This window comes from Ambystoma mexicanum, chromosome 9 (genome assembly GCF_040938575.1).
Source record: "Ambystoma mexicanum isolate Mex_15411 chromosome 9, UKY_AmexF1_1, whole genome shotgun sequence".
Lineage (NCBI taxonomy): Eukaryota > Metazoa > Chordata > Amphibia > Caudata > Ambystomatidae > Ambystoma > Ambystoma mexicanum.
In genome coordinates this window covers 633,244,189-633,316,277 of record NC_090931.1, presented here as the reverse complement: position 1 = coordinate 633,316,277, position 72,089 = coordinate 633,244,189, and positions in this window count along the sequence as shown.

The window sequence follows — 72,089 nt, the reverse complement described above, 5'->3', positions numbered from 1 at the left end:
GCTCTGGGGATCAAACATGTTTCAGTGGGTCCAGCCAAATGCCCATTGTTCTCAAACAAAAACGCACCTGGGATTTATAAACATCGTTTTACGGATCTCATCCCTGTGAGTCATCTTTTCTCTATTGTTCACTCTCCCCTCTTCCTTTTTGGCTCCTGTCAGCACCTCTGCATCTCGTCTCTTACGAGATGCCTTTGTCTGGTCCCCAAATCCTATATACGCTGGCACTGTTAGAATTGTAAGTACAATTAGCATGTGGCCTAACATTGTTCACTCTCCCCTCTTCCTTTTTGGCTCCTGTCAGCACCTCTGCATCTCGTCTCTTATGAGATGCCTTTGTCTAGTCCCCAAATCCTATATACGCTGGCACGGTTAGAATTGTAAGTACAATTAGCATGTGGCCCAACATAGTCTTTTACCAGGACGCTGGCTAATGGAGCTGCTCTATAGTCTGGGTCTTTCTCCCTGACCCCCCCCCCCCCCCCTTCATGCCCTGGTTGTCATACCAACACCCTGTTCTAGTCCAACTTCTTGACAAGTGGCAACGGTCTCATGCTCTTAGGGACTTCTTAGGGTGGGAACTCTCTCTTTCCTTCCTCTCGGGCCTTCTCTGAACCCCACCCTTAACTTGGTCTCAACACGTATTCCAATGTAGTCAACACACTTATATCGGTCTATTCTCCAATGTTTCCTTCAACACCTCCTGAATACACTCAACTTTACTTGAAACCACCTCCATAATGCAATTTGTAATACCCTCCTCCTTTTCTGCCATTAACACCAACCTCCTACTCCTCTCCCACCTTCATGTCCTGCCAATCTCCTCCCTAATATAGCCCTGCACCTGCGATTCGCATTTAGTCTCCTTCCTCTCCTCCTGTAGCCCTCCTTCCAATTTCCTAGCTCATTCTGTACCTCCACACCCCACCAATCTCCCCAAGTTCCTTATTTTCCATCATCTCCAACCTCCTATCATGCAGTCTAGCAATTTTGCTCAAGCCTCATTCTCATGCTCTAGCCAACTACACTCTCGCCACCAGCCTCCTCCAGTGCTCTGCCTCAATCTCCAGACTCTTCTCCACAGCTCCAAAACTCCTTCTCTACTGTGCTAGGAGCAGCACCATGCTGGAATCGTTACAGCCAGATTGAGCAAAGCGTTTTTTTTCCAGGTCTGCTACTTTTTTTGTATTCACATTTTTATTACATTTACAATCATAACAGATAAGTGAAAAACATTTCAGGAAAATAACAATTAAACAAGACCAAACAAAAAAAATAATGCATTCAAATATCATAAGATTCATCACATTAGGTTAAATCCTTATTAATTAAAAGATTTGAGGAAAAGACATTCTCAGGTAATCCGTTCTAAAAATCTTCCCCAAATCTGGTCAAATAAGTTCATCTTTTTGTCTCTGAAGAGGGTAATTCTCTCCATTCAGGCCACCAGTCTTCGATCTGAAATCCATTCTACAAACTTAGGTCTTTCCACATCTTTCCACTTTCTTAGATTAACCTTTTTGGCAGAGTTAGATGCCCTGTAAAACCAACTTCTTTGAGGATATGTGAGACGGGCACCAATTCATCCTCGCCCAGAACCACACTTACATAGTCAAATTCCACATCAAGCATGAGAACCTCATTCATTTTCAGTGAAACCTTCCTCCAAAAGTGCCTCCGTTCATAACATTCCCAAATCATATGTTCAAACGTTCCTTTGGAATGTCTGCATCTCCAGCACGCGTCTGAGTCATGAAGGCCCCTTACATGAAGCCTTTCAGGTTTCCAAAAAATCCTGTTCAATATCTTAATCTGACGACTTCTGTCACCCAGATTTAGAGATGTTAAAGCCACATTTTTGCACATGTTCAGCCACCCATTTCGCTCATCTTTGTGTCTAGAATAACTGACCCAAATAACTCCAGTAATTCTGTATTTGGCTCTTGGAATTGATTCAGCTTTTTGTATACTCTTGCAGCCATATGACCTTCAGCTTTATATTCCTTCAGCCAGGTATGCCACCCTGCGTCTGTACCAGGAGTTTTGTTCATCATTGCCTTCTTTAGTTTTCTGTATTCCCCTAGAGTACAATCCTGGAGACCCTTACTTGCAGATAGTTGGTTGAAATTGAGCCATTTTCGTCCATCCACTAGATCTTCCAAACACAAAAAGCAAACCGGATATAGTAGGTAATTCCATCACCTCAAAATGGCTGAATCCTGACAAAGGTGGACAGGAAATCCCTTCTCGAGGTCTGCTTCTTGAATCCTTCTTTGCTTGGGACTTCGATGTAGCCGTCTCCTGTGAATCCCGGGTGACTGCAGAGCTTTCCCTTTGAGGGGTGGGGCAGGCTGTAGAACCCTTTCTCCTGCTGGTAATACAGGGGGGGGGGGAGTTGAACAGAGGAGAGCGTGTATGTCGTTCTGCCTCTATGGGTACTGACAGAGATGGACGGGGGATGAAGGAGCCGTGTGTGTGTTTGGGGGAGCACAGGGGACAGGGAGATGTATAGTACTCATGTCACGTACTTTGGGTTTCCTAGCCAAAGCCAGCAAATGTGCTTTGGTCCAGTCCAGGTTTTTTTCAATATGAAAAAGCAATCGCTGGAGTGAAATAGCACACCAATGTACCAGTCAGCTAAGCCACCACATATCTGGTGGCACAGTATCCTTGCGCAGAAAATCGACCAAATGGCTTTAATCACAACTCCTCAGCAAAAAGGACTTGCAAACAAAACTCTTCCCGTGCACCCACCCTCTACCACTCGATGCGGGATCGACTAGGAATGCCTGCCTTTCTTCAATTTCGCTAATCACTCATAACGTGGCTTTTTCAACTACTCCTGAACAAGGACTAATCCCAATAAATAGACAGGCAGATGCAGACAGCAAACTCAGTTCTGTGCTTCTGTTAAAAGAAGCCACCCAAACGCTGGCTACCCACACACCGTGTAAAGCGCCCCCCGCTGCTCTCAAGCTATGTCTGCGCTTTAAACAATAAAATAATGTTAAAGGTATTTATATAGCACACCGTCACCAACGGAGTTGGTCTCCAGTCGCTCAGGCGGATCTGTAAACAAAAAGGTGGGGGGGTGGTTAGTGGATGAAGAGGGTGTAGGCAAGTGAGAGGTGGTGTACTGTTGGCAGCTTCAGTTCGGTTTTCACTGTGCGCTGAGCTTGGTTGGTTGTGCATATAGCATCGAAGAGAGCCCGCACGTGCTGTTGCGATCTATGTGTTGATGTTGTTGCGGTGTGATGAAGTCTGTGCGGTTTGCTGTGAGAGGTGGTTGTGTGCAGAAATTTGAGGTTTTGGTTAGTGGGTTGTATATCTCATAATCCTTGTAGTTTATGTATCAGGTTGTCATAATGGGTAGGCATATTCTTCTCTTGGTTTACCGATTGTCTAGTTTCTGGTGTGATACCGTGGCTGGTTCCAGCAGATTAATTGGGCTTAGTACCCCAGGTTCAGTGAGCATTATCCCCTAGTTTGATAGTAGTGTTATATTATCATTCACCAGCTCTTTCTATCTATTTACTGTTGGTAGTCCATTGGTGGTATATTCTTCTCTTCCCTTTCCCAACCGTGTAGTTTCAGGGCAGTGGTGAGGCTGGCCTCCAGTTAAGTTATTGAGCTTAGTACACCCAAGGGCGAGAATAATCCCTGCTTGGTAGTAGGGGTGTCACGGTATTCGTTTTATGACGGTACGATAACCTTCTTGCCAACTGACGGTATATCATGGTTATCGCGGTATAGCAGGTGGAGTTAACTAATCTTAACAAATATTTTCGAAAAGGTCATAAATTGACAGATGTATCATCACAAACAAAACCAGGCACCCAGGGCCAGAATTGGGCTTTTCAACATACTTTCCACTGAAATGCCTTGCTTCCACCAAACACAAACACATGTGTGGAGAGGAGTGGGTGGGGTGGAGGCCTGCTGCAACTGGCAAACCAAACTGAATAGCTTTTCTTAAGTGGTCATTTAGGCTTTTTGCTCCCCCACTGGCTACTGGTCAAGATGAACATGTTGCCATCTTGATAACCTGCATGCCACAGATCTCACACACACACACACTCTCTCTCTCTCTCTCTCTACGTTACAGCCTTTAGTTTACTTGCAGGCCAAAAGGTGTTCAGTAATCACTGACATGTTACCCTTTGGTATGGCAGCAGGGAATACCCACAGAGATGAGTGAATTTCGCAGTGTGACTTATATGTAAATTCAATGATAGAACCAGCGAAATCCCCCATTGCCATATGTTTAGAGAACATTATCCATTATAAATATATAAACCCCAAAGCCGCCACCCCAAAGTAAACCCTTTTCCTTCTTGGCACTGTATCTATTCTTCCTGTTGCTAACATATTGATTTTGTGTAAGGCACGTGTGGTTTATGGAATGGCATTAAAAACTGCTCCAACTGAAACTACTTGGCAGACGGCACATCCAACAGTGCAAAACCAACACTGCCCAGCAATTGCTTACTGCAGCCTTTCCAAATCAGGTTGAAAAGCACACTTAACGGTATGAACGGTATAACGGTATAAACAATGTGATAGTTATTATTGTTCAATTAAGTGGTTCACGGTATCTTTAACGGTATACCGTTATACCGTTACATCCCTACTTGGTAGTGGTGTTATATTATCATTCCCCGCTCCTGCCTATCTATTTACGGTCAGTGGTCCATTGCTGCCTGTGTTTGAGGGGTGGCAGGTGCAATTGGTGGGCATACCTTGCTCTGATGATCTGTAGGTGTTCTTTGGTATGATTCGATGTGGTTTGTCTTTTAATTGATAGGTTGATGATTTAGGGAATCAGGGTAGGTTCTTCCCTCGGCCTAGTTCCTCTGTGGAATGGCCTTATGGGCATTCTTTCTGGTTATGTGGTGAAGAGACATGATTCGAGGAGTTTCCTGAATTGTAGGTGATCTTGTGTGTTCCGTATGTTCTTTGGTAGTTCGTACCAGGTTTTTGGGGAGAGGTGGGAAAAAGGGGATACTTTGAGTTTTCTCTTGTTCTATTATTTGGGTTCCAAACGGATGTCGCTGCTGACTCTGAGGGTCCTTGTGTGATGTACGTTTAGTTTTCTTCGGAGGAACTCTACACTTTGGTCGTGGATTGCTCTGCGAGTTATGCACATTTATTTGAACTTGGTCGGCTGTTTGATGGGTAGTCAGAGTAGCCTTTTCAGTGCTAGTGTAATGTGTTCTCTTCAAGGTAGTTTAAGGAGCAGTGTGGCTGCAGCATTTTGTATGCGTTGGGAGTTTATTTAGGAGTCGTTCATGCATGCCTAGATATAGGCTCTTGGCGTAGTCTAGTCTGGACATAAGGGCGATGACGGCAGTTTTGTTGGTGAATGAGAGGAATGGTAGGATCCTTTTAACCGAACGCAAGAGAAAGGAGAAAGAAGCATTTCTTGATAAGGGCATTTACTTGTGGCTCTAGAGTGAGTTTGTTGTCCATCAGGACCCAGTTTTTTTTTTTTTTTTTTTTTACAGTCGATGGGGCTGGGTTTTCACCAAATTCGGTTGGCCATAGGATGTAGAGGTTGTCTTCTCAGTTTTTTGTGGTGATCACTATTTCTATTTTGCCTAGGTTAAGTTTAAGGTAGTTTAAGTTCATCCAGTTGTATATTTCACGAAGGCAGTTCTCTAGTGTTGAGTTGTCTTCTTTTGAGTCTTGTATTTTGTAGATTTGTGTGTCGTCAGCGTAGTTTTAACAGGTGAGGCCATGTCTTTCGATGATTTTAATTAGCTGTGACAGGTAGATGTTGAATAGTAGTGGCGAGAAGGATGATCCTTGTGGGACTCTGCATGATTCTCGTGGGCTTGATTTGTAAGGTTTCATCCATATTGTTTCTGTTCTGATCCAAAGTAAGCCGTTGTCGGTGATTCCGAATTCTTCAAGTCTCATGATGAGGATGTTGTGGTTAACTGTTGAATGCCAAAGAGAGGTCTAAAAGTATCAGAGCTGTGCTGTTTGAGTCCGCATTCACCTTTAGATCATCCCAGATTGAAATAAGTGTTTCTGTTCCTCTCATCGGTCTGAAGCCTACTTGTGCCTGGTTTAATAGGTGATGTTGTTCTATGAAATCTTGGGTTGTTCTATATATGTGTGTTTCCAGGAGTTTAGCTGGGTAGGGTATGTTAGAGATGGGTTTGTAGTTGGAGAGGTCCTCTATGTTTCCTGTAGTATCCTGGAGGAGTGGTTTGATGTATACTGATTTGAAGACTCGAGGCACTCTTCCTGTTGAGATTGATTGGTTGAGGACGTTCCTGTAGTATTCCATTGGTGTCCCTTGTGCGAGGACTGATTTGTAGATGGCGGCGGGGGCCAGGGGGACCAGGAATCAGCGGGTGAGCACAATTTGTTGCTTTGATTTACGAGTTTGATGAAAGTCTCCAATGATATGTGCGGGAAGTTTCAGAGTTTGTTCTAGTGTTCCTTGCATCGGTTCCATCTCATTTCATTGCGGGATGTTTTTTTGTGGGGTTTTTGACTGATTTTTTTTTCGGTAAAAAAAAAAACTGCAAAAAACATCCCGCGACGAAAGGACGTCGTACCCTTGCATTGGTCAGTGTCTTCAGTGTAGTGGTTGCATGTCTGTTTTGTATGGCCTGTTTGATGGTCATGATTTTATTTTTGAAGTGGTCTACGAGGTCACTGCATAATTTCTTCGATGGTATTGGAGTGTTGTTGCAGCCGGGAGTTTTTTTTAACCCTTTAAGTGCCATGGGTATTTCTCCCCAGTGCCAGAGCCTTTTTTGGTGATTTTCGGTATGTGGCCATTCAATGGCTTGTAACTTTTTTGTTACATGAGATATCTCGGCCAAATTTGGCTCCTTTTTTCCCCACATGGAATCCTAGGTTGCTGTAGGGGGGTGAGAGAAAATAACCAAAAAGGGGGAAAATGTTGGGTTTTTTCAAAAAATGCCAATAAAATGATGTACAAAGAAGCCTGTGGTTTTTTCCTTGTAAGAGCTAGGAACGAATGGTTTGCTGTGCTGAATTCCCCAATTTCCTGGCTTGCTTTCAATAACAGGGTGAGTGGAAACGAAAGAAAATTGTTTATGTGGTTATCAACCGTTTTGTGAGAGGTAGGCGATTTTGGCCATTTTTGACAATTGGACATGCATGGATGGAATGGAAGAAAAGGGTAGGAAAGCCGAATTGGAGGACAAAAAGGCATATATTTCTGAAAAGTAGACAAAATTCCAAGTTTAGGAAAGGGTGATTTGCGTAGGTCAGGCAACAACTAGGTAGGGGAAACTGCCATAGATTGGGGGAAAAGCGGGAAAATGACTGAAAAAAAAAGGTATGTGTTGGACATGGTTGGCTTGGTACGGCAATAGCTTCTATGAATTTTGAGAAAAGCAATGCTCCGATACATTTCCCCGACTCTTGCAGTTAGGAGGGCACACATTTTTTGTAGTGTTTTACAAAACAAGCAATACCACAAGCCAAACACTGAGCCATGGTACACAGGAGTTTTACGCTCACGGCCTGAATAGACGCACTTAGCATGTGTAAATCGGGAAAACCAATGTGGTGAGGAACAGCAAGCATACATTTTTAAAAGAGCACAGGCAGACCTTTTCAAGGGTAGGTGACTTGTGCAGGTTACAAAAGTGTATGGTGCCTAAAGCAGCGACTAAATGTAGGTCACATTTGGGAAATAAAAGGGTTGTTTGACAAAGGGCACCAGCAAATGGGTCAAAAGGTTATGAAAACCACACAAACATAACACATGGCCTACCGTCCCGCGTTCCCACAGGTGTCCCGATGAAAACGGTACCTCACATGTGTGGGTGCACCTACTGGGCACCAAGGGGAAAGCCCAAAACACAAGTAACCCCAATGTTTTCAGACCAGAATTTCAGACTCTCTGCCGACCGGCACACCATACAGATATGGGCCTCGGGTGTCCAAGCCACCAAGGAAAACAGGGAACCCCATGCATTTCCGAAAAGAGGACACCCGTGGGAATCCGCAGAGGTATGATTTGCGCAAATCGGCCCAGAATTTATTACCCAGACACCCCCGCGAAGTCCAAAATGTGGGGAAAAAAACGCATTTTCCACACATTTCGCTCGGCTCACCCATCGCAACACGCCCCCAACAACACATGGCCTACCGTCCCGCGTTCCCACAGGTGTCCCGATGAAAACGGTACCTCACATGTGTGGGTGCACCTACCTGGGTGCCAAAGGGGAAAGCTTAAAACACAAGTAACCCCAAGTCTGTTTTCAGACCAGAATTTCAGACTCTCTGCCGACCGGCACACCGTACAGATATGGGCCTCGGGTGTCCAAGCCACCAAGGAAAACAGGGAACCCCATGCATTTCCGAAAAGAGGACACCCGTGGGAATCCGCAGATGTTCTGTCAGGATGTTTGAGGGTGTGTCTTTGTTCAGTCAGTTGGGTATGGCGTTCCTCTTACAACGGGAGGGCTGTCCTGGGGGTATTGTACGTTAGTGGGTGCGGCATCTGGATTGGGCTAAGGGTACAGGTGACCGGGGAGGGGATTATGGTAGCAGTTACTGGGTTTGGTACTTGCCGGGTGTCAGGTTCCTAGGATTTAGTTGTAGCAGCTACTGATAAAACCCAGATGACAGAGGCAAGAGGTGGAGAGCTTAGAATTATACAGGTGGTTTACAATAAAATTGTATTCTTGGGTATGGGGTATCAGAAGTCCGAAGCGATGTAGGTTTCGGCGGGAGCCAAAGATGATTGAACAGCTTGATTTCTGATCCTTGGACAGCAGCAGGTAGTTCAGTTCCGCAAAGGCAGGCAGTGATCAAGATTGGGAGATCAATCTTTCGGGAGAAGGGGTTTTTGCTTCGCAGAAGGCAAGCGGTGATCGAGTATCCGGTTGGGGACACCTGGGTGACAGGGAAGGTTTAGGTTTGAGGGAGGGAGGTGGTAATTAATGCCCAATTTTTTGTTTTTATTATATATTTTTATTTTTTGCTGCCTAGATATTGTGAGGATGGTTCAGAGTGGCCGGCAGCAATTGAACACCTGGGCTGGAGTATCTGGATAGCGGGAGAGGCTCCGGCCTCAAAGTGTGGCAGGTTTAAGTTATGAGATGGAGGTGGGGACACCTAGAGTTGTCTTTCGTGTATAGTGGTGGGGAGGCCCGGGTTTCACAGTGCAGTTCAGGCACTGGGGAGTACACCTAGGTGTAGTGGTACAGGACACCCCCAGATGTGGGTTCTGGGAGAGGCCTAGGTTCTACAATGTATTTTGGTGCGGAAGGGGCACCCAGGCTTGAGAGTCCTGCACAGTGAGGGAGAGGCCCAGGCCTCACAGTGCACATTGATAGAGGAGAGAATTCTTGGACCTGAGGGTTTTGTACTGAGGTGGGAGAAGCCTAGGTTTCAGAGTGCAGTATATTACAGGAGAGCATGCTGACATTCAAGAGTCCTGTATAGTGGGAGAGAGGCCTAAGTTTCAAATACAATTTCAAATGTAGTTCAAATGCAGTTTCAATGCAGTCTCAAATACAGGGGAGCATATTTAGAAGGATCCTGTATAGTGGGAGAGAGGCCTACGTTGCAAATACAATTTCAAATGTAGTTCAAATGCATATTCAATGCAGTCTCAAATACAGGGGAGCATATTTAGAAGGGTCCTGTATAGTGGGAGAGAGGCCCATGTTTCAAATTAGGTTTCAAATGTAATTTCACATACAGTTCAAAAGCAGTTTCAATGCACTACCAAGTAAGGGGGCACACTTAGAGGGTCCTGTATAGTGGGAGAGAGGCCCACGTTTCAAATTAGGTTTCAAATGTAATTTCACATACAGTTCAAATGCAGTTTCAATGTACTTCCAAATAAAGGGGCACTCTTTGAGGGGCCCTATAAGTCAGAGAGTGACCCAAGTTTCACAATGCAGTATGGTACAGGAGGTTTGTCTGATGGTGTCAGTAGATAGAATAGATTGTTACTACCTTATCCATTGATGCTGGATGACAGCAGCCCATTTGTCGTGAGTTATGTCAGGGTGCTGTGGCCTGCCGTAACTGCTGGTTTGGTTGGATGACGTTGCAGCCGCTGCTAATTGGCTGCAGTACTTGGGTTTATGGGTTAGTCTCGATCCTATGGTTCAGGGCTAGCTAGGCGGAAGGGTGCGCTCATTACGTGGTAGTGCCCCAGGAAATGGAAGCTGTGGTTAGGCTTTAGAGAGTATTGGTGGCAGTTACCTGGCCTCCCCTGCTGCCACCTGCAGCCGCTAATTCAGGAGCCGCCCTTTGCCTAGTGCCCTTCGCAGCAGGGCTGCACAGGCAGATGGTGTGCACGGGCAGAGGGCTGCCCTCGGAGGTAGTGTTAAAAGGGGAGGAGGAGCAATCAGGGGAGGGTGGGAGGAGGGGCCGAGGGCTGGGCTCTAAGGCAGGGGATGGGAAGAGATTGGCCACGTGCGCAGGAGCGCTTTACTAATAATATGCACCCAAGGCAAAACAAAATAAATGGCCTACTGTAAGCTGCCTCTTACCTTGCTGCCGGGTTGGCAAGTGACTATAATAATAAAATAATATATCCATCTCTTTCAAGTCTGCTGAAAAAGTCAATGAAATGTAGATTAGGTATGAGTTCTCAGATATTCTTAATCATAGGGAACTAAATTGAGAATTTCTGCAGCAACTCCTTCCCCGGATCCATCGGTGACCATAATGGATGACGTCTGGGTTTTATTCCCAACCAAGTATTGGATTCTGGGAGGCTTGTTTTCTGGATTCAGAGCTTTCCAGTCTGGTTGACTGGGGATGCTGCTTGTCTCGAGGGCGGCATCTCAAGTTCCTTGTGATGATGGCCATGAAATCACTTCTCCACAATGTCCTCATGCCCTTTTTTTAGGTCTGCATCTTCTTGTGATTCTATTTCTTCTACACTGTGTTGTTAGCGGACCCTCCACATTTAAGGTAAATTGGGATGTGGTTAAGGATCAGGAGTTTCAATCAGGCTGCAGCAAACATTTTGGTGCCAGTCAATCTGTGTGAGCCACTACATTCTAGGTTGTTGTGTTTACTCCTTCCATGGGCAGCGGGTGCAGAGATACTTCATTTTGACAGCGGAGTCTAGCAAGTTAGCAGTGCTAGTTTCCATTCAGGACCTCACGATTCTGGATACCACCAGGCACTGGACTAAAGCTTTCCACTGACAAATGATCTCAGCTTCCATACGCATGACAAAGGACCCCGACAATGCATCAGCCAAGACAAGAAGTCTTGGTGACAAAGCAAGGCTCTGCAGGAAGCAAGACAAAGGAAGTCCGCTTCTGCAAGGACCCTCCACCTGTTGGAGCCGAATAGCAGAGCTACTAAGAAAGTCTCCTAAAGTTGCACAGCAGATTGACAAACACAAGAGGCTGCACAGTGTCCAGGAACAGAGGAGTCCACACTCTGAATGTCTGAATGATGTAGATGTCACAGATTGGACATTTGGGACAATGAAGTACGCCAAGACCATATGCTCAAAGTTCAATCATGTTATTAGGGACTGTGCTCAAGGGAGGGCCAAATTGCATATAAACTGCATCTTCCCCAAAGAAATTCCAAGGCATAGGATATCATTCTTAGCAACATCTTTGCCAAATTGCTGGTAAATGATCAGGCTTTTGCATCTCAGCCATCACTGTTCCAAAGTCTTGGAGCAGTTACCTCACACTTCCTTCCAGTATGTGGCAAACACTTCTGCTCCTATGAGCAGGCTTTTTCGGGGTGCCGTACACCAAGGTTAAACCAGTCCTTGATGTTTTGCAGGGCCCTGTGGGCTCTCAGAGATGGTGTTGGAGCCAGCCAGGAGGCGCAGAAATTCGTACTAGCCTTCCTTACTGACTCCATTTTCCTCACCTCCTTCCGAAACTGTCACTAGGCTCCCTGACCCCTGCGGGAACCTCCTCCCACCAGTTATACCCATCTAGGGCCTAACCTGGCCCTTTGAAACATCCTACACCTCTAGTTGACTAGCAGGGTTGGACTGGGAACCAAAAGAGGCCTTATATTACAAGTGCGAGCAATGGGTTACCGGGAGAGGGAAGCATACAGCAAGGAAACCACACAAGAGGCCCATGGGATAGAAGCCCACCAGGAAAATCTCCACAGTTCCCTGTAGGCGAGTCGACCACTGCCAAGAAGCCTGCTTCTGGCTCATCTATTCTCTTGCATATCTTAATAAAATCTCAAATCTTTTCTCTCTATTGCTTCCTTTTTTTTCTTCCACAACTAGTCAACCTCTGGACATCCTCAATCTCCACATTTGAAGATGTGTACTCTTCGGTCTCCCCACTCTCGCCTACCCACTCATCCTTCTGATTCATCACTGTCTCCAACCATGGCCTGTTGCTACCTTCCACTCTACTTGGGGTCTTACTTCTTCCCACCAGCCTTCTGTTACTCCAACTCCACTCCAAGTTTTATTTCCTTCCCTCGGCTCCGGTCTCCTGCTGGCACTCAGCTCCTGGTTTTACTTCCTCCTTTTCCACTGTTCGTACTACAGCACTCCACTCCAGGTTTTGTCTCTTCCTTTCTTCCCTCTGTTCCTACTACCACCACAGCTTGTAAGATTGCTATGCGGGTTGAGCGCTTGCTTCTGCGATCTGTGTGTAATCTGCAGGTCACAGGTTTTAATCCCTGCAAGGCCAACTGAGCCTTTCATCGTTCCGAGTTCGATAAATGAGTACCAACACCAGTTGGGTGATATTGTATGTATATATTTTCTATGTAAAGCACGTAAGCGCTATATAAATAACACATTATTATACTACCACCTTTCCTTTTACACCTGGTTTTACTTCCTCTCTCTTTTACCCTGTTGCCATTATCACCTTTCTCTCTCCTTTAACTGACCATTTCTTTCTTTTGTAGAATGTTATGTTACCTTTATTTATTAAGCCTGGCATTCACCAAAAAGACATCTTGGCGCTAATCAGCATGAATGCAGACGAGTTCAATTTTAAAACAAGGTTTCAAAGTGTGCCAAAAGGAAAGATGATTAGCTGTGGCCCGAAGAAGACATGGAAGGGAATTCAATAGTCCAGCCACTACCATTGAGAAGGAGCAAACCCCAATCTGACTGAATTTAGCTCTTGGATCAGGAACCAGGCAGGCATCCGCAGAACGCAGAGCACGGCCAGGTACATGGGGGCAGAATTTCGCCTGAAGGTACTCAGCTCTCCGACCGTAGAAGGGCCGATGTACTAAGCAGGGGGCTTTAAGTTGAATATGCCAAGAGCCAGTGAAGGTTCCGAATAACAGGAGAAATGTGGGCGCAGCGGGTTGTGGAGGTGGCCAGCCGTGCTGCAGAGTTCTGAAGAACCTGTAGACGGTGTAAGAGATAACCAGGTTGGGCCAGAAATAAAGATTTACAGTAATCAATAGAAGAAGTGACAAGAGCATAAACCCCATGGGCACAGAGGTGCGCAGGAATGAGTGGAAGAACTCTAGAAAAGGAGTTTGAGCTGAGAGTAGCCCTGCTGACAACGCACTGATATGAGGGGTTCCATAGAAAGTGATGAGGAAAGCTTAACACCAAGATCTTTAACAATAGGAACAGGATACGGGAAAGGACCCAAGGACGAAAGACAGAAATCATGAGTCGAAAAAGACGACGCAGAAGTGCCCACCAGAAAAACCTCCGTTTATTTCGCCATTCAATTTGAGAGAGTACTTCCACATCCATTTCCCCACCAGCTCCAAGTAAATGCAGAACCTGGCCACTGGCTCAGGTAGAGAGAGGTCAAGGCGGACCATGATCTGGGCATTGTCAGCATAGGAATAGCAAGGGAAGCTATGAGAGAAGCGCATTTGGTCTCAGGTTAAACATAGGCGTTGAACAACACTGGGGTGATGGCGAACCCTTGGGGAACACAAGTGAGGACCACCGCCTGAGAGTGAAACGAAGAGAGTCTGGAAGCGGTCCGAAAGAAATGAACAGAATGAAAACGGTGCCTGAGAGGCAGGCCCCCACCAGACGTTCAAGCGGGACACCATGATTGATGGTATCAAAGGCGACAGAGAGGTCGAGCAGCAAAAGAGTACCAACGCCGCCTTTGCCACCTTCTCTCTTCAGCTGCCACTTCTCCAGCTCCCCTCTACAGCACGCTCAAGTCTCCAAAGTCACTTCAGAACCTCTCCTCTGCAGAAGTCCCCCCCCCCAGCCTTCTCCAAACTGTAGCCGACTGCTCCCATCAGCCACCACAATAAACTGGGCTGCCTGGCATATATGGTAACATGCCCCTCCCCGACTGGAACTAGAGTCGATTGTTTGCAGCAATGAGTTTCAAGGGTGGGAGGGATGGGATTTGCTGGGCTCTCACTAAGGACAGTCAGAATGAGGCTGAATCGGCAGAGTTAAACCTATAAGAGCTCGGGTTGCCATGCTGAAACTTTGTGCTTGGATAAGCTGTACATGTTGCTTGTCTGGAGAATATTCTGCGGTTTTGCTGTTGGGAAGGCAAGTGCATTAGGGGGTCTATAGCGGTGGTTACTCTTCCCTCAGGGTACTCTGGTCCTTGATGGGTTTTTACTATGGCCTCCCTATCCTTGAAAAAATAATTTCATTTCCCTGATTCATTCCGTGATTTCTGGTTGGGAGAAAAGGGCATTTTGGGAGATTTAGGGCCTCATTATGACTTTGGAGGCAGACATGGTGCTATTAGCACCATGGCTGCCTCCAAAGTCGTGTCCAGGTCCGGGTAGTCGGAATGGGGACTTACCGGGTCATTCCAACCTTGGAAGACCTGGTAAGTCCCCATTCTGAAAACCATTCCCCATTCGAGGCCCCTAGGGCTTAATGGGAATGAGGAAGGAGCTAATAACGGGCCTGCAAATAGCAGGCCCGTTATTAGCTCCCTGGACCCTTAGCGATTCCCGCTAAGGGCGGCTGGTAAAACCAGCCAGCCTTAGTGGGGCCCGCTAAGGGACCTCAGAATGCGGCGGTAGGGGGTTAACGGCACCGGCGTCCTTACCGGTGCCATTAACCCTGTTAGGCAGAAACCTGTGCAGTTCCCTCTGGGACCACTGCAAAAGATTTAGGACTACAGGTGTTTGGCTGTAAACCCACTTGGTAGAAGTCTGTACCACACAGATTCACTTGGTAGCTGTGGCTGAGCAGTCAGACTTCCCTCAAGAAGAGTTAGGCATTATACAGAGTATTCACAATAGGTCAAGAGAACACAGTAGAACAAGTAAACACTGACCAGGGCTTGGTGTAAAAGAGATATAATTATTTATTTAAAACTACATCTAGAAAAACACACAGGCACTAATAGTAAGCAATTCAAAAACACGGTCACTAAAAGATATACACTCCCTTAAAAGAACATTAGACAAGTCTTAAGTAAAGCCCCACTTATTTTCAGACAGCGGTGAGCGCTTAACGTAGATGGCACTCTAATAGTTCGTTTTAAAAAGGGAGAGAAAAGCAGTGAACAAGTTGAAACAGATCCCAACACTTATCAGAACGTAACAAGAGAAGAAGGCAAAGTAAAACCGTGAAGTTAGAATTCAAGAGGCCGGATCAGAGGATCCAAACGAAATGTGTCCAAGGTCACACGGTTGCAGTGCACAAAAGTCTTGTAAAGGTTCAAAAAGGAGTTGGACCAAAGAAAGGGACCAGTTAGAGGGTCAAGGCGGCCAGCCCAGTCCAGAAGGTTAAGGGGTTATTATTACCTTGTAGCAATCTTTAGAAAGGGAGGCCTGGCGGACACGGTACCTTAAAGTGGTGAGAACGCTCCAGCGGGGCAGTTGTTCCTGGCAGCGGGTGCAAGTCGGTGCTTCGTCCGGGCGAAGAGAAGATCTCGTCGTGGAGGAAGACAGGAGTCCGTTGCACTGCCAGGGAAGAAACCAGCCGCGGAGTTTCTCAGGTACAAGGAGTGGTCCGGTGATTCGCAGTTCAGTGGTGAGTGGCTATCCGGCTGCCGGGGTGCTTGGCACGGGCAGTTCGACCACAAACTGGGCTGGGGTGCGAAGAAAGAAAGGTAAACTGGTTGTGCCCACCAGTCAGGGGAAGAAGCCTCTCCAGCCGGGAGATCTTCTCTGTCGTCGGGAAGTGGTGAGTCGGTTCTGCAGGGCTACACCGGTGGTGTCGTCGTGGTAGGTCGGCTCAGCTTCTCCCTCGTCGGTTTCTCAGGTGCTGTGGCGACTTATGAAGTTCCAGTCCCCAAAGCCCTGCTTTTATGCAGAAAACCCCCATTCACTCAGCCTAGCTGTCACTCAAACATGCTACGTGGTGAGCCGGCCGGCTAACCACTTGGGCCAATCACACAAGAGTGTGACCTGAGTTACCAAGATAACTCGGTCCAGGGTGCCTAAACCCCCTCCCACACCCCCTGTGGTACCCAGACAGAGTGGCACCACTTTTGGAGGCTTCTGTGGAGAAGCCCGCCAAAAAATGGAACAAAGGGCTCGACTTGGGTTGGAGTCACAAAAGAGAACACAAACCCATTTTAGAATCGAGTCTTGGCAAAAAATACCAACCGGAGAATTAATATTAATTAAATAAACCGGCGGTATGTTCGAGGCTATGAGAATTAAATAATTAAAGTTGGTAGCCTCGAACAATGGGAAAATCCCATAGGAAAGTATTTGCGGTCGAATAAAAAAAGTAGTTTCCACTGCCACCAGCCAAAACCCGATCAGGGGGGATGGAGACGTGCCCCCTCGACTAACAGACCCCGGGGCAATCGAATTGCCCCGACCAGTACGTCCACAATATGATGGTTTGTACTGGTTTCTGTTAATAATTTGGGACTAGTAAAGCCAATGCTGACTTTACATGCCCTGGGAGACAGTAGTCAGTCCCAGGGTATTGAGTCTATGGTGGGGTGTCACTACGACACCCCTGTGTTACGGCACGGAGTGTGCTGTGTAACACACATAGGAAAAACACATGAGACCCTATGGAGTAAAGGACTCCATAGCCCATAAAACACATTACCAGTCAAAGGAATACCATAAATCATGTCCAAGAGTGGGAGAAAAAGAGTCTCACTCTTGGCAGGAGGAAAAAACAAACTCCAGAAATCCAGCAAAGCTGCTGGGGGACTCACTAGGTTAGGAAATTCAGCCTAAAGAGAGAATTCTCCCTAACAAACCCCCTACCGCATTACTCGTAATGCGGCCCTTAGTCTATCTGAGGGTGGTTTGCCTGTACAATTTCGGTGTTTGGGCCCCGAGACAGGATTTCTGGTTTCTTCCCTGGCTTAAGTAAGCTGAGTATTTTCTTCCATTTATACCCTCCTTGGTCCCTAATTCTGCATCCTGGACCCCGTCTGCGTTCGGTTGATTTTTTTATTTTTGAGGGGCATTATGATAGATGTAGTTTTCGATTTATTGTTTGGCTAAATATCTGGCCCCCTCTGTCACCTGGCTCGTGATCAAGAGACTAAGTTCCAGGCAGGTAACTTCACACCACAGACCAGTATAGGCTTGTGCCTTCCGTTCCAGGGGGATGTCAAATAAGGTGCAGAACTGCAAACTGGTGGTAGGTGTTCGAGAGAATTATAATTTTTATACTTCATCCACTCTCCTTGTGAGACCCCCAGCACTTTATGCTGGACTTTTTTTCTTTAAATCCTGAATCAGTGGAGCCCTTTTCCCCCTCATTCATTCTTATGGGAACGGTCTTTTGGAACTCTATTCTTTGTATTCTACCTGTACTATGGAGTGTGTCTGCTCCATAGCTCTTAAAGGCATCTGTGTTTTTACTACTGCAGCACACATCTCCTAATAGGCAGTGTTGCTGGGGACCCTTAGGGTCCTCTAAGATTATTGTTCCATATCCTCAAGTAACTACAGTTCTTATCTCTCCGAGAACTCTATAATCAGAGATTGGCACACACCACCTTCATTGGAGTGATAGATACCTAATATCCCCCTTCTCTCTACTCCTGTACTTTTTAGTTACATGGACATTATCCTAGTTATGGCTGGTGGCAGTGGACGTGTTCTACCAACTATTGTGTAATTTGTATACCACAGGTTATGTCCATAGCCTCAGTAGTGCACAATAGGGGCACCCAAGTACCAACTTGGGGCCTTCCTTCTTTTTTCACCATTACTAGCGCAGTTGTTCTTAGCCAGTCTTCTACCATTCTGGGCGGGAAAGGTCAGTGTGTGTGTTTTGCCTTTGCCGGGAACCCTTGGGTATCCCCGCCTAGGCTCCAGTGTCTGGGAAGACACGAATTGAGGGAGGAGTCTTCCACCCCATGTCTTTTGTCTGCCACAGTGTCTGAATAGGCCCAGCTCCCACATGGGGTCTGGCTGTCCGGATTGGACAGCCAAATGCCCCCTTCTGTAAAATGCTGAGAGAGATTGCAGAGGAGTGTGTGTTGGAACTGTATAAAAGGCGAGGCTTCTGGAGGGAAAAAAGCAAGTCGACTACTGCTAGCTCAAGTAACTGAACAAGAGGACCAGAGACGGCTGCAGACCCTTTGCAACACCGTGAAGCAAGCACTGCAGTCCTCACCCCGTTTTCTATGCGACAGAGGAGCTCCGAAGAGGACAAATACTTCTTTTTGGTTGGTGGGAAGAACCAGTCCCAAGACGAACTTTGAATTGAGCCATCTCCCGAAGTCCTAGGAGTTTCCAGAGCTGTGGTACCCAAAAACAGGAGACCTGCTGCCCATTTCGAGTGCATGGTCGTGAAAAGGCTGAATCCATCCAAATCTTTGCTGAACCCATCCAAATCTTTGCTGAACCCGTGAGGACACTCCAGAGATCCGATCCAACTCACTCAGACCCCCCTCACCAGAGTGTGGGACTACAGGAAGTAAAGAAGATTGACCGGATGATCGGTGTCCTTTGTTGGTGCTGCAGAAAAGGCACCAAAAACGCAAAGTGAATCAAAAAGTTGCCGAAAGCCGTATAACAGGTCCTCCCTCACGACTGCCGAGAGATCCCGTGCATTGTCCTACCTTCAGTCATCAGTCGAAGGAATCCGGAGGTCGGGTCCAGAGCTGCAACATTGCGGAATATCCAACAGGAACATTTACTTCTAACATAAGGTACTGTGGGGAAAAAGGTATCGCTTACCTGATTTCAAGAAGCCGCTCCAGAGCATTGGAGTGCACCTAGAGTTACCCAGGTTCACAACCTCTTATCTTAGACTCAAGCTGCTGCTTGTGTCCCTTCATCAAGTCCTTTTACAGGTCTCCCTTGTTAGTTGTTAACTTGCTGCTTCTATAACACTAGAGACTGGAAGAAATCCTCTGGAACTATTCGTATTCTGCAGCTTGTCAAGACTTTGAGCCCTCTCCGAACTGCCTGGAGCTAGGGTTGCGTTTTTGGACAAAAGACTTGCTGTGCGAAGAAACCCGCTCTAGAACCTTGAACCAAGCTAATGTTACACTAACTAACCATTTTGCTCCCGTAAAAGTAACTTTACTAAATGTGTTTGCAGAGTAAATGTATCCCCGTATAAACTGTTAGAAACTGCAGGTGCCCGTAATAACCGATAATACAATAACATTGCCTTTTCCCTTTCTATTGTTGCTATAAAAGTAACTGCGAACAAACACAAAAGTGAAAGTGTCCTTCGAAGTGTACTCTCAAATATTTTGAAATGTTCTAGTGTAAATGTCTAAAGTATTTAAAGTGATGCTGGTGTATATATAATAAATATAACACGCATTACCTACCAGAATAGCATTTCTGATTGTATCTGCTTAGATTCACATGCTGTGCATATAGTCTGACATCTAGTGGTAATGGCAGAGTATTGCATCTTGTCTTTCGAGGATCAAAAGGGGACGTTGACATGGGTGTGCTTTTAACACTATCCCCAACGTGACGTGTAGTGAACCCAAAATCACTCACGTGTCAAGGTCCCTCCAATTGTATTTTTCTGCCATGAGGGAGCCTTATGACTATCATGAGTGAGTACAGAGAGAGAGAAAAGTATAAGATGTCTATGTTCCTTCTACCCTCTGCAGGGAGGAAGGGTGGGCGCATGTTAATCTAATCAGATACAATCATCAGAAGAACAAGTTACTTTCTTACCTGGTAACGTTCTTTCAATGGGATGGTCCGACGTAAAATTTTCGGCATCAGCGTCGATACTCTGTCCTCGAGGGCCTCCGTTGAGCCGAAGTCACAAGATGTTAAAAGTTGGAAGCACAACGCCCGTAGCCTCAGTTGTAGTTTTTTCCCAGAACGTGTGGCACCAATCTTCTGCCAGTATGACCACAGAAAGCCTTGTGGAAACGTAAGCTGAATTGCATAAGAAATTCTGTAGCAGGGCAGGTAGGGAGGGAACGATATGGAATACGTCGTCTGACCATCCCATCGAAAGAACGTTACCATGTAAGAAAGCAACTTGTTCTTCGAGGGGATTGGGTCCTCCAATGTATTCCATATATATGACAGACTCCCAAAGCAGTACCAACGTATGGAGGAGGGAAAATAATTTAGAATATAGAAATTTAGAATGCCCAATTAAATTGCAGAGTAAAGGACCGCCTTGCCAAAGGCCAGATCCTGCCCATGGATATAATCTAGGGAGTAGTGCCTTATAAAAGTATGGACCGAAGCCCATGTGACTGCTTCCCAGATGTTACGAAGAGGAACACCCCTCTCCAGGGCAGTAGAGGCAGCCATACCCCCAGTAGAATGCGCCCGTAAGCCTATCGGAGGGTCCTTACCCGTAAAGCAGCAACATTCAGAAATGGCCAAGATAATCCATCTAGACAAAGTCTGCTTAGTAACAGCTTGTCCCAAACGCCTTCCAGCACATCCTGTAAAGAGCTGATCGTCCACTCTGACCCGGGACATGCGTGATATGTAGAAACTTAAAGCTCTCCTAGGATCCAACCTATGGAGCCTCTTCTCTTCCTTACCAGGATGCGGAGGAGGATAAAATGCTGGAAGAATGACCTTCTGGCTTAAATAAAATTCCGACACCACCTTCAGAAGAAAGGAAGGACGAACCCTAAGGACAACCCTGTCCTTATGAAATACAGTGAAGGGTGGTTTAACAGAAAGTGCCTGCAACTCACTCACTCTGCGAGCGGAAGTAACCGCAACTAAAAATACAGTTTTAAGGGTCAACAGTCTCAAAGGACAAGAATGTAAAGGCTCAAAGGGGGGACCCATTAGGAATTTTAGAACAAGGTTCAAAGCCCAAACGGGCACCTGGAAAGGTGACGGTGGAAACACATTAGTGAGCCCTTTCAGAAACTGAGAAATGAAAGGAATTTTAAAATAGGAACACTCTTCAAACGAGCGCTTAAATATGGACAGCGCCGCCAGGTAACCTTTAATGGTACCCACTTACAGGCACTTGTGGGCTAAGGAAAGCAAAAAAGACAGAACCACAGGAATGTCACATGAAAAAAGGATCCACATTCTTAACCCTGCACCAGTTGCAGAACTTTCTCCAACGGCAACGGTACAGGGACTTTGTTGCAGGCCGTCTTCTGGCCGAAAGCAACACCTCCATCACGTCTTCAGGAGGTCCCAATCCTTATAACTCAACCTTTCAGAAGCCATGCGTGAAGGTTGAGGGATCTGACCTCTGGATGGAGAACCAGACCCCCCTCCCGTGAGAGCAGATTGTCTCGGTAGGGAAGACGGCGTGGAGGGCAGATGGACAAGTCGAGAAGGTCCGTGTACCACGTTCTCCGGGCCCATGCCGGAGCAATGAGGATTCTGGGAACGGAACCTCTGCAGCACTTGCGGGATGACGGGGACTGGAGGAAACGCGTACTGCAGTGAGAAGGACCACTCCACTACGAACGCGTCCCCTAAGGCTCCTCTTGGAGGAAATTCCCGTAAGCAGAACCTCTCGCACTTCTGGTTGACACTGGAGGCGAAGAGATCCACTTGTGGGGTCCCCCAAAGGGCGAAAATCTCCAGGAGAATCTCCTGAGCCAGCTCCCACTCATGAGAGATCGCGCTCTGCCAGCTCAGAGCGTCCGCGTCTCGTTTTCGTCTCTGGCCAGATGAACTGCCGAGATCGAAATTTCCTGCTGGATGGCCCAGCACCAGAGCTACATCGCCTCCCTGCACAGAGGAATTGACCCTGCCCCCCTCCCCTTTTTGTTGAGGTAGTGCATTGCCACTGTGTTGTCCGTCAGAATCAGGACATTCTTCCCTCGCACAGTCGGCAGAAAAGCCTTCAGGGCAAGCCTGACGGCCCTCAGCTCCAACAGATTCATATGGAGTCTGGACTCCCACGGAGACCAACGACTGCTGACTGTCAACTCGTTGGCATGAGCTCCCCATCCCGTGAGGGATGCGTCTGTCACGATTGTCACCTCCAGGCAGGGTAGCCAAAATGGAGCCCCCTTCATCAGATTGCCTTTGATGGCCCACCACAGAAGGTCCTGGGCGACCGAGGGCAGCACCTGAACGGGGTCCGACATCCTGTCGGAGGACTGTGACCACTGCATCTTGAGAGCCCATTGCAGAGATCTCATCCGCAACCTGGCCTCTGGCAACAGAAGAACGCAGGATGCCATGAGGCAGAGGAACCTCAATAACTCAAATGCCGGGAGACTCTGGGCATGTTGAAACTTGTGCACCATCTGCAGAATGTGATGAGCCCTCACCTGGGGAGGGAAACACTGCCCCAGGGACGTGTCGAGCACTGCTCCGATGTACAGGAGCCACTGAGTTGGCGTCAAGTGGGACTTCTTTAAGTTGAGGGAGAAGCCCAGCTTGTGGAGGGAGTGAAAGATGACTGACAGCTGATCCAGGACTTGCTCGGGAGAGCGTTCCCTGATCAACCAATCGTCCAGGTAGGGGTAGACGTGAATCCCCCCACTTTCCTGAGATATGCTCCCAAAACCACCATGAGCTTGGTGAAAACCCTTGGGGCGGAGGTCAATCCCAACGGCAGGACCCGAAACTGAAAGTGCTAGTCACCAACCGCGAACCTCAGGTACTTCTTGTGCTTGGGATGAATCGGCACATGAAAGTAAGTGTCCTTGAGGTCGAGAGACACCAACCAGTCCTGAAGTTGAAGGGCCTGGAGGACTTGAGAGAGAGTAACCATCTTGAACTTGTCCTTCCTGAGGAGATTGTTCAAACCACGCAAGTCCATGATGGGTCTCAATCCCCAGTCTTTCTTCAAAATCAAAAAATAAGGGGAATACCATCCCTTGTTCCTCTCCGCTACAGGCACCAGTTCTATGGCGCCTTTCTCCAGCAGGGATTTGATTTCCTGCGCAAGCAGCGGATCCGGACTCTTCAAAGAGAGATTCCCTGGTGGATCGTCGTGAGGCCTCTGCCGGAAAGGAAGACAGTAGCCGTGGGCTATGATCTCCAGAAACCACACATCTGAAGTATTGGCACGCCATTCTACAAGATGCTGCGCCAGCCTTACCCCAACCGGCGAACCATGGGACATGGCCTCATGACTGAGCTAAAGCGGCTGCGGCATTGCCTGAGGGTAAAGAGACAACTGCCCGAGCGGCCTTGGCACCTCGAGTACCTTGTTTTCCACCTCTGGTACTCCTACGGTGGCCCCTTTGCAGACCTCCAAAGCTGCAGCTCCTCTCGATCTACCAAAGGAATAGTAGTATCAAAAGGAACCTCCCCTCCATTGCTGTCCCCTAGTACGAAAAGGCAGAGGTTGGCGAACTGCAGCGCTCAACGACTTCGCTGTAGCTTTGGAGGTCTGCAACTTCTCAAGGCTCTCGTCAGCCTTGCTGCCAAAAAGATGTTCACCATCAAAGGGCATGTTGAGAAGCCGGGCCTGTACATCAGGAGCAAACCTCGACTTCCGCAACCACGCAAATCTGCTCATTGCGGTGCTCGCCGCCATGGACCGGCTGACACAAACGGCCATGTCCAGACCCGTCTGAATGGATTCATACATGGCATCCTTGCCATCCTGAACGATAGCAAGAAAGCCATCCCGTTCCTCCCCTTCGGGAATATGTTCAGCCGCCAAAGAGACACAATTCCACAGAGTGTGAGTGAAACATGCTAAGGCACACACAGAGTTGGCTGCCTGTAAAGCCATACCCCCTGAAGAAAACACTTTCTTCGCCCAGCCATCAAAATGCTTGTCGTCCCTATCAGGGGGGATAGTAGGGTATGATGCCTGTTTTGCCGGGGCCGTAGCTGCCTGCACCACAGAACTCTCTGGAGTGGGGTGCGTAGTCAATTAGCTGGGGTCGCTACTGGCTGGACGGTATTTTTTTGGCAAAGACTTTCTCACTGCCAGGAGACTCTCCGGAGCAGTCCAAGCCGCTGCCACCCTTCTTTGCAAGGCCATATGGAAGGGCAGTACCGGGTCAGTTGGTGGACCTTGGTCAAGGATATCCGTCAGGTCATCCTGCAGAAAGTCCATTGGTGGCGCAGACCACCCCAAGTATTCCGTCACCCTAGACATAAGGCGCCGGTAAGAGGACTCAGCGTGCGTGCCAGGCCTTCCAAACTCAACCCCCAGAGAGGTATCCAGACCACTGGCATCATGCAAGGGCTGACGCAGGTCTTCTAGCTGGCTATGACCAGACATGAGTTAGTCAGGAACCTCTTCAGGAACCATACCTTCATCAGACCCTTCATCCACCTCAGAGATGTAATCCAGAGGCTGGAGTAAATCCTAGGATGAGGGCACAGAAAAAGGCTCAAATACAGGCCTTAAATGACTTCTGCAGGGCCTTTCTCGAAGTTTCCACCGGTCTCCGGGGCACCTCCGATAAAGCCTCCTCGAAAGGCGTCGACAGAATCAGCGTCGAAGTCGAGCGTGGCGCCGAAGGCATCGACACAGGCCTCGAGGGCGGAGCCCCGAGCCTGTCCTTCGACAGCCTGGGTGCCGACGGCTTCCTCGGAGGCGCAGCCTCGAGAGAGTCCTTCGACGGCCTCAGCGCTGATGTCTTCTTCGAAGACTTCACACGCTCCGACGGTCTCGAGGGCGTCGAGGACCAGGACCTGGAGCGGGCATGGCTAGAGTGATCCACCTTGTCCGACCGGGACCTCGAAGGTGCCCAGTGATCGCGACGACCACTCGAGCCCAAAGGCGTGCGAATGGTGTCTCTAGCATGTTCCCTGCCGGCATCTTTCGACAGCGCGGACGGAACGGAGCCCTGCGACTGAGGAATTCGCCATCATCTCCTTACAAAATGAATCCCATTCCGCAGGAGAGATATGCTTGTTGGGACAAGCAACCCGCCGATGGGCAGAGTCCTCGGACGAGGAAGGCGACCGGTGACAGCGCTTCCGTGAGTGCCTCGAAGAGGCAGAGGAATGGCGGGACCCACTCTGGGACCGAGAACCCCTGGACTTACGCAGACGATGCAGAGAGTCGCCCTTCCAATCGTCAGTCGAAAGCCCAGTGGATTTCAGCTTCCGGGGCTTGGGCACCTTACCGACAGAAAGCTTCTTCTTACGCTCCCGCAAGGCCTTCGATGTTAACGACTCGCACTCGTCACAATCGTCTGTGGCGTGGTCCTCACCAAGGCACCAGAGGCAGGCGTCGTGCGGGTCCGTCAACATCTTGGAACCGCAGTCCCGACACTTCTTCAAACCCGGCCGCGGGGTAGACGAAGACATCATGGAAATCTTCACAAATTAACAGGTTCGAAGAACTGAAAGAATAGAACTCAGAAGAACCGAGGCGCGCCGAGATCTCCTAAGCAACCATGTTTGCGGAAAAAACAGAACTGGGGCTACGGGTGTCGTGCGTCCTACTTATAACATCCGGTGACGTCGGCTCAACGGAGGCCCTCGAGGACAGCGTATCGACGTCATAGACGCAGGCGCCGAAAATTTTCCGAAGCAGCACAGCTGTGGTGATTACTTGTCATAGATATGGAATACGTCAGAGGACCCAATCTCCTTGAAATGCTATTACGGTAAGCAATGCATGTCTTCTGATGCTTGTGAATCTGCTTAGAATCACATGCTGTGCATAGACAAGAGTTGGTGGTAGGATGTGAGAAGGACCAGTAGTGAAGAGATGTCTTAGTACCGCTTTTCCCACCCGAGAATCAGCCATAGAGTATGCATCTAGGCAGTAGTGTTTTGTAAAGGTGCGTACAGAACTCCAGGTTGCTGCTTTGCAAATGGACTTGAGACGAACATTTGCAATGAATGCTATGGAAGCCGCAGTGCCCCGAACAGATTGTGCTCTAGGCTTGAAGAGCAGATCTCGCTTGGCAAGAGTGTAGCAGAGTGAAGCAATTTACAATCCACTTTGAGATGGCTGATTTAGAGACAGGGACCCCTTCTCTAATGGCCGCCACAAACGAAAAATTGGTTTGTCTTCCTTAGTGGTTTAGTCTTTTCCAGATAATATATGACTGCCCTGCGCACATCCAGTGTGTGTAGGCTTCTTTCTGCCACGTTAGTGGGATTCTGGAAGAATGTGGGTAGTTCTATTGATTGGTTCACATGGAACTTTGAAATGAATTTGGGCGCAAACCGTGGGTGAGTGCGCAGAACCACCTTGTCTTTGTGAACTGTGACAAATGGATCTTGAACTGAAAGGGCCTGTCGTTCACTAACTCTTCTCATTGAAGTGACTGTTGCTAGGAAGGCGGTCTTGTAAGTGAGTGCTTTAAGGCTAGCCTTATGCATAGGTTCAAAGGGAGATCCCATTAGTCTAGTTAATACCACATTTAGGTCCCATCCGGGAGCTGGGTTTGAAATAGGGGGATGAAGTCTTAACCCCTTCCATGAAAGCCTCGATTACTGGGATCTTCCACCACAACACCTTCTGGGACGTGGTATACGCTGAAAGTGCAGCTAAGTGGACCTTCAGGGAATTAAAATTCAGACCAGAGTCCAGCAGGTGAGTCAGGTATAATACAATGTGTGTAGGTGAGCAGTCTATGGGATGGATGCTCTTGGAATTGCACCAGATAAGGAAGCGTTTCCATTTATTGGAGTAGCAATATCTGGTGTTAATCTTTCTTGCTTCTCTAAGTATGTCCATGAATCTCTGGGGAAGCTGGAGGTGCCCGAACTCTATGACTTCAAGAGCCAGGCCGCTAAATTGAGAGTTTGTGGGCATGGATGGAGAGTTTACCCTCTGTCCTACTACAGCATGATGTATGGGCAAGGTAGTTTCATCTGAGGGGAGATGGACATCTCCATCAGATTGGAGAACCAGGGATTGTGGGCCCACATCGGGGCCACCAGAATCATTGTGACTGGTTCCTGGTGCATCTTGTGCACTATCTTGTTGAGTAGGGGACACATTTCCCTGACCATGTTATCCAGAGACTGTTCCCTGTGGAGCGGTTATGAGGGTGGAGGCGTAATCTGGGCATTGTGAGTTCTCCAGAGTTACAAACAAGTCAATCTCTGGGAAACCCCATTCTGTGAAAACATTGGAGACAATGTCTTTGTGTAGTCGCCATTCGTACTCTGTGGATAGTGGGAAGTCTCTGCCTGCCGAGTACATCTGCCAGAAGATGGAGTTCCCCTGGAACATGTTGAGACAGGAGGAACATCTGGTGTTTGAGAGCCCATTTCCATATGTTTTGGGACAGTTTGGATAACCCTGGAGAGTGCATGTCCCCTTGCTTGTTCGGGTAATACATGGCTGTAGTACTGTCTGGGAGGACTAGTACGGTCTTCCCCTGTAACTGTCTGAAAGGCCTTCAGGGCTTTGAACACTGCTAACAACTCCAACAAGTTTATGTGGTTGGATGCTACTGCTGGGGACCAAACTCTGTGCGCCGACTGATGAAGGAGGTAAGCCCCCACCACCCTGCGAGAGATGCGTCCGTGGCGAGAGTGGCTTCTACTGCAGGGGTGGTGAAGGTTTTCCCCTTCAAGAGGTTTTCCCTCGCCCACCACTGCAGAGAGAGAATGAGGGCTGCCGAGACAACCACTAGATCGTCCCATTGTCCGCTGGCCTGACACCATTGGCTGTTGAGCCACTCTTGCATGGGGCGCATGTGCAAAATGTGCCTGTGAGACTAAGTAAATGCAGGAGGCCATCATCCCTAACAGTTGCACGGCTTTGCGTACAGTCACTTCTAGAGTGGCTACATATTGAGGGATCTGGAACAGCATGTTTTGAGCCCTCTCGGAGGGGAAGACAAGGCCATTTTCTGTCTGAATTAGAACCCCCAGAAATTGTTCGACTTTGCTCGGGTCTAGGCTGGACATTTTCTCGTTTATTGAGAATCCCAGACTGAAGAGTAGATCTATCGTCCTCTGCGTGTTTGATAGGCATGTTCCGTACGAATCCCCCGTTATTAGCCAGTCGTCGAGGTAAGGATAAACTGGAATGGATTGCCTGCGCAGGTTAGCCGCTGCTACTGCCAGCACCTTTGTAAATACTCTTGGGGCTGAGACAATGCTGAAGTAAAGGACCTCAAACTGATAAGTCTGTCCTTTATCATGAACCTTAGGTATTTTCTGTGCGCTGGCAACTTTGAAATATGAAAGTATGCATCTTTCATGTCCAATGTTGACATGTAATGTCAAGTAGAGGGATTACCTCTTGCAATGTTATCATTCGAAACGTTTGTGGCTTGAAAAATGTGTTCGCTGGGCGCAAGTCTAGCACATGGCGCATGGTGAGATGCTTTTTGAGTACAAGGAAGTACACAGAATAAATAACCTCATTTACCTGTAGAACGGGGACGACTTTGATTGAGCCCTTTTCTTACAGGATCTCAACCTCTTGCAGTAGAATCTTCAGATGTTCTGGTGACAAACGCCTGGACTTTGGAGGTCGGTATGGAGGTGTTCAGCTGAACTCGATACAGTAACCGTGGTTGACGGTCTTGAGCACCCACTGGCCTGTTATTCCCTCTCATGCATGAAAAGAAAATGTTATTTGTCCCTCGACCGGGGAAGTATGGCAGGGGACCCGGATCGGCATATCATTTTTTATTTGAGGCCGGGAAGCCTCTTGCAGTGGCGTTTCTACACCTTCCTTTGCCACGGTGCTTCCCTCTGGGCTTATATTGGCCTGTGGCAGCTGCCCCTTATGAGGACCAAGATGTATTTCCCGCTCCGTACTGATTGTGGGGGGTACGTGGGAAAAACTGTCCCTGAAAAAGTGGCGAGAGTGTTAGGGAGAATTCTCTGTTTAGGCTGAATTTCCTAACCTAGTGAGTCCCCCAGCAGCTTTGCTGGATTTCTGGAGTTTGTTTTTTTCTCCTGCCAAGAGTGAGTCTCTTTTCCTCACACTTCTGGACATGATTTGAGGGGTTCCTTTGACTGTTAATGTGTTTTATGGGCTATGGGGTCTTTTACTCCATAGGGTCTCATGTTTTTTACTATGTGTGTTACACAGCACCCTCAGTGCAGTGACACAGGGGAGTCATAGTGTGTAGTATCCTCCTTGCGTATAGCGTGCATCTGCACGAGAGTATGCTCGTGCAGAAGAAGGAGGACGGGATGGAACGGAGGAAAAGGACAGTTGGAGGAGAAGCGGAGCTGAGGAGACGCACACGTCGTTGTCCCTTGTTTATTTATATTATAACTTAAAGTATAGCCATAAAAGAATAAATATATATGAACTCATTAACTTGCCCCTCCTTACTTCAATGGCGACGAGGATAAAAGAAAATAAGAAGACACAATAGTGGCCGTTGAGATGGATCTCCGGACGCACCGCAGGTAGGAACGCGGTTCTCATCCCGGCCGCGCAAAGATCCTTGGAGAGAGACTGCCGGTCGAGTTAAATTATTCACTGCTTTTGGGCTCCGCCCGGCACACACCGCGCTACGTGCTCTCAGAAGGGGGCGGGCCCCAGCTGTTGACTCCTGGCCCATTCACCGCCGTGTCCCACGCTCTATAAACATTGCGTGCTCAGAGGAGGCGGGCCCAACCACCGACACTGTTCATATTTTCACCGCCCACTGCCGTGTGCACCCTTTGCCTGCCTAATTCTATTACACAGTACTCCGCGTCGAGTACTCGGTAATCCTCATTACTCCTCGCGATCTTCCTCTTCACAGTGGAAATTCAAGAAAAATAAAAATATAAACTCACTGTTACCTACGTCATAATCAGCGATCCTCATTACTCCTCCCACTCTTCCTCTTCACAGTAAGAAGGAAGAACATAAAGAACTCGAATTTGTACAAAATACAGATTTTAAGCTGCATCCTTGAACCGATCACGTACAATCAAAAATGGCCATGCAAGGAGTGCAACCACCACATATGTTTCTACCGGAAATTGGTGAACCTATACTTCCCTGGAAGCGATGGCTTAAAGCCTTTGAACATTATGCACATGTAGTTTGTGGAGTGAACTACAGTATAGAAAGAAAGAAGTCTTTACTATTACATTGTTTAGGACCAGCGGGCCAAGAGAAATTTGAGGACTTGCCTGACCTCACAGAAGATGAAACAAGGGACAAGAACATGTATGAAATTGCCATTGCCAAGCTCAATAAACATTACGACAAGAAAATGAGCACCATCCTAGAAAAATACAAATTCGGAAAGCGAGTTCAAGAGAAAGAAGAATCTGTAGAACAATATGTCACTGCTTTGAGGAAAATGGCCCGGAATTGCAATTTCAACCAACAACTCGACGAAAGGATCAGAGACCAATTCATGCTTGAGTGTCGGAGCAGCAAGGTCAGAGAGAGACTTTGGTCTGAAGATGATCCCACACTCGATGTTGTACTTAGATTGGCCAAGGAAGTCGAGCACACAGAAACGTGTGTTTCTACCTTAGAGAATAGAATGAAAGACATGTCAGTCAAATCATCGATCAGTCTTGTACAATCAGATCAAGAGGAAGAAATTGGAATAATTAGAGGCAACAAGAAAAAGAAAGTGAGATCACAAAGAGACGGAACAATACCCAACACCAACAATTTACAGCGAAGATCCTTCGAGGGTAGAGATGTGTACAACAACCAAGCCAATGCAAGAAGACCTGGCAGGGTCGAGTCTAGGAGAGGGAATAGACCCGACGTGATGAGGACGTCTACGTCAGGTGCTGAATGTCAAAACAGGAGCATGTTTCCCCAGGATGGTAGAGGAAGGACCAGACAAAGAGGATGTTACCGATGTGGTAGCCCAAGCCACTGGGCTGACAATAAGGAATGCCCTGCCCTTAAGATGATTTGCAGAAGGTGTGGGGGAAAAGGTCACATAGACCAACCCAAATGGTGAACAAGAACAATCCTCTAATTGGATTGGAGATGATGACGATGGAGAAGAATGTGTTTTCATGGTCACTGATGAAGACGCGCACATAGAGAGCCCCAGAGCTGAAATTGTTGTGAATGGATTCCCAGTCAATATGATGGTGGACTCGGGAGCGAAGTATACGCTGATACCAGAAGAGATGTGGAGGAAATGTGGCCCAGAATATTTACATGAAGTTGATGTAAAACCCAAGGCATACGGTGGAGTCAGAATAGAATTGCTTGGGTGGTTCGTTGCAAATTTAGACTTCAAAGGGAGAAAAGCAAGTGGTCGCATTTATGTATCTAAAAGCGGAGAGTCTGCACTTCTCAGTTGGACACACCAGAAATCGCTCAAGGTCCGGTTAGACCCTAATGCTGATGAAATGGTTTACCAAATCGATGGGTCATACATGGGCGACATTCAGAAGATAAAGAATGAAATATTTAGAGATGATGTAATAGGATGTTTAAAAGGTTTCTCACATCGGATACTGCTTAAAAGGGAATCAAGACCTGTAGCCCAAAAGCTCAGAAATGTTCCGTTGGCCCTCAAGAAGGAAGTCAAAGAGGAACTAACCAAATTAGAAATGCAAGGAGTAATTGAGAAAATTGATGCAGCGGAATGGGTTTCACCATTGGTCATTGTTAGGAAAACCACAGGAAAAATTAGAATATGTGTCGACATGAGAGAGTTGAATAAATGTGTGATTCCTGACAGACACCCATTACCCAATATACAGGAACTAATATCTACTTTGGGCCCTGCAAAGTTTTTTTCTACACTAGATCTCACAGCGGCATACCACCAAATTAAACTACATGATGAATCTAAATCTTTGACGGCTTTTATCACGCCAGAGGGGCTCTATCAATTTCGCAGGATGCCATTTGGGTTAATATCAGCGGCTTCAGTTTTTCAAAGGATAATGCAGAATATACTTGGTGATATGGAAGGTGTTGTTTTTTTTCAAGACGATGTATTGGTTTTTGCAGATGATCAAGATAAACATGATATGAGGCTGAACAGAGTGTTGCACAGACTACACCAGGCTGGAATGGTTTTGAGTGAAGCCAAATCGAAAATCAATAGAAAAGAGATTGAATATTTAGGACATGTAATATCTGGTGATGGTATTAGACCCAAGAGAGACCTGGCAGAATCTATCCGATCCATGAATACTCCAGACAACAAAGATCAACTAAGAACTTTTCTTGGAATGGCAGAATATTACGCCAAGTTTATAGAGAATTTTTCAGACCACACTGTCGAAATGAGGAGTCTAATGAAAATGAATAAGAAATTCAGCTGGAACAAGAAGAGTGAGAAAGAATTCCAATTCATAAAAAAGGCGTTGGCCCAAGCCCCGGCACTGCAAAGTTTTGTTAGAGGCAGGAAGACTGTAATTACCACTGATGCAAGCGACGTGGGTTTAGGCGCATCCTTATCGCAATATTATAATGGACAAGAATTAGTAATTGCCTTTGCATCTAGGTTACTCAAAGGACCAGAAAAGAATTACGCTACAATTGAGAAAGAGGCTTTGGCAATCAAGTGGGCCATTGAGAAATTCCGGTCTTTTGTTTGGGGGGTACAATTCACCATACACTCAGATCATAAACCTTTAGTGGAAATATTCAGTACCAAAGGTCTAGACAGAGTATCCAGCAGGATTAGGAGATGGGTCACAAGGCTTCAGGAGTTCAGTTTCAAAGTTATTTACATTCCAGGTTCTAAGAACATTACAGCGGATTGTTTGTCCCGTTTGACCAATCTTAATGATGTTGAAGAAGATCTTGGAGATCATGAAGCGGTGTGTGAAATATCGAGCCAAGCTGTATCCAAGGAGGATTGGAACGATGGCATGATGAAGGATATTACTCTATTAGAAGTTGTGAAGATGGTGAAAGAAGGGAGGTGGAAGAAGAATGAAGTGCTTTCTCCAGAAGTAAAGGTTTTTTGGGACGTACGTGAAGAATTATATTTGCAAAGTGACTGCCTCATGAAAGGAGACAAATTGATACTCCCTACCAACTTAAGAGAGAAGATTATAACGATGGCTCACGAAGGACATCAGGGAATTGTAAAGACTAAAAGAAGAATCAGAAGCACATATTGGTGGCCCGGTTGTGATAGACTGATCGAAGACCGAGTTAGAAAATGTATCCTTTGCTCTAAGAGTGATAAAGTGTGCAGAATATCCAATGGTTTTGAGAGAAGTCCCTGAGAGTCCGTGGAGTGAATTAGCTATGGATGTGATTGGTCCCGTTTGGAGTGAGGGGTGTGCTACGTATTGTCTAGTTATAATTGACATGTTAACCAGATGGGTTGAAATTGAATTCTTACCTAAAGTTACCACAAGTGATGTTATAAGGTTTATGGAAGAAGTGTGTGAGAGAGAGGGATATCCCAAAACGGTCCTCACAGATAATGGCTCACAATTTAAATCTGAGGAAATGGAAACCTATTTGAAAAGTAAAGCCATTTGCCATAAGTTGTGCGCCATTTACCATCCACAAACCAATGGCATTGTGGAGAGGTTTAACAGAGTGATAAAAGATGCTATAAAACTGGCATGGGCCAATGGAAAGGAATGGAAGATAGCAGTCAAAGAGACTCTGTTAGCCCACAGATTTACCCTTCACAGCTCCACCGGAGTCACACCATTTGAACTCAATAGGGGCAGGAAAGCCAATACAAACATTTCTCCAGGGTGGATGAATGACCTTGTGAGTAGTGAGAATAAAATAGAAATAGCTAAAGAAAATATTAGACATAGACAAATTGACAACAAAAAAAACATGATAAAAAACGCTTTGGGAAATTACCTGAATTTCAGGTGGGTGGTTGGGTGAGGATAAAACTACCTGTGAATTTGAGAAGAGATGGTTGCAAATGGTCCAAGCCCGTGAGAGTGGTAGAGGTTTATTCCCATGCTATTAGGACCCAGGATGGTAGAGTATGGAACAATGAAAGGGTAATGGATATAAGTGGTCAAAGTTGGGGAAGTCAGTTTGGTGTTTTGGACTATATGGATAGTGAGAGAAGTAGAGTTGCTACAAATGCTGACATTCTGGATAGGAATGTGCGAGGTGAGGGTGAAGTGTTGAGCAGAAAACATAAGAGGGTTCCTTCCTTGGCAACAGATTCAGATGAGCATCAAGAAAGGAGTTACAAGAATAGATCCAGGTCGGGAAGAGAATCCAGACCACCAAGATATCTCTGTGACTATGTGGGATGATGAAACCATGCCAAAGAGTCCTTCCATATAAAGAAGGGAGATGTGTAGTATCCTCCTTGCGTATAGCGTGCATCTGCACGAGAGTATGCTCGTGCAGAAGAAGGAGGACGGGATGGAACGGAGGAAAAGGACAGTTGGAGGAGAAGCGGAGCTGAGGAGACGCACACGTCGTTGTCCCTTGTTTATTTATATTATAACTTAAAGTATAGCCATAAAAGAATAAATATATATGAACTCATTAACTTGCCCCTCCTTACTTCATAGTGACACCCCGCCATAGACTCCATACCCTGGGACTGACTACCGTCTCCCAGGGCATGTAAAGTCACCATTGGCTTTACTCGTCCCAAATTATGAACAGAAACCAGTACAAACCATCATATTGTGGACGTACTGGTCGGGGCAATTCGATTGCCGCGGGGTCTGTTATTCAGGGGGCACGTCTCCATCCCCCCTGATCGAGTTTTGGCTGGTGGCAGTGGATACTACTTTTTATATTCGACCGCGAATATATCTCTATGGGATTTTCCCATTGTTCGAGGCTACCAACTTTCATTATTTAATTCCTATAACCTCGAACATACTGCCGGGTTATTTATTTAATATTAATTCACCGGTTGGTATTTATTGCCAGAACTTTATTCTAAAATGGCGTTTGTGTTCTCTTCTGTGACTCCAACCCAAGTCGAGCCCTTTGTTCCAATTTTTGGCGGGATTCCCCACAGAAGCCTCCAAAAGTGGTGCCACTCTGTCTGGGTACCACAGGGGGTGCGGGAGGGGGTTTAGGCACCCTGGACTGAGTTGCCTTGGCAACTCAAGTCGCACTCTTGTGTGATTGGCCCGAGTGGTGAGCCGGCCGGCTCACCACTTAGCATGTTTGATTGACAGCTAGGCTGAATGAATGGGGGTTTCTTGCATAAAAGCAGGGCTTTTGGGAATGGAACTTCAGAAGTCGCCACAGGACCTGAGAATCCGAAGAGGGAGAAGCTGAGCCAACCTGCAACGACGACACCACCGGTGGAGCCCTGCTGAACCGTCTCACCACTTCCCGACGACAGAGGAGATCTTCTTGCCGGAGAGTCTCTTCCCCTTGAGCTGGTGGGGACAACCAGTTTGCTTTCCTTTTTCGCCTACCAGGACGTCTAGTAGTCGAATTGCCCGTGCCAAGCACCACGGCAACCGGATAGCCACTTACCACTGAACAGCGAAAGAAAGGACCACTCCTTTTAATCGTGAAACTCCACGGCTGGTTTCTTCCCTGGCAGCACAACGACCTCCTGCTTTCCTCCCCGCCGAGATCTTCTCTTCTGCCGGACGAAGCACCGACTCGCTACCGCTGCCAGGAACAACTGCCCCCGCTGGAGTGTTCTCACCATTTTAAGGTACTGTGTCCGCCTGCCCTTCCTTTCTATAGATTGCTAGAAGGAGACAGTAAATCCTTAACCTTCTGGACTGGGCTGGCCTCTTGACCATCTAACTGGTCCCTTTCTTTTGGTCCAACATCTTTCTGAACCTTTGAGATTTTTGTGCACTTTTCAACCGTGTGACCTTGGACATATTTCGTTCTGATCCTCTTAAAGTGGATCCGGCTTTCTGAACTCTAACTTCACGGTTTGATTCTGCCTTCCTCTCTTGCTGTTTTCTTTTGAAAGTGTTGGGATCTGTTTCAATTTATGCTCTGCCTTTCTCTCCCTTTGAAACCGAATTATCAGAGTGCTATCTGCGTTAAGCGCTCACCGCTGTCTGAAAATAAGTGGGGATTTACTTAAGACCTTAAGACTTGTCTAATATTCTTTTAAGGGAGTGTATATACTTTAGTGACTGTTTTTGAACGTGCTTTAGATTAGTGCCAGTGTGTTTTCTTAGATGTGTTTTTAAATAAATAATTATATATCTTTTACACCAAAGCTCTGGTCAAGTGTTTGCTTGTTCTACTGTGTTTACCTACCCTATTGTGTATGCTCTGTAAAATGCCCAACTCTTCTTGAGAGAAGTCTGACTGCTCAGCCACAGCTACCAGGTAAATCTGGATGGTGCAGACTGCTACCAATTGGGTTTACTGCTAACTCCTGTAGTCCTATACTTTTTGCAGTGGTCCCTAAGGGAACTGCACAGGTTTCTGCCTAACAGAGAGCAACCCCCTCTATGCGGATAGGCTCTTTGGGTAATCTGGTTTAGAGACTTCAAGGTCTCATGTTACTTCTTTGGAGTCTCTAAAGCCTCATCCACTCCTTTCCCAAACAGGTTGGTGTCTTCTACCGGCTTATTGATGAGGGATGCCTGGGTCCCAGGTTTAAATACCCAATTCTTTAGCCGTGCTTGTCTTTTTAGCAAAGTACCTTGGGCCAGTGTTCGTCCCGCTGTTTCTGCAGCATCCAGGGAATTTTTTTAAATGTTTTATTCACTTGCCTTCCCTGCGACACAACCACCAGCATGCATGATCGTGTTGGCTCTGGGAGTTCCAACAGGCCCTCCTTCAGCAAATTCCACTGTACATCGCTGTAGCTAGCCAGCAATGTGGTGTTGTTGGCTGTTCTGATGGAATAGGCTGATGCAGTCTTAATTCGTTTCCCCAGGGCATACAATTTCTTGCAATCCTTGCCTGGCTGTGCCTCAGCTGTAGACCAGGGTACCCCTGCTCTCTTCCTAGTTGTTGTGATCACTAGGAAGTCGGGAGTGGCATGTCCCCGAATATATAGCGGGTCTGTAGGAGAGGGTCGAAAAAGTTTCTCAACCAGTGGATTTACTGCTCTCATCTGAGACAGAGTCAACAAAGAGGGGGCGATGCAGCATTTAATAGAGTTCAATAGAGGTATCGCCTGACTTGAGGGTGTTTTATCTTACAAAATATACTCTACAAAGTCAGTGTCACGTATTGCTTCTTGAGTGGCAATCTGAAAGTGTTCAGCCTCTTTTTTAAAAATAGCATTGATTGCCATCTGATCATCGATGGGAGAGGCTCGTCTTGTAGGAAGTGAAGACGGAGGATCTATGCACAGTGTGTCTGGATCGGGGGTATGGGTGGGAGACAGCCATGGTGCGTCGTCCACTGGTTGTTCATCCCCTGGTTGTTCATCACCCCACTTTTGGATAGGGGTCGTCATAGAGATCATCTCCCTGGGCATAAGGGTCCTGATGGGCATCTTCTGCCTCTGTAAGGTCAAATACCTCCTCATGATGAGCACACATTGTGGGAAATTTAGATACAGTAGGGTAGGAGTCTTCATCTATTAGCCTTTTAGGGATGAATTTTTCAGAACAGTCCACAAACTTTGAGAGTCTGTTCATACACCCCTCAAAACTATCCCTGGTCCAGCAGGATGAGCTAGAAGGGTCTGGGGGGGAAAGGGGCGGGGGGAGTACTCTCCCTGAGGCCTTGGTTCTGCAGGAGGTCGAGATCTGTCTGACAGAGTCCTAGACAGGGGTTGAGAACCCTCAGAATATTCTTCCCGACCTTCGATGCCTTGATGTGTTTCGACGTTCCTCTAGGCCTATTAGCCACCGAGATGATATTCGATAGGCTCTCGCCGATCTCCGGTGTCTCTCAGAGATTTCGACGAGCCTAAAACTTTCACCGCGGTTTTCGGCACTGCCGAAAACTTTGCCGTAGACGTGCTCTTATGAGGCATTTTGGCGCTCTTTTGGTGTTTGGTGCTGACATTCTTCTGGCTTGGGTGCCCGGACGCATGCCCCATAGACTGTTGCGGGGAGGGCTGCCAATCCCGAGGACCGGAGAGTTCAGTCGACAGTCTCAGCGTACCCTTTGACCTCTGTGGCCTTCCCAATGAGTCTTTCGGGACGGTGGGGGAGGGGGGCTAGGCTAGGGGGGGGCACTGTGTGCTTTCCTTTTCGTGATGTATGTGTGTCCTTATGGCCGAGGTGTACTTTCCCCATAGCAGAACCGGCGGCCTGCCTAGTGGGGTCGGGGACGGACATCTCGGAACTTGGCTTTTCCGTAGAAGGGTCAATGGCATCCTGATTGGAGCCATGGCTGCCGCTTATTTCCTTGTCACTCGAGCCGCCTGCGCCGATGGGGGAGCTACACTCAGCCTGCTGCATCGTGTAGGCTGCCCACCGTTTCGCCCTTTGATTTTTTAATGCCTTCGGACATAAAAGTCGACAGGACTTGCAGGACTGCTCGTTATGATCGAGGTAGGCACTTATTACACCTCCGTTGTGTGTCCTTCCAGGGATATTTGCTGTTACAAGAAGGGCAACATAACTCAGGTTAAAAGCGACGGCGAACCCAACTGGGAAAAGAGAGGGGAGAAGGAAATGCATTCTACAAAAGAATCAGTAACCCGGCCCCACTCTCCCTACTGTACTCCCGTGAGACCAAGGCCACGCGGTCGACAACGTCGACCGGAGCACCAGCTGCAGAAATCTGCAGTCATCTTTAGCGATCTTCGCCATTGGTTCTGAATTAATCATCGGTAACAATGACGAATATGAATGACCAGAGGTCGTGGACTAAGAAATATCGATTAGCAATTTACGAGCTCCGCATAAGGCGACCATCTAGCTGGGCGGAAAAAACAATCTGAGGGACTACGACGCGCCAAGGATTTTGGGTACACTACACGTCACGTTAGGGATAGTGTTACAAGCATGCCCATGTCGATGTCCCCTTTCGATCCTCGAAAGACAAGATGCAATACTCCGCGATTACCACTAGATGTCAGACTATATGCACAGCACGCGATTCCAAGCAGATTCACAAGCATCAGAAATAATTTTATATAAATTATAAGTGTAAGAGTGTTTTTGGTGTGCATGTCTAACTAAGGATCAGTGTACTTACCTACAGCTCACATCTTCCTCTTAAGATAAACCTTACTGCTCTGCCACTCTACCAAGGTCATGAGTTAGCACAGACTGATAAGAGTTGGAGATCTACAAACCACTGGGATAGCTTACTAAAGACTTACTACACATGCTAACAAATAAACAAACAAACTACCAGTAGGACTTTAGAAAAACTCCCCAAACAGGCACCAGCACACAACAAGGAAAGACACTGTTGAAGGCCTTCCCTGGTCGTAAGGGCAGAGAGCTTTGTCCTATGGAAGTTGGCATTAACCATGCTTGTCATAGTAGTAGCTTCCATTGTCCCTTCTGTGGCCTTGTGCGCTTTAGATTACAGGGACCAGTGGTCAATTTAAGTAATGGCTTCAGATAAACTCCTGATATACAGAAGCCGATCGGTTTCAAGCCACAGCCCTGCAACATTAAAACATTATGGGTCTATCCATTCTTAGATATCCAGCTTAGATGCATTCAGGACTTCACTCTGGCTCGGATGAGATTTGGGGTGTTTGCAAACTCTTATTCAGCCCAAACCAGTTCACAGGCACCAAAGTTTCTTCCAAGCCTCTTCTACAGTGTCAGACTACAGGAGTCTTTAAATTATAATTCTGTATGTTGGATTTGCGTTCTCCAATCCGATCCTTTACAAACGGTGTAGTCTCTCCTATGCAAGCCATGCCACAAAAGGCATTCAATATAATACACCACATCATTAGTCAAATACACTGTACATTGTTTCTGAGCAATTTTCAAAATGGGATCAGTGAATGGAAAGTTGTATATTTTGAATATATTTATATGTTTTGACTTTTTGTACACTCGTTTTAGTTCAGACTTTTTTTATATTCCCATTTGTACCTGTTCTGTTGTAGTGGAACATAAGAATCAAAGAAGGGAGTCGATTTGAAAGGGTTATATGCCCAAGTCTTAGCATTCCAGTTATTGTTTTTAAAAGATAAGTTTATGAATAAACAAGGAAAAATGTATTATATTGAATAATAAATTCAATTAGCGAAAACCCATTGGGGCATCTAACTGACTGTGCATATGCATATGGTTTTTACTTGAATTGTATCCTAATTCACCGTTGTTAAATAATTGAGTGCATTTTTACTTCGCAAATTGTGTATTTTAACTGTACCCATCACAATGCACCGGACCTTATTCAAATCGTTACTCACCTTGTTACCAAGTGGCTAGATGTTTGTGATAAAACTTTGCAGGTCCATCAAGGTTGGTTTCCCAGAACTCTACACCAGTAGTGGTTCAGAAAAACCTCCCAACACTGTTGCACCAGATTTAGTTAATCCAACTTCCTAATCCTGCTGATCCTAATTTTACTGTTTGGGGATTCAGAGAGTATACCCCTCTACCTGTTATTTTTTCAGCAACCAAATTCTTCTTTCCCAAAAACAAAAAGGCTAGGACTTTGACTGGAGAAAGCCAAGAGCGAGAGAACAAGCAAGGGAGAAAACGGGGCAAAGAAGACGTTGGTGTCTTAATTGTTACCTTCTGGACCACACTTTGCAATGAACTGTAATTGTTTATTTAGTGTGTGCCTTGTTCTTTTAAGTGATCTCTTGGATCAACTGAAAAACACTGTTGCATGCCCGTTCCTCCTCAATCCCGATAGCATAGAAACTGCATGAATGGAGACTTATTACTTGGGTGTCTATGGAGAGGCTACCATATCAGAGCAGTGCAATCCGGTCCGTGGGTTTATGGAACTGTGTAACCAACATTGTTCCTTCTTGATAAAAACAAAATTGTTAAATGTAAAACATCTAAGCTCTCTGTATTGATTGTGTGTGAATTGAAGGTGTCATTTGGCTGTTGATCCACACTATACATTCGGACACTTACACCTCTGCAACTAGTCATGTTACTGGTACATCAACTACATACCTCTTCCAAAGTTGTATATGTTAGCAACAGATCATTGATATTTTTCTGCAAAATGATTGAGGTATAGGTGTGCCACAGGAAGTGAAAGATAGTTTTCATCAGGGCCACCTCTATACATCAATAAATGAAGGCTGTCGGTATAAGATTGTCTCCTGCATCCGTATGCAAATTATTTACGATAACTTAAAAGGTGGCTCTTTGTGATATTTGTGTATAAAAAGGATACTATGTACATATCTAACAAGAATTTCTTTTCTGTTGCCAACAGACAAACGGTCTACAAGAATGATGGTGTGTGCGCGTGTGGTGTCCTTACGGGAGGATTTCAGGTCTGGTTCATAGCATTAAAAAAAACACAACAAATTTCAATAAAGGTTCCAAGATGGAAGACAAACCCAACAATACAGGCCCACTGGGTGGTCTACCTGCCTCCATGTGAATGTTTTAAGACTTTATAACACATTGGTACTCTTGGCTAAATTGTACAATAAACTGCTTCTTAGGTTGAGATCCATTCTTCATTCCTGGCTATTTCAACTTGATTAATTATCTCTGCAGGTTCAAATGTGGGGTAGGATTTCTTCATAACATTTGAATATTGAACTCTTGTACATAATCTACTTTTTTCAACATGACTGCAGTACCTCCTTTCTCTACCTTACAGATAAGCATTTTTTCATTACTGGCCATTTTTTGATTTCTTCTTGTGCCTTAGCACTGAAATTAATTTCAACTCCAACATAGTTTTCCCCCCCAAGCCCTACACTGCTACCTTCATGAACTTTTTCTCAGACATGAGATTTGACGTGGTAGGGTGGAGTGAAAGTGGAAGCGTTTGATACCATACTTCTTGTTTACAGGAGCTGTTTACACTTTTTTCAAAATACTGTTGCAAATTTATTTTTCTGACATTTTGGAACTGCAGGCAAAACTCAAAAAAGTGGTGTGTTTCAGATGGTGCAAATTCTAACCCTCCCTCTAGCACCGTAAGTTCTTCTATCGAGGCAACATAGTTCTGTACCCGTTTCCTACTCCTTGTCAGCTAGGGTTTGCATTCGCCTCAGTCCAGTACTCTTCCGCTTCCAACAAAAGCAGTGCTTTTCCTATGGTCTCTTCCATACTGGTCTGCCCAGGAAAGAGCGGAAGGTGGTGTGTAGTAATTGGCCTCTTTGTTCCCTTCGGGGCCCTGTAGTTTTACCTTTATCCGGTGGCCGTGAAGTCAGGCGCCAGTCATTTTGTTAGCCCTCATTCTCATCGAGTCCCATAGGACTCCATGGGAATGGGGACACAGCAGCACAGGGACACGAGCACCGTTAACAACGGTGCCAGTGCTCCCGTGAGAACTCCGCGAGCGGGTGGCATCCTGCCCGGCAGGTCTGTCCCTGGCGGGCAGGACGGCACCCACCTGCAGAGTTGTACTGTGCCGGTCCAGAAACAACGGTACCGGTAAGCTTACCGGTACTGTTGTTTCGAGACTGGCACAGTTGTAATGAGGACCAATGTGATCGCCCCTGGTCTGCCAATCTTTGGTATAAACAAGGAGTACCTATTCCCTGCCAAAGTTTCTTCAGATAGCTCCATTTGAGCTTAAAGTTCTCATCGACTAGGAACAGTCTGGGCTTATTTATGACACATATGCCTTTTGGGAGAGTTTTATTTCTGAAATACCAAAGTATGATGCTGGATGTGGATCTGCCTTTAGTATTCTTTCAGTGGGGTTATTTTGTCCCAATCATTTAAGTTGCTTGTGACCGATTCACATCCTTTTGCTGAAATTCCTACTGATGCTATAATTAATTCACAAAAATATCTGAGACCGCTATGCACCGGTATTCCTCAATCTTCAGAGTCCCACTCGGTTCAAAGCAATGCCCTCCACTCTGGATCACCAAACAATCGGAATTGTACGATAGGACCGAAAAAAGGTCCGACCGTACAAAAAGTCAGAAAAATACTACCACCAAAAGTTCGAAACTTTGGTGGTAGCATTGTAGGTAAGGATAAACATTTTTAAAAAAAGTTTTAAAAAAAAGCTGCGGGGGGTATCCCCTGCTCACTATACTGTGTGGTATAGTGAGCAGGGGTTGTGGGGGAGACCCCTGCAGAAGAAAAGGACCCTGCAGCGCCAGTTCCCGATCGAGGAAGTGAAAGGGAACTGGCACCGCAGGGACTCAGCGTGTAAAAAAGGTAAGTAGGGTTTTTTTATGTTGGGGGGTGCGGGTGTGTTGAGGGTGTGGGTATATAGGGGTTTTGAATGCGTGTTTGCATGGGAAATGTGCGAACCTTTTGTAGTTCGCACATTTTTCATGCAAACTTTTCCCTCGCCGAAAAGTCAGCGACAGAAAAATCTCACATTTTCAAACAATCCATAGGTGCCATTGCAACTACTAGCTGCTATATACCATATTTACTACTAGAGAAGAGTACTCTGTGGGGCTGAGAGCTACCCAAAATTACCCAAGGATTTCCCAGTTCATAAATGTACAACTCACCCCCTGTAGACTGATGAAGCATTCCAAGTAGCAAGCATAAGGACATAAACCTGCTAGGTTAATGCACCCCTAGGACTAGCACAAATGTATTCTTAGGGAGAATTTTTGCACAACCCTCTGGTGAGGGCAGTGAAACCAGCAAACCTAATGGTGAAACAGTGTGTCACCAAAAATGAAAGACCAGACTCTCAGATGGCAAGTTTAAAGCAGTCAGGTTTAAGTCCAGGAGGGGATTAGGAGGGGGGGCTGGTCTAGAGGTACAATTAAACCCAGTAGACAACTAAAGAATATACCACACACTGGTATACTCAGAAAACACCCAATTTTAAAGGTCATACATAAAATATTTATGCTGGGAAAAAACTTCAGAGAACATCACAAATCGAGCTTAGTGTAAATAAACAGTAATTGAGCACTTTGGGTATAACTCTCTCAACCTAAAATGTAGGCCTCATACCTAGTTGTAGGCGTCTACATATAAGCTTCCAGATGCAAGTTAAGGACGGGTCCTCTAGACAATATTAGACACATTCATAAATAGCAGTCAGGATCCAAGAACAGAGCACAGGTTTCCTATAACAAATAACTTACCTCTCAGTAATGTTCGTTCTGGTGCATGTCAAACCCACAAATTCGTCATCTATGATATCCACCTCCCAGTGCACTTGCCCTTCGGAAGGTTTTCCGTTATTAGGGGATGTAGAGCAGTTCTGCTCGATACATCTGCACACTGGACAGGACATCAGGGTTAGTATATTTCGAGGCAATGTACCCAGTTACCTCTGTTCCAACTTTTTCCCTATCACTCTCATGCTGAGAGACTGCAGAATCAAAGGTGTACTAGCTATCCGTCGAATAGGGCAGTTTAGAATGGCGATGAGGTATCTGAAAGAGGAACAACCATTAGAAAGAATATTGCCAAGAGGTAAGTAATTTGTTCTTCTAATGAATTCCTTCTTTCCGCAGATTCCTCATCTATTATAGACTCTCTTAGCAGTGCGTAGACCTGGAGGAGAGCAAGACCATCACCTATACAAGAAAGCTCTGGAAGGCCACCCTACCAAAACTAGTGTCCTGCCAAGACTGGGAATACAAGCAGTAATGTTTGGCAAATGTGTGCAGAGAGGGCCACAAAACTGCCTGTCAAATGTCCAGAACTGGGAATCTGGCCGCCTGCCCTCTGGTTAAATAAGCTGTGAGACCTTGAAGCACATTCCTTTCAGACAGACTGCATCCTTTACAGCCAGCTGTAGCATTCTGAAATGCAGAGGATGATCCAGCTCAATAGGTTCTGTTTGGTCGCAGCCCTGCAAACATGGGCACCAGCATTACCAATAAAAAGGTGGTTATCTTTCCTTCAAAACCCCTGCAGAACAGACATAGCAGCTGAGGGCATGTACCGGGTCCAGCCAATGGAGTAGACACTCTGCCTTGGAAAGAGGAGGGGGAGTAAAAAAAGTGAGGAAGATGGATATTTTGAGTCACCCTTTAGGAGGAAGGACTGTCTCACTCAATGCCACATTCTATTTGGAAAAATTCAAATAACAGATACGCCTGGAGATAACACACTCCTCTAGCAGAAGTGAAGGCCTCAAGGAAAGTCAACCTTTGGATGAGAAAACTTGAATAAATTTGGGGATTGTGAAGAACTAGTCTTGTTCATGTGGCCTTTTTAAAACTGAAATCGCGGCACAGTACCCCTTCACAATGCCAACCCGCAGGCTAATTCAAGCCAAAGAAAGCATAAAGTAAAAAGATTGAGATCCTTTCCCTGGCACAAAACCGAATATTTACGCCAACTTCAGGAATACATGGAGTTGGTGGCAAGCATCTGAGCAGAGAGGAGCAAATCCAGGATGTCATCCGATAAATTCCACTCCTAACTCGGCCCCTCAGTAACCAAACATGAAGGTTCAGGCTGTGGAGGTTCGGATGGAATACCCAGCTTTTCTGATTGGAAGAGCAGATCCACTCCACATGGAAAGTACCAGGGAGGGCAGATGAGAGGAAAACCAACTTGGACTTGAACAGGCGTAGCCTCCCGATAACCTGTGGTATGATGACAGGGATCGGCGGAAACGCACAGAGGAGGTCAAACGTCCATTTAAATGTCAGTGCTACACCTAGAGCTACATGTCGAGGACATTTACTGGAGCAGAACTTGCACTTCTTATTCACTCTTTAGTTGAGGTCCACTCACAGAAGAAAATCTCCCCAATGGCTTGCTGCCAGAGGTCCCAATCGTGGGAAGCAGAAGCCTACATGCTCAAGGCATCCACAATTAGGTTCTCCGTTTTGGCGAGATGAGCTGCCGTCGGAGACACGTCATTCGCCAGAGCCTAGAACCACAGTCACATATTGCTTCTGGACCCTACACCAGCATGCTTGTTGATGTGGAACCCGCACACTCTTGCCCTTTACCAAAGGACAGAATTCAAGTAGGGCCAGCCTGACCGCTCAATTCTAACAGTTTAATGTGTACTTAGGAATTCCGAAGGAGACAACAGGCCGCTCACCGTTCGGTCCTGCAGGTCTGTAATTGATTGGTATCTTCAGTACGGGGCCCGCCTGCAAAGCGTTGAGCAAGTGCTCCTGCCTTCACAATTGTTCTCAACAGGCAAGTGGCGTTTGGCTTCTGAGTTTGGGTTGCTATACCCCCTCCTTTTTGTCTCTGTTGTATCCACGGCGACTGCAAGACTTGGTCCTTTGAATCGTGGTGATTGTTGCACACGAGTCTGACTTGGTTTGAACTACAGAGTTCTACAGTAAAATCCTACAGTTGCTTATTTTGGCTGCCGGCGGACGACAAAGATGCGGAAAGCCGTATGGTGGCCACATTGAGAAGCAAGGGGCTGGAGACCAACACACCCGCCACGTTTCTAAATCACCAAAAGGTGCCGGGTGCTCCCTCTTCTAAGACATCTGCGGCACCTACTGATACAGGCACGCAGGGGGAGGTGAGAAACCCGCTAACTGTTGACAACTCGTTAGAAGGAAGGGGCACGCCGGGAAAAACGTGGAGTAATTCTGAGCCTCCTTTGTATACAATCCTTAAAACTGCAACAGTGCCGCAAGTGGAGGGGGTAACGTAACCTATCCGCTCTGATGCTATCCTGCATCATGGAGGGATTACTGTGGCAGTGTGTGCAGGCAATTTAGACCAGGTTTTGTCACGAATTGAGGAGAATGTGAAACAATAGTCTCCCCTGAAATAAGGCAGGAAGTGGACCTGGTCTCTGACGTTTCTATGCTGGCCCCAGTTATCTCCATTGAGCTGGGGAAACATGTCTGTCTCGCCAGACCATAGTGGGACCTTTACGAAGCTCATGCTCCACCAACCTGACCATCAGCAGAGTGGTATCCAAGACTGCCCAAGGGCCTTTAAGAGCAGTAAGGTTGTCAACATGAGCTATCGTGAGATCACTCGGGAACCAATCCCTGTGGAAAAAGGGACTAGCAGGGACTTATCCGGTCCGATGTTCAAGCCCACTCTTGACAACGCTTAGCAAGTTCCTAATCAACTTGGGCAGGACACGATTATTGTAGATGAATTGTCCTTCGCAGTGTTGGCGCGCCTTTTGGACACAATGGACAGGGGCAATGAATCACTTAACTTTGAATTACGTGAGGTCTGACCTATCTTGAAGGATCTCAGTGCGAAGGTGAACTTTGAGGGTTTTATAACAGCTACAACCTTAAGCCTGAGAGCCCTGGATAAAACTGTGATCCAGCTCCCTAATGTACAATTATTGGCGAGAAGTAACTCGCCACAGACCCAAGGTTGGGGCGGGTGCGTGGCGCATGAGGGGCTAAAGCAGAGGGTAGTGGCAACACCCTTGGTGTCCGTGTCCAGTCTTGGTTTGCACCAAGTGTATGAGGAGGACAGGGCTTGTCGCAATGTGTTAAGCAGCAGCCATATTGAACTGTCTCCCAGGGCAGGGGATGGTACTGGAGCCGTGGGTGGGCGGTCAAAAAGAAATCCAAAAATGTTATGATGCCCCCCCAAGCATAGAAATAGAGGCTCGCGGAAATTACTGAACAACTTATGGGTACGATGGATACGGTCCAAACTGCACAAAACGTATCCGATGCCCCAAAGACAAGATCAAGAAGGTGAAGGTCACGGTAACTAGGGGGCTCCAGCAGGTTAAGGGGTTAAAATCCCAAACTGGGCTACCAATACCGTGACTAGGGAATAAAGAAAATAAGATTGTGGAGAAGGGGGGATATAGAGGGGAACCATCATTTGACTTAAGCAACATGTCTGTCTACCCTGTTGAAGACGATCTAATGGAAGAAGTGTTGCTGGATAAACAAGTCGATGAAGCCCAACCCCTTGTAGGGGGGCATACCAGCTTTAGGATTTGCCAAATCTTGCACATTGAGGGAGAATGCCTTTTACAGGGTCAATTGGGAAGGCGAGTTAACTCCCTGAAGTCATCAGTGTTGAGTTCCCAGTGCAGGGCCAAGCCCTTGAATTTTTTTCCTATGTTTACAAATGCGACTGGCTCAAAAGCAGCCCCTAGGGTAGAATCAATGGGAAGGGAATAACACAAAATGTGTCAGACACACTAAGACTGATTGACGTAATGGGGTCTGGTGAACTGAAATACATAAAGCTCTCTGGGGGTGCAATACAAAATGCTCATTCGGTTCCCAGACTGATTGAAGAATCAGGGCCTGGGGAGCCGAAATAAAAAGAACTTCCTGAGCCAAACCATACACGGAGCCTCCAAAGGTGGTTCAAAAGGGAGTAGGGGGCCACGGGAGGGGGGGGGGGGGGGAGAAGGGATCACTAACCAGGTTACATCCATTGAGGGGGTGGCTAACTGTCTATATTTAAGTAGTTTATTTGATAGTCCCCATCGAGCGCCTCTAGATAGAAACTATATCTTGCCTCTTATCTGAGATCCCAAGTCTTAGATTGATTACCTCACCTGATATAAAAACTGTGGAATTTGTTTCTGACGATTGCCTAGATGTAGTGAGGATTCATCTACAATCACAAATTATTAAGAATGCTATATTGGGAGAATTTGAAGCTCTTTTAGTTCGGGGCTTTCAAGTCCTGGAAGGATGCCCCTATAACAGCTCCACAGTTTTAAAGGCTGGAGCAAGGGCACTTGACAAGGGAGAGGGTAGGCACGAAACTGATTACAGTAGGATGAGTAGGTGGAGATCCCAAAGAGAACTGGATTGGGCTAACTAGGAGTGGTCCCGGACAGGAGATTGTCCTTACATGGATGTTAAGGGTGGGAAACCGTGATAATGTCATGGAATTCAAGAGGGTTTGAAAAACATTGTAGGAAGTCAGGGTATATTCGAGTCATTCGACATAATTTGCTTACAAGGGACCCTACTACTAGACACCATGGTCATGGAAAGTTTTGAGGTGATATTCATATAAGCGCAATGTGGTCTGCGGGGGTCACCCCTATGGTGGTTTATTGACTGCTATTAGACCCAGCAGATGTATCGCAATGCGGCAGATCGAATTGCAGAGGTGGGAAATGTTAGTGACCCTTTTGGAGTGGAAGCTGAAGAATTCGGTTGCATGTGTGTTGATAAATGTGCACCTGAACCCTGATGGCACCAGTACAGAGGACATTTTGGCAGGGCTCTCTTTCTTACTTCTGGGTGACATCCCAGAAGAGGGCGCAAAGGTGGTAATATTGGGGGACTTCAATGTGGAATGCTTAAAATCCAGTTGGTATTCTGCCCCAGATAGAGTGAATACCTCCACCTTAAAACAGGATAGAGGGTTCATGGGGTTTGTCACCACTTAATGGTAACATGCTGGGAGAGGTCGCCCCGAGGTTTACATGGCATAACAATATGGGAAAATCTACCATCGACTATATGTTTGTCGTCCAAACTCTCAGTCAAATGGGAGGTTGGAAGTAAGGAGGTCGGAACGAAAAGATCACAGCGTGTTGAATAGTAAGCTCCCTCTTTTAAACCAGGCCACTGTTGGGGATCCTCCCCCGATTGTACAGATCAACGCACGCAACAATGAAGTTAAATGGTGACAAAAAAACTGCAGCGCTGTTCAAAAATCTGGTTAGTAATCTACTAAGAAGTGATGATAGTGGAGTATGCACCCTAAAGGGTTTGCGCCCTGTATGCATTTGGTACTGGGCGACTTGATGCCTGCCTCAGCCTTAGCAAATAATTTTAAACAGTTGGGAACAAAGCACGTCTTTGATAAAGAAGTTAGCTCCTGGAAAAAAACTGCTGTAAAGAGGACTCGGAAGGGTGAGAAGGGTAGTTTTTCGAAAGAGATTGTGGCCTTGAAAAATAAGTTTAAAAACTGGCTGTAAGGCCACAGGTTGGGCCTAGGGTGTCCAAGCCACCGAGGAAAACAGGGAACCCCATGCATTTCTGAAAAGAGAACACCCGTGGGAATCCGCAGGTCTGCCTTGCGCAAATTGCCCCAGTTTTTATTACCCACAATCATTGACAAAGTGTGATATTTGGTGGGGAAAAAACACAATGTTCACATTGCCGGGGTTTCTGGGTAATAAATTCTGGGCCGATTTGCACAAGTCAGACCTCTGTAGATTCCCAGGGGTGTCCTCTTTTCGGAAATGCATGGGGTTCCCCGTTTTCCTCGGTGGCTTGGACACCTTAGGCCCATATCTGTATGGTGTGTGCTTGAACAGAATTCCACAAACTGTGCTGTGCAAAAAGACTTTGGGTTGGCTGCGTTTTCAGCTTTCCCCTTGGCACCCAGGTAGCTGCACCCACACATGTGAGGTACCGTTTTCGTCAGGACACCTGTGGGAACGTATGACATTTGTTGTGTTTGAGTGGTTTTCATAACGTTACAACCCATTTGCTGGTGCCCTTTGTCACACAACCCTTTCATTTCCCAAATGTGCCCTACATTTAGTCGCTGCTTTAGGCACCATACACTTTTGTAACCTGCACAAGTCACCTACCCTTGAAAGGTTCTGCCTGTGCTCTTTCAAAAACATTTATGCTTGCCGTTCCTCACCACATTGGTTTTCCTGATTTACACATGCTAAGTACATCTGTTCAGGCCGTAAGCATAAAACTCCCGTGTACCATGGCTCTGTTTTTGGCTTGTGGTATTGCTTGTTTTGTGAAACACTACAAAAAATGTTTGATTTCCTAACTGCAAGAGTCGGGGTAATGTAGCGGAGCATTGATTTTTTCAAAATTCATAGAAGCCATTGCCGTACCAGGCCATCCATGTCCGCCACATACCTTTTTTTTTGTCATTTTCCTGCTTTTTCCCCAAACTATGGAATTTTCCCCTACCTAGTTGTTGCCTGCCCTGCGCAAATCACCCCTTCCTAAACTTGGAATTTTGCCTACTTTTCAGAAATGTATGCCTCTGTCCTCCAATTCGGCTTTCCTAGCCTTTTCTTCCATTCCGTCCACACACATCCAATTGTCAAAAATGGCCAAAATCACCTACCTCTCACAAAACGGTTGAAAACCACATCAAAAGATTTTTTTTTCGTTTCCACTGAACGTGTTCTTAAAAGCCAGGAAATTGGGGAATTCAGCACAGCAAACCATTTGTTCCTAGCTCTTACAAGGAAAAAAATCACAGGCTTCTTTGTACATCATTATTTGAAAAAAAAAACAAATTGTCCCCTTTTCTCTCACCCCCTACAGCAAACTAGGTTTCCTGGGTGGCGTTACGACCGCCTACATGTGGGAAAAAAGGGACACATTTTGGCCGAAATACCTCATGTAACAAAAAAGTTACAAGGCATTGAATGGTGACATACCGAAATCACCAAAAAAGGCCTTGGCACTGGGTGGGGGGGACCCATGGCAGTTAAAGGGTTAATGCAATATTCCCAGACTTATATTTTTTAATTATTTATTTGTATTTGGTTATATACATAACCTTTACAAAATCACAATGAAAACAAAACATTAATACACAGTACTTTACAAAATTTTAAAACAGAATTTAAAACATCAGCTGAGCAACTAGATCAAATTATTATCTTTTTGGTTCATACCATAACATTTCAAAAGTAAACTACCTCAAGAATAACAAAAAAATAAAATGAAACAAAATATGCAACACATTCTATCAACGTAGTTTGTCAACTACTTCAATTTAATTTGTCAATTTACAAATATCTTCTAAAAACCTAACTACAGCTAACTCTAGAGGCATACTTTTGCCATGCAACATTTTCCACCATAACAAACCCAGATTGACCAATCCTGTACAGGGAACACATTTTTTGAAGTACTGTATGCGTGCATTTCTAAGGGTAACGCAGTCAATCATTACATGTTCTAAAGTTTCGATTTCCCTAGGTGCATTACATATCTACATGTTGTAGGGCTCTCTAGCCCATTATTCCATAAGTACATGATTTCGCGAGGTGGTAAGACATTAAATCTTAAATCACATGAATTTTTGACATGTACATTTATCAGGAAACAGGGTCAAATACGGTTCAAGGGTCCCCACAAGCTTAATATGGGATACCAAATGTTTATTCGTGGTGTCATTCCAATCCCTCCATTCAAATATTTCTTTGACCTTGGCAGGATTACAAATCAGAAGATCAAGTGATATTCCCAATTGATTCAAATACTCAAGACATTCAGTTTTGAGCTTTAAAAGATAGTCCGAGGAGGTGTTATCACCACGAAAACCAGTTCCCAGCAAATCATAAAGAGTACCCTTTGGAGTGGTTATTAGTTTTCGAAATAATGAGATCCTTCTCCACATGACTGTGTTTACTACATTTGAATCCAAGTTCATACCAAGTTCATATCGAATTGACACACTTCGGTAGGCATTTGAATACAACCCTTAATAAATGTGCTTCGTATTTAGGAAGTTCTTCTATTAACCATAAAGGAAACAGCTCCAGCCCATAACAGAGTTGAGGTATTATCTTCTGTTTATAGAAGCTCAGGGTTGGAAAAAAGAAAACTCTCCATATTTGGTATCAACTTTTTTAAGTTGAACCACCAAGGGAACAACTTTCCCCTCAAGTCCCTGTAGTGGGATTTCTGTTTATCCCTATATATGGGGTAACCAAAAAGCCGAAAGTATGGTTTTACCACAAGCTTTATATGATTCAAAAACCAAGAAAATTGTTTTAATTATGGCCTGCAATGCAACAGTATGATCACAGTTTTTTTTTCCGTTTATCATAAGATGTTTGGATACAGTGTAATCCTGAAATTTAGTTTGCAAAGGTAGCGGGCGCCCCTCTCTCGACAGAACAAGGCCTGATAACCTGTTCAGTGGTTATTAACCACTTGAGAGTTCGCCGCCACTGCTTTTACTCACTGTGCCTTTCACAGATGGGAAATATCCATTTGCATATCAGTCTTTGTCCTGCCCAGGGGCAGTCCAGCACCGAAATGCAATGGAAATTCCAACCTGAACGAGAGTACCACCAGCAACCCCATACACGTGTTTCACCCTTGTTGGGGGATCATCAGTGAGGTGAAGCTGATGCCTCTCTAAGCACAGTGAGAGGGAGACCACGTCTGGTTGCCCCCAGGAGACCTAGGGTTACCAATCCCAGGTTCCTTGAAATTTAGTTTGCAAAGGTAGCGGGCGCCCCTCTCTCGAAAGAACAGACTTGATAACCTGTTCAGTGGTTATTAACCACTTGAGAGTTTGCAGCCACTGCTTTTACTCACTGCCTTTCACAGATGGGAAATATCCATTTGCATATCAGTCTTTGTCCTGCCCAGGGGCAGTCCAGCACCGAAATGCAATGACCATTCCAACCTGAACGAGAGTACCACCAGCAACCCCATACACGTGTTTCACCCTTGACTCCATACCCTGGGACTGACTAGTCTTAAATTGTGAACAGAAGCAGTACAAACCATCATATTGTGGAAGTACTGATAGGGGTAATTTGATTGCCCCTGGGTCTGTTTTTCAAGGGGGCACTGTCCAGTCCCCCCTTGTCGAGTTTCTGGCTGGTGGCAGTGGTTACCACGCAAAATATTCCACCGCAATATTTCCTATGGGATTTTCCCATTCATTTTAAATGCACCACTTTTTTGGTGCAATGTTAAAGATACCGCCGGTTATCTATGTAATATGTATTCCCCGGTTGGGTCTTTTTTCCAGGACTCGGTTTTAAAATGGCGTTTTTGTTCGCCTCTGTAACTCCAACCCAAGTCGAGCCCTTTGTTCCACTTTTGGCGGGCTTCTACACAATAGCCTCCAAAGGTGGTGCCACTCTGTCTGGGTCTACAGGATGTGTGGGGGGGGGGGGAAATAGGCACCCTGGACTGAGTTGCCGCTGCCTTGGCAACTCAAGTCGCACTCTTGTGTGATTGGCCCAGTGGTTAGCCGCCCGGCTCACCACTTAGCATAAAAGCAGGGCTTTGGGGACCGGAACTTGAGAAGTCGCCACAGGACCGATAGAAACCAAAGAGGGAAAAGCTGAGCCGACCTGCAACGACGACACCACCGGTGGAGCCCTGCTGAACCGACTCACCACTTCCCAACGACACAGAAGATCTTCTTCCAGGAGAGTCTTCTTCCTTTGAACTGGTGGGGTTAACCAGTTTGCCCTCTTTTCGCCTTCCTGGATCGTCTTGTGGTCGAATCGCCCGTGCCAAGCACCCCGGCGGCTGGATAGCCAAGCTTCACCACTACCGCAAATAAAAGGGTAGTACCTTTTAACCGGGAAACGCCGCGGCTGGTTTCTTCCCTGGCAGTGCAACGACCTCCAGCTTTCCTCCACATCTCTTCCCCTGGACGAAGCACTGACTTGCACCCGCTGCCAGGAACAACTGCCCCCGCTGGAGCTTTCTCACCATTTCAGGTACTGTGTCCCGCCTGGTCTCCCTTGCAACAGACTGTTCAAGGAGTCCCGTAAATCCTGGACTCTCTATCCTGGGGTGACCTTGGACCTGTTAACTAACTTCTGCACTGATCTAACTCCTTTTTGAACTATCTGCAAAGACTTTTAAAGTGTACTTCAACTGTGTGATCTTGGGCACATTCCGCCTTGCTCTCTCCAAGAGTGGGCCTCGCCGATGAACTTTTTGCTCTACAGTAGACCCTGCCTTTCTTGACTTGCTGTGGTTCTTTAAAAGTGTTGGTATTGTGTGTTTTCCTATTTCTGCCTTTTCTCTCCCTTTTTAAATGATTATTGGAGTGCCATCTTGGTTAAGCGCTCACCTCTGTGTTGATAATAAGTGGTGTTCTTTCCCTAAGACTTGTCGAATAATTAATCAGGGAGGTGTATATATTTCTAGTGACTGTGTTTGAACTTGCTTGACATATTGGTGCCAGTGTATTACAAGTGCGTTTTTAAATAAATAATTATATACTTTTATACCAAAGCTCTGGTCAGTGTTTGCTTGTGCTACTGTATTTTTGTACCTAATGTGTATACTCTATGTACTGCCTAATTCTTCTTGAGAGAAGTCAGACTGCTCAGCCACAGCTACCAGGTAAATCTGGGTGGTACAGACTGTGACCAATTGGGTTTACTGCTAACACCTCTAATCTTAAACTTTTTGCAGTGGTCCCTAAGGGAACTGCACAGGTTTCTGCCTAACATACTGCACTTTCCCCTCCACCTGCACCCTCACACTTTTCCCTTTCCCCCTTCCCATGCACTTGCGCGATCTGAATGACACCTGGCCTAGTAGGATCGTTATCTGTCTTCCCCTGTCCCCCCTCCCTTGCCACGTCGCGTCCCCTGTCCCCCCTCCCTTGCCACGTCGCGCCTTGAAACACTTGTGTATAGGCGCGTTAAAAATGCCATATCATCATGTCTTATCATTTAACATTTGTCAAACCATTGGGCCCTGCAGCTCTAGAGGAGGATGCCTTCTGAATCAGCATTTTGATGTCCTCCTGTACGATTGTAAATTGCCACGTAGCAACCAGTATGTTGTTGGGTAATATCGGATTACACTGAATTGATTGGTTAGTGCTCCAAAATGCCCCGCCCACTGTTGTTCAGAGATTATGGAGGAAAGTCCCTCAAAATTCATAGGTATTTTATTGTTCATTAATGCCCAGAAAGTTCTAGACGTACTATCTTTTAAAGGCATGAAGAATATTTTCCCATCTGTCTGATAGAGGGCAGCTCGATGCGCTTTAATCCTATTCTTCCATTTATTATTTATCTTTTTCCTTAATTCCACTTTTATAACCAATGGGTAATTTGCTTTACATATATGTCGAAGTTCTCTTAATCTATTATTCTTAAGGCTTCTTACAACTGAATCATAGGAATGGGTATGTGTTTTCTTACCACTACATATACCAGACGGGCTAGCTGTATTTTTAATTACATTCTTTACATAATGACAAAAAATATAATTTGTATACAGAGTCCGTTTTTTTCCCGAAATTAGAGGTGTTAAAATCGGATTAAAAAAACGGAGTTGGATTTGCCCACATTTCCTTCATGCCAAACTATTCTGGTCTTGGCTGTATTTACCTGTAGGTTCGGCTGGCAGCATAGCTCAGACACTTTACCCCAAACCCCAGCAAATTTTAACTCTTGGGGTCACTATCACTACACGTGGTCCTCAAACATTTATACTCAGTTGCCAAACATAATCAGGGGTTCAGAAAAAAAAAATATGGTCAATTACACTGGTTTGAGCACTTCTAAACCAGGTTGAGTGATCCTCGTTACTATTCAGTAGATCCCTAACATTATGTAAACCCCATGCGTGTAGGAAGTTCCCCCTGCACAGCCATGCTGGATTTCTTTAACCGGGTGGATCGAAACAGACCCAGTTCCACCTGCAATAGGCGCATCAGAGCCCTCCTGTCCCGGAATTTCTGTATTAAAATCTCCCACAATCAAAACCATCAAATACACAGAGTTCTTGGCACTCCATCAAGATGTGACCCAACTGGGTTAAAGCTTCTTGAATCTCCAATTTCAGGCACCGATATATATTTATTATATATTTATTATCAAAAGATTACAATATCCTTGTAATTCACTACAGTTAACCTGAATCAAAAGTGCCAAACACCAATTAAGTAACCTAAATATTTGAATAATATTTCGACCAATGTCTACATTAATAGGAGTTAGCAGGCTCCCCGAAGGATGCCCCACCACAGTGCCATTGGTGGCATGGGTGGAATGTACTATAAAACCATCCAGGACATGTTGCTCAGTGAGCCACGTTTCCTGTAAACATATGATGGAGCACCCTGTTAATATCGAACATGTATCGGGGAGCATTTTTCAAAAACCAATTTCCACTGGAATTTCAACTTACCAGGGACACATTTCTTGAGTTGTTAACTGTTTGGCTTCAAGCCCTGCAATTGTAAGACAGAGTCCCGCAATGTCATTGCTAGACATCTTAAGCTCGGTTCATTAAAATCCCCGCTATTGGTGGACTTGCTATTCGTGGTCACAGAATCGTTACTATGTTCATCCCTAGCGTCATCCCTCTGCTTACCCCTATCAGTTGCCACACATCCCATACTCTCCAGATCATAACCAAATTTATGAAAGGCATCTAGTTCTTTTAGTACCGACTCCAGAATTGTGCAATCAGTACAATAAAATGCAATAAATGGTACAAAGGTACAAAATGTTCAAGAAGAACAAAGAAGATGGGCCTTAGGCAGAGTTTTGGGAAGAGGAAATAGAACAAGTGAAAGAGGGAGAGCTTTCCTTTTATCTCTGTTGCCTCCTAAACAGTGGAACAAAGGCGTGAAAGAAGCACAGGGCAGGAGACGAACAGATAGAAGAAAAAGTGAGATAGAAGAGAACGGGAAGGAACATAGAACGGAGAAAGATAAGGAGGAGCAAGACCATTTAGAGATTTTAAAAAATACAGTAGAAAACTGAAAAGACTAGGTTCAAAAGAAAGCCAGTGGAGATGCTGCAAGGTAGCAGAAATACAATGACGGGGAGAAAGAGCAGCGAATACCCAAATGAAGGCATGAGCGAAGAGGGGAAAGTTGGGAAGCTGGACGAGCAAGAAATAGGGTAGAGCAATAGAAAAGTCGGGAACAAAACAGAAGAAACAAGGAGCTTAGTAGCCTCAAAAGTAAGAAAACTACGGATCTTACGGATAATAAAAAGTTGAAAGCAACAAGATTTAGAGATACAACTAATATGAGCAGTGAAAGAAGGAAGTGTCAAAAGATATTGCCCAGATTATAGGCCGAGACAGAAATGGAAAGAGAAGATGGGGGAAAAGAAATAGCTAAAGGAGGAAGAAGAGGAGGAGGAATAGTACGAGCAGGAAAGAACAGAACTTCAGTTTTGGACGAGTAAAGGTGAAGAATGCGATGACATCCAAGATTGGATGGAGAGCATACAATTAGAAAGAGTAGAGTGAATAGCGTCAGAGAAAGGCAAAAAGGTAAGAAGCTGTGAATCATCCATCTAGAGATGATAGCAAAGACCAAACGAAGAGATGATAGAAGCAGGAGGAATAGTATATAAAGAAAAGGATTGGGGTCCCAGAACAGACCCTTGGGGGACCCCACCAGAAAGGAAAAGTTGGTTAGGAAAGCCCACCCCAGGAAACGGAATAGGAACGGTGAGAAAGATAAGAATGGAACCAATCAAGGACAGAGGAGCAAGAGAAGAATAGAGCGAACCATATCGAATGCAGCAGATAGGTCAAGAAGAGAAGACTGCTTTGAATAACGAGCAGAGAAAAGGGTGCCAGCCACAGCAAGTAGAGCAGTCTTGGTAGAATGGAAGACCCGGAACCCAGATTAAAGGGATGGAAGTAGTGAGTGTGCAGACATGAAACTAGAGACCTGAGAATAAATGATATGTTCCAGTAATTTGGAAAGAAAGGGAAGGAGTGAGATAGGGTGTAAGTCAGAAGGGATAGAAGGATCAAGAGAGGTTTAAAGGATAGGAAGAATAGCAGCATGTTTAAATGTAGAGGGGAAGGTAGCAGAACAGAGAGAATAATTAAATAGAGCAGTGAGAAAGAAAACTAGAGGAATAGACAAAAGGGATAAGAGGACATAATGGGGTCACAAGGAACAGCAGTAGGGTGGGCAGCGCGAAGAAAACAGAGTATAAGAATCAGAAAGAAGGGTGAACGAGTCCATGAGAGCTGTGGGAGGTGAAGTAGAGCAAGACAGGCAGAGCAGGGAATATACTTAAGACTAAGGGTATAAATCAAGTGTGGAGTGATGAAACAGGGCATGGGAATTCCACAAGGACTCCACCTAAATCTCAAATGTAACACTGCTTGGTTTGAAATTGGGCAGGTGGTTTTCCACAGGTCTTCCTACTTCTGTCCTGGAATCCCAGATCCACTTCTCTTGACTTTATGCACATTAGTAGGGTTTAAGCAGCGAAATGATATTCGTAACTAGTGCTCTGGACATGCCCACTTGTATTACAAAGCAGAGTACAGGACAGTCTCTAGGTTTTACTGAATATCCAAGTCATATTTCTCGTAACAGCACTTAGCATTTTGCATACCGTAGCACATTACCCATGTTGCAAAGTCGGTCAGGCAGTGTTTTTATTGTGTAGAACATGTCATCATTGCATAGCTCTCCCAACATTTTGCAGCCTGGTGGGATTCAGCTACACAAGAAGGTGCCCTGTGAGCATTATATGGACAGGGAGATTCTCACAAATGAAGCGCCCTACCCTCACTGCTCCAAGTTTGTTCTCTCCGTATTGGACGTTAACGTTATAAAGCGGCCACCCTTCCCTTTCTCGACATACTGCGTCGGGCCCCTTAACCCCTTTGGTATGCAGTAGCTGGGATGCCAAGAAATATATACATTAGTATTGCCTAGCCCCTCATTCTTATACGTATGGTCTTCGTGTATATGCAAATGCAGCCCTGCAGATCAAGGGCATATCAGCCACTTTTACTCCCTAAAAATAGGCAAATGCACCCAAACAAAATGTAAATTGGCAGTAAAACACCAGCAACAAAAAATAGGAAAGACACGCAAGAGCCTGTCCCTTTGCTTTTAAACCAGTAGCCCATGTAGAGCCATAGGAAAAGAATACCGTTGCGGCCCGATCCGAAGTGCTCATAATGAATCTTTTAACATGCATCAATAACTAGGTGCAAAGAAATCTTTATTGGAAAAACATTTCAGTTTCACAGTTAAAATGCATTTTTACTCTTATAAAATGCTCACATTGGGAACGGGACATACATTTTTACTCCCTAAAAAAATCAATGCACTCCCAACTTTAAAAAACAGGAAATAAATCACTAAGTTCAAAATCTTATTTCAAGCACTGTGCACGGGATTTCCTTTGCCCAGATCAATCTAGTGACGAGCTCTGTAAATAGCTTATATGAAACGCTGCATCATTCATGGGACATCCAAAAGGTAGTAGGGCAGTCAGGGTACACCTATCATTTTGATGAGTGGTATCCGAACTGCCACTGTGATATGGGGATGCAGCAAAAATCAAACGTTCTCTCCGGTGCATTTAAAGCCTTCTCTGGTTTTATGAAATTATTCCTGCATCTTTCAGTATATTTTTATTCTAAGTACATAAATGAATTTTAGCTGACGCAAGGGGCCATTTTGGAAGCTCACCCAGTTGAGATAAAATCATTAAGATTCCTGCTCTGAAAGCCTGTGACCTCACTGAACTGATCTACAGGCTGTAAGGTACTTACCAAATCCTCAGGAGGTCTAATAATGTACAATAAGACACCATCTGCATGTAATCCAACAATGGTCTCTTGGCCCGGACCTTTATCCTTTTACCTACCATCTCGCTCTGCAATAATTGCCAGGAGCGTCATAGCAATGACAAAATGTATGGGAGACCGTAGGAAACACTCTACAGTAAGCTAAGCGCATCAGCCTTCCACAGTAGCTACCCATTCATCTTCTGATTAAGAGGCTCCTCAGGTAAACCTAGAACACTGAATCAAAAGCCTTTTCAGCATCCAGGGCCACCACCACTTCATGTGGGGAGAACACCCCATTCATTGGCCTGATGTAGAGTGTCGCAGTATAAACCCAGGCTGGGCTGGATGAACCAGGCAGCCAAAATAGGCTGCAGTCGATTAGCGATTAGTTTAGCAACAATTTTAACATCAGCTCTTAATGCAGTAGGGGACAGGAATCCACATTCAGCACGGAAGAAACCCTGCTCGCCCTTCTTCCATGCCATCTGTTAGTATCCCCCCCATCCCATACCCAGTGTTAACACAGTTTTCATGCAACCCTATAACTAGAAGGTGTGGCAATACACCGCACCTAAAAAGGGAAGCCAACATCGTGGCAGAGAAGTCGGTATTAACTTCAGGGAGAGATTAGGCTGACACAGAAGTACAGTTAGTCCACAAAGTTATCCGAAGAAAACACCATTCTTGCATGCTGAAAAATACACAACTTTATTAAGTTACACAAACTTCTTCATTAAGTACATTAGGGTGGAGAACACACTCAATACCTAGTGTACGTATAAGAATATTAGATTGTCTATCATAGAGGGCTACTAGCTGGTAATTGCCACATTACATGTAGGGGCAAGGGCTGGGGAAACTGACATTAAGACACAATATTAAACATAACCATAGTCCAAATACCAACAAATACCCCAGCCCCTGCAGCCCTAAATCCTCTAGGACAGGGATATGAAACCTTTGGGTGTCCAGATGTTTTGAACTACAACTCCCATCAGCCCCAGCCATCCTAGTCAAGGATGATGGATCATGGGAGTAGTAGTCCAACACATCTGGAGAGCCACAGGTTGCAGACCACTGCTCTAGGACATAGCATTAGGAAAGGAACAAGTTACCTACCTGTAACTGTTGTTCTCCAGCATGGGTCTGGCTTGGATATACATGCTCATGAATATTCCCCGTCGTCAGGCTGGGAATCCTCGGTAAAGAAAAAAATCAGTATCAGTTTCGTTTCTGATCTGTCTTTCTCAGTAGTAACCAATCACTGGTCTCTGGGTCATACTGCCCCCAGCCAATGACTGCCCTCTCCCTAAGCCCCGCCTCTGGCAGCCATCTTCAGATTTGGTAGCACGCAAAGTGGCAGTATGACCAAGTGAAGAGCCGTAGAGGGGCAGGAGGGAGGGTTCGCATCTGAATCCATGCCAGACCCATGCTGGAGAACAACAGTTACAGGTAAGTAACTTGTTCCTTCTCCAGCATGGGGTCTGGCATGGAATCACATGCTCATGAATATAAGAATACATAGCAGTACACATGCACAACCACGGGAGGTGGCAAGGCTCAACATTAAGCATTACATAAAACTGAACATTAAGCATCCTCCTCAGGCTCACCTTAAGCGAACAGGTTGCGCAGCACTGCCTGGCCGACTCTGGACCCCTCCCTGGAATCCCAGTCGACTCAGTAGAAACTCGTGAAGGTGTGCGTCGACCTCCACGTAGCAGCCCTGCAGATGTCCAGCAGGGGCACACCAGACAAGAACGCTGTGGTAGCAGCAATCGCTCTGGTCGAGTGGGCTCTCGGACAGCCGGGCAACAGTCGGTTTGCCAACTGATGACAATGCATGATGCAGCCGTAGAGCCATCTGGAGATGGAAGCCTTCGAGAGAGCCTTCCCTTGGTTCACAGGTCCAAAGTTCACAAGCAGCTGTGATGTCTTCCGAAAACTCTTCGTTCGGTCCACGTAGAACTTCAGCGCTCTAGCCACATCCAGCGAGTGCAAAGTCCTCTCGGCCGGAGAAGAAGGCGACGGGAAGAAAACAGGTAACACCAAGGGCTCGTTGAGGTGGAAGTCCGACGGCACCTTGGGCATAAACGAGGGGTGCGTCCTCAGCACCACCCTTGTGTCGTGAAAAGTTAAGTATGGAGGCTTGCAGGATAGGGCCTGGATCTCTCCCACTCGCCGTGCGGAGGTGAATTCAGGGGCTCGAATGGCGCCCCCATGAGCCTGGGCAGCATCACGTTGAGTTCCCAAGCTGGGGCAGGGGCCTTCACCGGCGGGAATGATCGGAACAGTCCCTTCATAAATTCCTTCACCAGGCGATGGGACCAAAGGGACGCCCGTCCTGTTGTTCTGGTGTATCGGGAGATCGCAGCCAGATGTATCTTGATGGAGGCGTAAGCCAGTCCAGCCTTGGCCAGCGACAGTAGGTACGGCAGCACTTGAGGCGTCGTAATCCGTAGAGGGTTAATCTTCTGTGCACGGCAGCAGACAGAGAACCTCTTCCACTTATGTCCGTAGCACTGAGAGTTGAGGACGCCCTGGCTTTTGCAAGGACCTCTCTGCAGTCAGCCGGGATATCGTACCCTCCAAACTCTAGCGCTGCAGGAGCCAGGCCTGCAAGTTCAGCGACTCTGGGTCGTGATGAAGTATGGCGCCTTCTTCTCTAGAGAGAAGATCCGCGTCCGTCGGCAGCTTGACTGGTGGGGACACTGACAAGTCCAGAAAGTCGGGGAACCAGATCTGCCTCGGCCACGCCAGTGCGACCAGGATCATCCTGCACCGGGACCTCTTGAGCTGGTTGACGAGTCGGAGCAGCAACGGCAACGGAGGGAACGCATAAAGGAACAGGCCTGCCCAGGGGAACGAGAAAGCATCGCCCATGCTCCTCGGCTGGGGAAACCTGCTGGCGAACCTCTGGCACTTGGAGTTCATCGTCGTCGCGAACAGGTTGATCTGGGGATTTCCACATCGTCGGAAGAGTCGATCCACTTGATCCTGCCGTAGTTCCCACTCGTGGGACGAGCGCAGCTCCCTGCTAAGTGAGTCGGCAATGGTGTTTTTTATCCCTGCCAGATGAAAGAGCACCAGAAACATCCCTTGGGCGACGGCCCAATGCCACAGATCCTGGGCTTCCTTGGACAGGGCTGGGGATCTGGTTCCTCCCTGCTTCCGGATGTAGAACATCGTGGTGGTGTTGTTGGTGAAAATTCTCACCACTTTGCCCTTGAGGGACGGGAGAAAGGACCCGAGGGCCCAGAACACTGCACGGAGCTCCAGGATGTTGATGTGGAGCTTCTTCTCCTCTGGGAGCCAAAGGCCTATTGCGTGAAGATCTCCGGTGTGTGCTCCCCACCCTTCCAGGGAGGCATCCGTCGTCACCGTTATCTGGTGGGATGGGGTCTGAAAGTCTGCCCGCCGTCAGATGAGCGCGGGTGCCCCATCACCGGATCGCTCATCGGAAGGTCTCATCGAGCGGAATCCTGTCCTCGAAGCTGCCCGTCGCTTGGATCCAGCGGGAGTCGAGGAACTCTTACAGAGGGTGCATCCGAAGCCTGCATAGGCGCACGAGATATATGCAGGAGGACATCATCCCGAGGAGGGACTTGATGGACCTCACCTTGGCCACGTCCGAGCTTTGCTCCCAGAAACAGTGCGACTTGCGACGGGACCAGGTGGGATTTGGGAAAGTTGATGGAGAATCCCAGGTCTGAGAGCAGCTGGACGGTCTTTGCTGTGTGATCCACTGCGAGCTCCCTTGTCCCTGCTCGGATGAGCCAGTCGTCCAGGTAGGGGAAGACGTGGATCCCCTGCAGGCGCAGACGCGCCGCCACCGGTGCGAGGCACTTGGTGAACACCCTGGGTGCCGACTTCAATCCGAACGGGAGGGCCTTGAACTGGTAGTGCCGTTCTTGGACCACGAACCTGAGGAACTTTCGGTGACCTTTCAGAATGGGGATGTGGAAGTACGCATCCTCCAAATCCAACGACAACAGGAAGTCGCCCTCCTCCAGTTTTCCCAGCATGTGCTGGAGGGTGACCATCCGGAATTTCTGTGCCTTGATGTATTTGTTCAGCCGCCGCAGGTCCAGGATGGGGCGCCATCCTCCTGTCTTCTTTTTTACTAGGAAGTACCTTGAGTATACTCCGGAGCCCCAGAACCTCTTTGGGACGAGCTCGATGACACCTTTTCTGAGCAACGCCCTCACCTCCAAGAGTAGTTGAGGGATGTGATTTTCCTTCCTGACCACAGGTGGAATGCGGGGGCACTTTTTTAGAAATTTGAGGGCATGCCCCCGGGCCAGGGCGTCCAGCACCCAACGGTCGGTGGAGATGGACTCCCACATGCTGACGAACTTCGCCAGCCGGCCTCCCACTAGGGTGCTTCGGTGGGGGCCCGACCCCGCTCTTCAATCTTGCTTGGCGGACGCCTTGGCGTCTTGGCCTCCCTGGCGACGACGGCAGGGCCCCCCAACTTGCCTTGTCCTCTATAGGCTTCCTGCGACGAGGAGCGGGTCGGTACGTAGAGGAGCCACCGCGAATCCCTTGGAGGCACCTTGCGCTCCAAAAGGACAGCCTCCGTTGCCGGAGAACGCCTAGGGCCCTAGCAGTCTCTGTGTACGCCTTGATGGCTTGGAGGGACTCATCCACCGTTTTCCCAAACAGGTTGTTCCCGTCGAACGGCATGTCCAGCACCTTGGCTTGCACATCTTGGCCGAAATCCGTCGCCTTGAGCCAACCTCGTCGTCTAAGCTAAACGCCGTTGCCTAGCTGGCGGAAACCGGTGTCGGCAATGTCCGTTGCCACTGTAATGGCATGGCCCAACGTCACTTCGCCTTCTTGCAAGATCTCCAGGGCCTCGGCCCTCTTGTCATTCAGTAGGAAGTCCAACAGGGGGAAATCTTGTACCATAACTCCCTGTCGTAGCGGGCCACGATCGCGAGGGCTTTGGCCGCCTTAATCGTTGTTGCCGCCGACGAGATAACTCGTCGTCCCATTGCATCCAGCTTCTTCCCTTCGCCGTCCGGCGGGGAAGTTGACGTTGAGACCGATGCCCCCCCCCGCTTTCTTCTTGGCCGCCGCTGAGACGACCGAGTCCGGAGTAGGTTGTGCCCTAAGGCACAAAGGGGCCGCGTCGGGGACCCGGTACTTCTTCTCGTACCGATCCTTCTTGGCAGGCGCCGTAGACGGGTTCTTGAGAAGGGTGAGACGTTTGTCCCAGATGTCATCTAGCAGAGGTACGGCGAGGACTGACTTCCTCCTGGCCTCGCGCCGTTGGTAAAGGAAACCTTCATTCTTCCCTTCGGGGCAAAGCTGAAAAAGCTTGGATGCCCTGGCGATCATTGCATGGAAAGATCTTATCTCAGACGGAGAGGCCCGGGCTGGTGATGGGAGCTCCGTCCCGTCGTCACCGCCGTCGTCGTCGGTACCCGTCATGGCCGTGTCTGTTCCCATGTCATCCCCAGGGACAGGGGACGTGGGTAAAGACCGAGCAGGCCGCGAGGGCTGAGAAGGCGGGGGTGGGTGGATCTGTTTTCTCTTGTTCAGGGGGCTTCCCGCCGTGACCGGCTCTGGTTCCTCCGTCGGACCTGGTACCGGGTCCTTTGTCGGTGCTAAGGGCAATCTCGTCCTTATCTCTGAACATAAGGATTGTATTGCCAACAAAATGGCCGCCGAGTTATCCTGCGGCTCCGGAAGCGACAGGAGCGACCGCTGACTAGGACCCTCGCCAGTGCCGCCGTCACTCTCATCGTCACCCTCGTCGGGATCCCTCCCGTGGGGACGGGCCTCCTCGATGCCCTCGTCGAGGCCCTCTAGGACTTCTGCCAGCTCCTCCTCGGATTTTGTGTCCGTGTCCGCCAGGATCTTAATGGGGGTCTTTTCGATGTGTCTGAAAGAGGCTTCCCTTCGCAGAGGCAGGGAGACTCTGGGCCCCGAGGTTGCCTCCACTGGTGTAGCCTCCACAGGCTGCGCCAGGCCCGCCGCAACTCCCTCGATAGAGGACTTGGCCGGGTGAATCAAGGCCTTCATCGCCTTAGGCACGCTTGAGGCCTTCACCTTGGGGGGAGGGTCACTGCCTCACTCCCCCTCGGCCGAATCCTTCGAGATCGACCGGGGCCTCTCCAGAGGCTTACCCAGGTTCTCGGATTTCCTCTTCCCCAAACCAGAGCGTTGGCTCGTGGTCGATGGTGCCGGGGAAGGCGCGCCCTGCCTGGCAGCTGAAGAGCCCGACCGTTCGGCGCTTGCGGTGCTCTGCCTTCGGTTGGGCCCCCGTCGCCAGGGCGCCCTCACAGGACTTAGAAGACCGCTCGGACGACGACGACTTCTTCTTCTCACCTGACAGACTCCTTCCTTCCAGCCAGTTGGAGAGACGAAGGTGTCGGTCCCTGATGGTTCGTTCCGACATGTTCCTGCAAAACGCACAGTCCTTCTCCACATGCGTTTTGTCCTCATGAAGGAAGTAGAGACATTTCGAATGCTCATCCTCCTTGAACACATTCTGTAGCTGGCATCCAGGGCAGACCCTGAACAGCTTTCCGGGCGTCGAGCTTCCTTTCTCCTGGTCCATGTTCGGGTAGGCCGCAGAAACTTCTGGAATCCTCCAAGAAGCGTAACTTGACAAAATCTTCACCCTTGAGGGGTGTAGAAAAATCTGACACGGATACCCGTTAATCGGATGTAGAGACGGTGGAGCTTGAGGCTCTATTTGTCCGAAAAATGAGAAATTCTCTTTGAAAAAGCGTGAAAAGGCAGCAAAAGCTCGAGAGCTAAACACGAGGACTCCCAACACTTGAGTGTGCGGTAAAAATCTGAAGATGGCAGCCAGAGGCGGGGCTTAGGGAGAGGGCAGTCATTGGCTGGGGGCAGTATGACCCAGAGACCAGTGATTGGTTACTACTGAGAAAGACAGATCAGAAACGAAACTGATAACGATTTTTTCTTTACCGAGGATTCCCAGCCTGACGACGGGGAATATTCATGAGCATGTGAATCCATGCCAGACCCCATGCTGGAGAAATATAAATATGCACCTTACAGTTAATGTAGGTTCAAGAGAGTGGAAATACTAAAACATGATTGGCCACCAAATCATAGGAACAAACAGTACAAATTTGATACATTCCTGCAGAAAGTAGATACAATAATCCTCAAAAATAAATATAATATAGTAAGGCATTCCCATAACAGACGTGTAATAGAGTAACAATATAATTGGTACAGGCTAAAATTCCAGCTCTTGTCTAAATCTAACTGAACCCCTGACGAGAGCAAGAAGAATTCCCAGAGGGAGACGGGTACCTATAAAGCCGCTTTAGGCTACTTAAATGTTTCCTGTAGGTATCAAACAAAGTCACTAGGCATCACAGCAGTTATGGGAAAAAGAAATGTAGGTACCAGTTTCATCCCACAGGCAAAGAAACTGCAGCATCCAGCTCACAGGGACACCAGAAGAGACCCTAAAAGAGAACTTCAGTACAAAGTACGAGACCTAGAAGCCCTAGGAAGAGATGCAGCACATCAGTTTGCAGCCCCATTGCAAGACAATGGGGGAATGCGGTTTGAAGAAACCTGCAGAAATCTACGCCTAAGGACCACAGTGACTCCCTGCAGCGCATCGAGAATAACCCAGAAACGCGATGTCCAGCAAGTAATCACTCATGGTGATGGGCCCTGAAAAAGTCCGTTCAGGAAAACCCCAAGAACCCAGCGAGTACAATACTTTATCTTTAGATGTGGATTATGGGATCTGAAACAGCCAGAGACTTACACACTGGACCAATAACAACCCAGACATTGGCAATGAGGAATAAGTGCCTTTCCTAGGAGTGGAACACTCGAGCCAAAAGCAATAAGCGAGGACGCCAGAAGCGTGGTAGAAACCCGGAAAAGCAGGTTCCGACATCCTGGCGGACTTAACCACCCAACATGAAACCGCCCCATAGCAAAGAAAATGGTGGGGCAACTCAGGAGGGTCCAGAGGAACAGGAGAGGTGGAGTTATGCAGTCGCAATACCCTTACAGGTGACGCTTCCATCCAACAGCAGGGCAGACGACCTGAGGCAGTAAAACGGGAGGCTGCAGTAAAACTGCCTAGCAGATGGTCAAGGCAAGGGAAGGGAAGCCTGGCTCAGGCAAAGAGCAGGAACAGCGAGAGGACGAGGAAGGCCCAGGGATGACGTTCAGCAGCCGAAAATGAGAACCAGACATAAGCCCTGGACAAAGGGCCCAGCCAGTAGGGAATTGTCTGGTCCTTAAAATGCTGCAATGGCTCAAAAACTGCAGAATTCCTCCAAAAGTTAAGTAAACTACATGCTCTCCCTGAATAATTGAGCAGAACAGAGTGTCACATCTGAAAGTAGCCATCGTGTATCCCCTAGATATAAATGCACTCACAGGGTCTGGTTTAAGCAAGCCCACTAATTACACCAATGGGTCCAAAACAAAGGGTTAGGCAGCCAGACTGTCTGGTTTTCCCCTAAAGTTGTCACTCACTCAAGACCACCCCTACAGGATGGGGAATTGTTGTCCCAGAGCCAACAACTGGTCTAGACCAGTTCAAACTGGTTTGGAGGGTGCATGACTCGGCTCTGAATGAGCTATGCTTGCACAAGGGCCAGTTAAGGCCTGCCTTGTGGTCTCCCAAGATGAGACAACTGAAAAACAAAATGGCTGACAGAAGAACTTTAAACAAACATTAGTACTCTAATGGCTACCAAATAGAGACCTTTACCTACTAATGCGATAAAACTGCTTGCACCCCTTGTGAAGCCAACACTAAAATCACAGCTGCCCCAAGCCTACTCCCTAAATGCAATGAAGGGTGGGTGGTTAGGTAAGATTTTCAGATCAATGATAAATCTTCCTGACCTGTGTCAACCCGAGAACTTTTTGCTGGACTGGTAGAATTTTCTTTTCCCTATACCTCAGTAAGAGGGAGTCTTACTCTTTTTATGGGTGTCATTTTTAAGATTCTCCATAGTGTCTTTTAAAAGTTATCCTCTTTGACAACTTTTGGGCAATAAGTGCCTGTTGTTGCTGGGTTGTCCTAGGGGCTCCCTTGTTAACTTTCTCTGATTAAATTTGTGAGAACTACAGTACCCAAGGGTAGAAAGGATCTCTGGATCACGTTTCACATTAGGCGAGACCAGCACCCCCCCTACCTTATGTGGAGTGCTGGGGAGATACTTTCTCATTTTACATGCAACATTTATGTTACAAGGACAAACTTACCTTTAATGGCTGGTGGCAGAGAACCTTTTTATTAATTCTGTGCCCCTTTCGCGCAGCCTGTTTCCACAGCCCCAGTAAAGGCACTCATTGGTGCTCATTTTACCAAAATGGCCCCTGTCTTTTTTCGCCATTTCAGTGTTCCTGGTCCTTTCTTGGTCTAGTTTCTCCTGACATCCAGGGCGGGAAAAGCCTGCTGTGTAACCAGAGCCTGCCGTAGCCCTTCCTTCCCATCGACCTGGGGATTCCAAAACGGTCTGAAAAGTCCCCTCATCAGAGTGCTGGACCTTGCAAACAACGAGAATCCGACTGGGGATATTCTGTCTTCGTCTGTGCTCCTGAAAAGGCGCCAAATCCACAGAGCTGCATCCAGCTGTGGCGAAACTCTTGCCTGGAGCCTTCTCCTGTGATCGCTGCTGCAAAAGTCCTTCTAAAGTCCTGTCTTCCGTCTTCTTGACAAAGGAATCCACTGACCGGGTTTTTGGCTGCAGATCCTGAAGTCTTCCTGCTACAAGTCTTCTTCTGTGCTGAGGTACTGTGTTGGCTGAGGTAATTTACCTACCTTAAGCCGTTGCGATTTCTGTATAGCTATGGGGTGTTTTCTGTGATTGGGAGGCCACTCATCCAGTTCACCCAGGCCCACTGCGGAATCCTCCTATGGCGTCTTCTCTGAAGTCCCTGGACCCTCAACTAACTTTAAAGTGAAATACTTACTTGTTTGAACAGTCTTCCTCTGGAACTCAGACCTCGCCTGCAACTGAACCCCATCTCACCCTGCCTACAGCTGGCACCTAGACCACTAGGGGCCCTCTACTGATTCTGAGTGAACTCATGCTATGGAATAAGGGAAGGCCTGGAAAAGAAAAGGGTTCTGCCTTGAAAATAAGTGTTCAAAATTATAAGTTACTCGTCGTAGTGACCAACGTACTCCTAGTCCATAGTCCCATTTCCTCCATTCTGTATGGGCATCCCTCGCTAGGTACGGGAGACTGGTGTCACTCTCTACGGACGGAACCTTTTTCACCAGAAAAATCATCCAGCCCTTTAAATGTAGATGCGCCAGGCGCCGCGGCCCATTCTGCATGCACTCCCCCGACTCCACCCACCGGCGCCATTCCGCAGTCCCCTTTGACGCGTCGACAATATTCACATTGCCTAATGACACCAGTTGTATTAAGGGGGAGGATGGTGGGACGTAAGGAGGAAAGGGGACTATCGACTAGGAGTATGTTAGTCACTACGGTGAGTTACTTATAATTACTCCTATGTGCCATCCCCTTTCCTCCATAATGTATGGGCGATTACAACTGAATGTAGCCCCAGTGTGGAGAGGTGCTCTCTTAAGAAAACAAGTTCCTTAGCACTGCCTGACCAAATGCTGCATCCGACCTGGAGCCGGCATCCAAGCAGTAGTGCTTGTAGAAGGCTCAGGGCCTAGCCCATGTAGCCGCCTTGCTGATAACCTGAACAGGACGTGCCTTTTGAAAGCATCCACCTTGCTATGGAAGCATTGGAAGCCTGGCAGCCAGGCTTTGACCCACCAAAGGTGACAAAGAGCGTCCGATTTTCAGAAACTCTTGGTCCTGTCCAGGTAGTATCTCAGCGCATGCCTGAATGCCAGACAGTTCAATACCCTCTGAGCGTCATCCTTGGGGTCCGTGAAGAACGTTGGTAGCACTATCTCCTCATTTAGGTGAAAAGAGGAGACAACCTTAGATAAGAATATCGGTGAGTTGTAAGCATCACCTTGTCCTTACGAAAAGTAGTATAAGGCTCTGAAGCCACCAGCGCCTGGATTTCACTGATCCGGTAAGGCAAGGCCCACCAGGAGGGCCGTCTTAATGGTGACTAGCCTGATGTGCGCGGACGCCATAGGTTCGAATGGTTTATGCGCCAGGGGGCCCAAGACCACGTTGTGGTCCCACACTGGGTGTGGTTTCTTGATGGGCGTATAAAGCCTGGTCAGGCCCGCCAAGTGTCTTTTAACCACCGGATTAGACGATGAAAATATCTCCTCCTCTGAGTTCCTGTAGGCTCCAATAGTCGCCAGATAGATGCAGCATGTGTTTACCTGTACCCAGAGTGTGCGAGGTGCGCAGAAAAGGATAGCACGTCTTCAAACGTGCAGGTCAATGGACCAACCTCCTTTAATTCCGCCCAGTGACAAAACCTAGTCCACTTGCTTTTGTGCTGGCTCCTGGTAGCATCGCTCCTAGCCCCCTGTATAATGTCTAGGTTAGCTTTCGACAGATGCAGATGCCTCAGTGTGACTTGTTCAGGAACCACGCTGCGAGGGCTAGCTTCTGGAGGGCGGGGTGGATGAGCGTGTCTCCCTGCTGAGAGAGTAGGTGTGCAGGGCCCAGCGAAAGGTGCACCGGGGACTGATCCGACAGTGTGAGTAGTTCCGAGAACCATGGTCTTGCTGGCCACCACAGAGCTATCAGGATGATACAGCGATGCCGGGCCTCCCGGAGCTTGCAGATTACCCTGTGGACCATGAGGGGACGGGGGGGGGGGGGGGGGGGGGAGATGGCCAGGGGGGTGGCATTTGCGGTCATGATGTTGTTCCACTGGATCAACATCACGTCGCCCAGAGAGCCCCTGCCCTGTCCCTGCCAAAATGCAAACTGGGGACACCTCCTGTTGTACCAGGTGGCAAAGAGATCCACCTGAGGATGACCCCACCTGTCGAAGATCCCCTGAAGGACCTGTTCGTCCAACTGC